We start from the raw sequence: 72,089 nt of genomic DNA, 5'->3' as shown, positions 1-72,089 counted from the left end.
GCATTCTTCACATACTTGTTGAACGGATCCTGGGTTTTTTCTGGTTTGGATCACGTAGTTATGTGGGTCCACACTGAAACAATCAATTAAACCTGGTCTTGATAAATATTTTAGAGGATAACGCGTGTTAGGTCTGGGATAGGTCTGGGATTTGCCCACATCAGACTCATACTTTCGCACACTTCACATACTCGTTGAACAGATCCTGGGTTATTTTCTGGTTTGGATCACATAGTAATGTGGTACCACACTGAAACAGTCGATTAAACCAGGTTTCGATCAATATTTTTGAGGATAACGCATGTTAGGTCTAGGTTAGGCCTGGGATTTTCACTCATCAGACTCATACTTTCGCATTCTTCACATACTTGTTGAACGGATCCTGGGTTTTTTCTGGTTTGGATCACGTAGTAATGTGGGTCCACACTGAAACAATCAATTAAACCTGGTCTTGATAAATATTTTAGAGGATAACGCATGTTAGGTCTGTGATAGGTCTGGGATTTGCCCTCATCAGACTCATACTTTCGCACACTTCACATACTCGTTGAACAGATCCTGGGTTATTTTCTGGTTTGGATCACATAGTAATGTGGTACCACACTGAAACAGTCGATTAAACCAGGTTTCGATCACTATTTTTGAGGACAACGCATGTTAGGTCTAGGTTAGGCCTGGGATTTTCACTCATCAGACTCATACCTACGCACACTTCACATTCTCGTTGAACAGATCCTGGGTTTTTTCTGGAGTGGATCACGTAGTAATGAAGTACAACACTGAAACAGTCAATTAAACCTGGTTTCCATCAATATTTTAGAGGACAGCGCATGTTAGGACTAGGTTAGGCCGGGGATTTGCCCTGATCAGGGTCATACTTTCGCAGTTTTAACATACATGTTGACCTGATCGAGGGTTTTTTCTGCTTTGGATCACATAGTAATGTGGTACCACACTGAAACATTCAATTGAACCTGGCCTTGATAAATATTTTGGAGGATAACGCAAGTTAGGTCTGGGATAGGTCTGGGATTTGCCCCCATCAGGCTCATACTTTCGCGTTCTTCACATACTTGTTGAACAGATCCTGGGTTTTTTCTGGTTTTGATCCCGTAGTAGTGTGGTACCACAATAAAACAGTCAATTAAACCTGGTTTCGATCAATATTTTAGAGGATATCGCAAGTTAGGTCTGGGATAGGTCTGGGATTTGCCCTCATCAGACTCATACTTTTGCACACTTGACATACTCGTTGATCAAATCCTGGGTTTTTTTCTGGTTTGGATCACGTAGTAATGTGGTACCACACTGAAACATTCAATGAAACCAGGTCTGGATAAATATTTTAGAGGATAACGCAAGTTAGGTCTGGGATAGGTCTGGGATTAGCTCTCATCAGACTCATACTTTCGCTTTCTTCACATACTCGTTGAACAGATCCTGTGTTATTTTCTGGTTTGGATCACATAGTAATGTGGTACCACACTGAAACAGTCGATTAAACCAGGTTTCGATCAATATTTTTGAGGATAACGCATGTTAGGTCTAGGTTTGGTCTGGGATTTTCACTCATCAGACTCATACTTTCGCATTCTTCACATACTTGTTGAACGGATCCTGGGTTTTTTCTGGATTGGATCACGTAGTAATGTGGTACCACACTGAAACATTCAATGAAACCTGGTCTGGATAAATATTTTAGAGGATAACGCAAGTTAGGTCTGGGGTAGGTCTGGGATTAGCCCTCATCGGACCCATACTTTCGCACACTTCACATACTCGTTGAACAGATCCTGGGTTTTTTTCTGGTTTGGATCACGTAGTAATGTGGTAACACACTGAAACAGTCGATTAAACCTGGTTTCGATCAGTATTATTGAGGATAACGCATGTTAGGTCTAGGTCAGGTCTAGGATTTGCCCTCATCAGGCTCATACTATCTCATATTTCTCATACTTCATGGCTGGATCCTGGGCTATTTCTGCTTTGGATCACGTAGTAAAGTGGTACCACACTGAGACAGTCCATTAAACCTGGTTTGCATCAATATTTTAGAGGATAACGCATGTTAGGTCTAGGTTAGCCCCGAGATTTTCACTCATCAGACTCACACTTTCGCATTCTTCACATACTTGTTGAACGGATCCTGGGTTCTTTCTGGTTTGGATCACGTAGTAATGTGGGACCACACTGAAACAATCAATTAAACCTGGTCTTGATAAATATTTTAGAGGACAACGTATGTTAGGTCTGGGTTAGGTCTAGGATTTGCCCCCATCAGGCTCATACTTTCGCATATTTGTCATACTTCATGGCTAGATCCTGGGCTATTTCTGGATTGGATCACGTAGTAATGTGGTACTACACTGAAACAGTCAATTAAACCTGGTTTCGCTCAATATTTTAGAAGATAACGCATGTTAGGCCTAGGTTAGGCCTGGGATTTGCCTTATCAGGGTCATACTTTCGCAGTTTTAACATACATGTTGACGTGATCGAGGGTTTTTTCTGCTTTGGATCACGTAGTAAAGTGGTACCACATTGAATCAGTCCATTAAACCTTGTTTGGATCAATATTCTTGAGGATAAAGCATGTTAGGTCTCGGTTAGGCCTGGGATTTTCACTCATCAGACTCATACTTTCGCATTCTTCACATACTTGTTGAACGGATCCTGGGTTTTTCTGGTTTCGATCACGTAGTAATGTGGGGCCACACTGAAACAATCAATTAAACCTGGTCTTGATAAATATTTTAGAGGACAACCCATGTTAGGTCTGGGTTAGGTCTAGGATTTGCTCTCATCAGGCTCATACTTTCGCATATTTCTCATACTTCATGGCTAGATCCTGGGATATTTCTGGATTGGATCACGTAGTAATGTGGTACCACACTGAAACAGTCAATTAAACCTGGTTTCGCTCAATATTTTAGAAGATAACGCATGTTAGGTCTAGGTTAGGCCTGGGATTTGCCCTCATCAGGGTCATACTTTCGCAGTTTTAACATGCATGTTGACCTGATCGAGGGTTTTTTCTGCTTTGGATCACGTAGTAAAGTGGTACCACAACTAAAACAGTCAATTAAACCTGGTTTCGATCACTATTTTAGAGGATAACGCAAGTTAGGTCTGGGATAGGTCTGGGATTATCCCTCATCAGACTCATACTTTCGCACACTTCACATACTCGTTGACAAGATCCTGGGTTTTTTTCTGGCTTGGATCACGTAGTAATGTGGTTCCACACTGAAACAGTCGATTAAACTTGGCTTCGATCAATATTTTAGAGGATAACGCATGTTAGGTCTAGGTTAGGCCTGGGATTTTCACTCATCAGACTCATACTTTCGCATTCTTCACATACTTGTTGAACGGATCCTGGGTTTTTTCTGGTTTGGATCACGTAGTAATGTGGGTCCACACTGAAACAATCAATTAAACCTGGTCTTGATAAATATTTTAGAGGATAACGCATGTTAGGTCTGTGATAGGTCTGGGATTTGCCCTCATCAGACTCATACTTTCGCACACTTCACATACTCGTTGAACAGATCCTGGGTTATTTTCTGGTTTGGATCACATAGTAATGTGGTACCACACTGAAACAGTCGATTAAACCAGGTTTCGATCACTATTTTTGAGGACAACGCATGTTAGGTCTAGGTTAGGCCTGGGATTTTCACTCATCAGACTCATACCTACGCACACTTCACATTCTCGTTGAACAGATCCTGGGTTTTTTCTGGAGTGGATCACGTAGTAATGAAGTACAACACTGAAACAGTCAATTAAACCTGGTTTCCATCAATATTTTAGAGGACAGCGCATGTTAGGACTAGGTTAGGCCGGGGATTTGCCCTGATCAGGGTCATACTTTCGCAGTTTTAACATACATGTTGACCTGATCGAGGGTTTTTTCTGCTTTGGATCACATAGTAATGTGGTACCACACTGAAACATTCAATTGAACCTGGCCTTGATAAATATTTTGGAGGATAACGCAAGTTAGGTCTGGGATAGGTCTGGGATTTGCCCTCATCAGGCTCATACTTTCGCGTTCTTCACATACTTGTTGAACAGATCCTGGGTTTTTTCTGGTTTTGATCCCGTAGTAGTGTGGTACCACAATAAAACAGTCAATTAAACCTGGTTTCGATCAATATTTTAGAGGATATCGCAAGTTAGGTCTGGGATAGGTCTGGGATTTGCCCTCATCAGACTCATACTTTCGCACACTTGACATACTCGTTGATCAAATCCTGGGTTTTTTTCTGGTTTGGATCACGTAGTAATGTGGTACCACACTGAAACATTCAATGAAACCAGGTCTGGATAAATATTTTAGAGGATAACGCAAGTTAGGTCTGGGATAGGTCTGGGATTAGCCCTCATCAGACTCATACTTTCGCTTTCTTCACATACTCGTTGAACAGATCCTGTGTTATTTTCTGGTTTGGATCACATAGTAATGTGGTACCACACTGAAACAGTCGATTAAACCAGGTTTCGATCAATATTTTTGAGGATAACGCATGTTAGGTCTAGGTTTGGTCTGGGATTTTCACTCATCAGACTCATACTTTCGCATTCTTCACATACTTGTTGAACGGATCCTGGGTTTTTTCGGGATTGGATCACGTAGTAATGTGGTACCACACTGAAACATTCAATGAAACCTGGTCTGGATAAATATTTTAGAGGATAACGCAAGTTAGGTCTGGGGTAGGTCTGGGATTAGCCCTCATCAGACTCATACTTTCGCACACTTCACATACTCGTTGAACAGATCCTGGGTTTTTTTCTGGTTTGGATCACGTAGTAATGTGGTAACACACTGAAACAGTCGATTAAACCTGGTTTCGATCAATATTATTGAGGATAACGCATGTTAGGTCTAGGTCAGGTCTAGGATTTGCCCACATCAGGCTCATACTTTCTCATATTTCTCATACTTCATGGCTGGATCCTGGGCTATTTCTGCTTTGGATCACGTAGTAAAGTGGTACCACACTGAAACAGTCCATTAAACCTGGTTTGCATCAATATTTTAGAGGATAACGCATGTTAGGTCTAGGTTAGCCCCGAGATTTTCACTCATCAGACTCACACTTTCGCATTCTTCACATACTTGTTGAACGGATCCTGGGTTCTTTCTGGTTTGGATCACGTAGTAATGTGGGACCACACTGAAACAATCAATTAAACCTGGTCTTGATAAATATTTTAGAGGACAACGTATGTTAGGTCTGGGTTAGGTCTAGGATTTGCCCCCATCAGGCTCATACTTTCGCATATTTCTCATACTTCATGGCTAGATCCTGGGCTATTTCTGGATTGGATCACGTAGTAATGTGGTACTACACTGAAACAGTCAATTAAACCTGGTTTCGCTCAATATTTTAGAAGATAACGCATGTTAGGCCTAGGTTAGGCCTGGGATTTGCCTTATCAGGGTCATACTTTCGCAGTTTTAACATACATGTTGACGTGATCGAGGGTTTTTTCTGCTTTGGATCACGTAGTAAAGTGGTACCACATTGAAACAGTCCATTAAACCTTGTTTGGATCAATATTCTTGAGGATAAACCATGTTAGGTCTAGGTTAGGCCTGGGATTTTCACTCATCAGACTCATACTTTCGCATTCTTCACATACTTGTTGAACGGATCATGGGTTTTTCTGGTTTGGATCACGTAGTAATGTGGGACCACACTGAAACAATCAATTAAACCTGGTCTTGATAAATATTTTAGAGGACAACCCATGTTAAGTCTGGGCTAGGTCTAGCATTTGCTCTCATCAGGCTCATACTTTCGCATATTTCTCATACTTCATGGCTAGATCCTGGGATATTTCTGGATTGGATCACGTAGTAATGTGGTACCACACTGAAACAGTCAATTAAACCTGGTTTCGCTCAATATTTTAGAAGATAACGCATGTTAGGTCTAGGTTAGGCCTGGGATTTGCCCTCATCAGGGTCATACTTTCGCAGTTTTAACATGCATGTTGACCTGATCGAGGGTTTTTTCTGCTTTGGATCACGTAGTAAAGTGGTACCACAACTAAAACAGTCAATTAAACCAGGTTTCGATCACTATTTTAGAGGATAACGCATGTTAGGTCTGGGATAGGTCTGGGATTATCCCTCATCAGACTCATACTTTCGCACACTTCACATACTCGTTGACAAGATCCTGGGTTTTTTTCTGGTTTGGATCACGTAGTAATGTGGTACCACACTGAAACTGTCGATTAAACCTGGTTTCGAACACTATTTTAGAAGACAATGCAAGTTAGGTCTGGGATAGGTCTGGGATTTGCCCTCATCAGGCTCATACTTTCGCGTTTTTCACATACTTGTTGAACAGATCCTGGTTTTTTTCTGGTTTGGATCACGTAGTAATGTGGTACCACACTGAAGCAGTCAATTAAACCTGGTTTCGCTCAATATTTTAGAAGATAACGCATGTTAGGTCTAGGTTAGGCCTGGGATTTGCCCTCATCAGGGTCATTCTTTCGCAGTTTTAACATACATGTTGACCTGATCGAGTGTTTTTTCTGCTTTGGATCACGCAGTAAAGTGGTACCACACTGAAACAGTCCATTAAACCTGGTTTGGATCAATATTTTTGAGGATAACGCATGTCAGGTCTAGGTTAGGCCTGGGATTTTCACTCTTCAGACTCACACTTTCGCATTCTTCACGTACTTGTTGAACGGATCCTGGGTTTTTTCTGGTTTGGATCACGTAGTAATGTGGTACCACACTGAAACATTCAATTAAACCTGGTCTTGATAAATATTTTAGAGGATAACGCATGTTAGGTTTGGGTTAGGTCTTGGATTTGCCCTCATCAGGCTCATACTTTCGCATATCTCTCATACTTCATGGCTAGACCCTGGGCTGATTCTGGATTGTATCACGTAGTAATGTGGTACCACGCTGAAACAGTCAATTAAACCTGATTTCGATCAATATTTTAGAGGATAACGCAAGTTAGGTCTGGGATAGGTCTGGGATTCGCCCTCATCAGGCTCATACTTTCGCATATTTCTCATACTTGATGGCTAGATCCTGGGTTTCTTCCGGTTTGGGTCACGTAGTAGTGTGGTACCACACTGAAACAGTCGATTAAACCTGGTTTCGAACAATATTTTTTAGGATAACGCATGTTAGGTCTAGGTTAGGCCGGGGATTTTCACTCATCAGACTCATACTTTCGCACTCTTCACATACTTGTCGAACGGATGCTGGGTTTTTACTGGTTTGGATCACGTAGTAATGTGGTACCACACTGAAACATTCAATTAAACCTGGTCTTGATAAATATTTTAGAGGATAACGCATGTTAGGTCTGGGATAGGTCTGGGATTTGCATTCATCAGACTCATACTTTCGCACGCCTCACATACTCGTTGACAAGATCCTGGGTTTTTTTCTGGTTTGGATCACGTAGTAATGTGGTACCACACTGAAACTGTCGATTAAACCTGGTTTCGAACACTATTTTAGAAGACAATGCAAGTTAGGTCTGGGATAGGTCTGGGATTCGCCCTCATCAGGCTCATACTTTCGCATATTTCTCATACTTGATGGCTAGATCCTGGGTTCCTTCCGGTTTGGGTCACGTAGTAGTGTGGTACCACACTGAAACAGTCGATTAAACCTGGTTTCGAACAATATTTTTTAGGATAACGCATGTCAGGTCTAGGTTAGGCCTGGGATTTTCACTCTTCAGACTCATACTTTCGCATTCTTCACATACTTGTTGAACGGATCCTGGGTTTTTTCTGGTTTGGATCACGTAGTAATGTGGGACCACACTGAAACAATCAATTAAACCTGGTCTTGATAAATATTTTAGAGGATAACGCATGTTAGGTCTGGGTTTGGTCTAGGATTTGCCCTCGTCAGGCTCATACTTTCGCATATTTCTCATACTTCATGGCTAGATCCTGGGCTATTTCTGGATTGGATCACGTAGTAATGTGGTACCACACTGAAACAGTCGATTTAACCAGGTTTCTATCAATATTTTTGAGGATAACGCAAGTTAGGTCTGGGATAGGTCTGGGATTTGCCCTCATCAGGCTCATACTTTCGCGTTTTTCACATACTTGTTGAACAGATCCTGGGTTTTTTCCTGTTTGGGTCACGTAGTAGTGTGGTACCACACTGAAACAGTCGATTAAACCTGGTTTCGAACAATATTTTTGAGGATAACGCATGTTAGGTCTAGGTTAGGTCTGGGATTTTCACTCATCAGGCTCATACTTTCGCATTTTTCTCATACTTCATGGCTAGATCCTGGGCTATTTCTGGATTGTATCACGTAGTAATGTCGTACCACACTGAAACAGTCAATTAAACCTGGTTTCGCTCAATATTTTAGAAGATAACGTATGTTAGGCCTAGGTTAGGCCTGGATTTGCCCTCATCAGGGTCATACTTTCGCAGTTTTAACATGCATGTTGACCTGATCGAGTGTTTTTTCTGCTTTGGATCACGTAGTAAAGTGGTACCACAACTAAAACAGTCAATTAAACCTGGTTTCGATCACTATTTTAGAGGATAACGCAAGTTAGGTCTGGGATAGGTCTGGGATTTGCCCTCATCAGGCTCATACTTTCGCAGTTTTAACATGCATGTTGACCTGATCGAGGGTTTTGTCTGCTTTGGATCACGTAGTAAAGTGGTACCACAACTAAAACAGTCAATTAAACCTGGTTTCGATCAATATTTTAGAGAATAATTCATGTTAGGTCTAGGTTAGGTCTGGGATTAGCCCTCATCAGACTCATACTTTCGCACACTTCACATACTCGTTGACAAGATCCTGGGTTTTTTTCTTGTTAGGATCACGTAGTAATGTGGTACCACACTGAAACAGTCGATTAAACCTGGTTTCGATTAATATTTTAGAGGATAACGCATGTTAGGTCTGGGATAGGTCTGGGATTCGCCCTCATCAGGCTCATACTTTCGCATATTTCTCATACTTGATGGCTAGATCCTGGGCTTTTTCTGGATTGCATCATGTAGTAATGAAGTACAACACTGAAACAGTCAATTAAACCTGGTTTCCATCAATATCTTAGAGGACAACGCAAGTTAGGTCTGGGATAGGTCTGGGATTTGCCCTCATCAGGCTCATACTTTCGCGTTTTTCACATACTTGTTGAACAGATCCTGGGTTTTTTCTGGTTTCGATCACGTAGTAGTGTGGTACCACACTGAAACAGTACATTAAACCTGGTATATATCAATATTTTTGAGGATAACGCATGTTAGGTCTAGGTTAGGCCGGGGATTTTCACTCATCAGACTCATACTTTCGCATTCTTCGCATACTTGTTGAACGGATCCTGGGTTTTGTCTGGTTTGGATCACGTAGTAATGTGGTACCACACCGAAACAGTCGATTAAACCAGGTTTCGATCAATATTTTTGAGGACAACGCAAGTTAGGTCTAGGTTAGGTCTGGGATTTGCCCTCATCAGGCTCATACTTTCGCGTTTTTCACATACTTGTTGAACAGATCCTGGGTTTTTTCTGGTTTGGATCACGTAGTCGTGTGGTACCACACTGAAACAGTACATTAAACCTGGTTTCGATCAATATTTTTAAGGATAACGCATGTTAGGTCTAGGTTAGGCCGGGGATTTTCACTCATCAGACTCATACTTTGGCATTCTTCACATACTTGTTGCACGGATCCTGGGTTTTTTCTGGTTTGGTTCACGTAGTAATGTGATACCACACTGGAACATTCAATTAAACCTGGTCTTGATAAATATTTTAGAGGATAACGCATGTTAGGTTTGGGTTAGGTCTAGGATTTGCCCTCATCAGGCTCATACTTTCGCATATTTCTCATACTTCATGGCTAGATCCTGGGCTGTTTCTGGATTGTATTACGTAGTAATGTGGTACCACGCTGAAACAGTCAATTAAACCTGGTTTCGATCAATAGTTTTGAGGATAACGCGTGTTAGGTCTAGGTTAGCCCAGGGATTTTCACTCATCAGACTCATACTTTCGCATTCTTCACATACTTGTTGAACGGATCCTGGGTTTTTTCTGGTTTGGATCACGTAGTAATGTGGGACCACACTGAAACAATCAATTAAACCTGGTCATGATAATTATTTTAGAGGATAACGCATGTTAGGTCTGGGTTAGGACTAGGATTTGCCCCCATCAGGCTCATACTTTCGCATATTTCTCATACTTCATGGCTGGATCCGGGGCTATTTCTGGATTGGATCACGTGGTAATGTGGTACCACACTGAAACAGTCAATTAAACCTGGTTTCCATCAATATTTTAGAGGAAAACGCATGTTAGGTCTAGGTTAGGCCTGGGATTTGCCCTCATCAGGGTCATACTTCCGCAGTTTTAACATACATGTTGGCCTGATCGAGGGTTTTTTCTGCTTTGGATCACGTAGTGAAGTGGTACCGCACTGAAGCAGACCATTAAACCTGGTTTGGATCAATATTTTAGAGGATAACGCATGTTAGGTTTGGGTTAGGTCTAGGATTTGCACTCATCAGGCACATACTTTCGCATATTTCTCATACTTCATGGCTAGATCCTGGGCTGTTTCAGGATTGTATCACGTAGTAATGTGGTACCACGCTGAAACAGTCAATTAAAACTGATTTCGATCAATATTTTAGAGGATAACGCAAGTTTGGTCTGGGATAGGTCTGGGATTTGCCCTCATCAGGCTCATACCTACGCACACTTCACATACTCGGTGAACAGATCCTGGGTTATTTTCTGGTTTGGATCACATAGTAATGTGGTACCATACTGAAACAGTCAATTAAACCTGGTTTCCATCAATAGTTTAGAGGACAACGCATGTTAGGTCTAGGTTAGGCCTGGGATTTGCCCACATCAGGGTCATACTTTCGCAGTTTTAACATACATGTTGACCTGATCGAGGGTTTTTTCTGCTTTGGATCACGCAGTAAAGTGGTACCACACTGAAACAGTCCATTAAACCTGGTTTGGATCAATATTTTTGAGGATAACGCATGTTAGGTCTAGGTTAGGCCTGGGATTTTCACTCATCAGGCTCATACTTTCGCATTCTTCACATACTTGTTGGACAGATACTGGGTTTTTTCTGGTTTGGTTCACGCAGTAATGTGGTACCACACTGAAACATTCAATTAAACCTGGTCTTGATAAATATTTTAGAGGATGACTCATGTTAGGTTTGGGTTAGGTCTTGGATTTGCCCTCATCAGGCTCATACTTTCGCATATCTCTCATACTTCATGGCTAGACCCTGGGCTGTTTCTGGATTGTATCACGTTGTAATGTGGTACCACGCTGAAACGGTCAATTAAACCTGATTTCGATCAATATTTTAGGGGATAACGCAAGTTAGGTCTGGGATAGGTCTGGGATTCGCCCTCATCAGGCTCATACTTTCGCATATTTCTCATACTTGATGGCTAGATCCTGGGTTTCTTCCGGTTTGGGTCACGTAGTAGTGTGGTACCACACTGAAACAGTCGATTAAACCTGGTTTCGAACAATATTTTTTAGGATAACGCATGTTAGGTCTAGGTTAGGCCGGGGATTTTCACTCATCAGACTCATACTTTCGCATTCTTCACATACTTGTCGAACGGATGCTGGGTTTTTACTGGTTTGGATCACGTAGTAATGTGGTACCACACTGAAACATTCAATTAAACCTGGTCTTGATAAATATTTTAGAGGATAACGCATGTTAGGTCTGGGATAGGTCTGGGATTTGCATTCATCAGACTCATACTTTCGCACGCCTCACATACTCGTTGAACAGATCCTGGGTTATTTTCTGGTTTGGATCACATAGTAATGTGGTACCACACTGAAACAGTCGATTAAACCAGGTTTCGATCAATATTTTTGAGGATAACGCATGTCAGGTCTAGGTTAGGCCTGGGATTTTCACTCTTCAGATTCATTCTTTTGCATTCTTCACATACTTGTTGAACGGATCCTGGGTTTTTTCTGGTTTGGATCACGTAGTAATGTGGGACCACACTGAAACAATCAATTAAACCTGGTCTTGATAAATATTTTAGAGGATAACGCATGTTAGGTCTGGGTTAGGACTAGGATTTGCCCCCATCAGGCTCATACTTTCGCATATTTCTCATACTTCATGGCTGGATCCTGGGCTATTTCTGGATTGGATCACGTGGTAATGTGGTACCACACTGAAACAGTCAATTAAACCTGGTTTCGATTAATATTTTAGAGGAAAACGCATGTTAGGTCTAGGTTAGGCCTGGGATTTGCCCTCATCAGGGTCATACTTCCGCAGTTTTAACATACATGTTGGCCTGATCGAGGGTTTTTTCTGCTTTGGATCACGTAGTGAAGTGGTACCGCACTGAAGCAGACCATTAAACCTGGTTTGGATCAATATTTTAGAGGATAACGCATGTTAGGTTTGGGTTAGGTCTAGGATTTGCACTCATCAGGCACATACTTTCGCATATTTCTCATACTTCATGGCTAGATCCTGGGCTGTTTCAGGATTGTATCACGTAGTAATGTGGTACCACGCTGAAACAGTCAATTAAAACTGATTTCGATCAATATTTTAGAGGATAACGCAAGTTTGGTCTGGGATAGGTCTGGGATTTGCCCTCATCAGGCTCATACTTTCGCGTTTTTGACATACTTGTTGAACTGGTCCTCGGTTTTTTCTGGTTTGGATCACGTAGCAATGTGGTACCACACTGAAGCAGTCGATTAAACCTGGTTTCGATCACTATTTTAGAGGATAACGCAAGTTTGGTCTGGGATAGGTCTGGGATTTGCCCTCATCAGGCTCATACTTTCGCATTCTTCACATACTTGTTGAACGGATCCTGGGTTTTTTCTGGTTTGGATCACGTTGTAATGTGGGACCACACTGAAACAATCAATTAAACCTGGTCATGATCAATATTTTAGAGAATAATTCATGTTATGTCTAGGTTAGGTCTGGGATTTGCTCTCATCAGGCTCATTCTTTCGCATATTTCTCATACTTGATGGCTAGATCCTGGGCTTTTTCTGGATTGCATCACGTAGTAATGAAGTACAACACTGAAACAGCCAATTAAACCTGGTTTCCATCAATTTTTTTTTATGATAACGCATGCTAGGTCTAGGTTAGGCCGGGGATTTTCACTCATCAGACTCATACTTTCGCATTCTTCACATACTTGTTGAACGGATCCTGGGTTTTTTCTGGTTTGGATCACGTAGTAATGTGGGACCACACTGAAACAATCAATTAAACCTGGTCATGATCAATATTTTAGAGAATAATCCATATTATGTCTAAGTTAGGTCTGGGATTTGCTCTCATCAGGCTCATTCTTTCGCATATTTCTCATACTTCATGGCTAGATCCTGGGCTTTTTCTGGATTGCATCACGTAGTAATGAAGTACAACACTGAAACAGTCAATTAAACCTGGTTTCCATCAATATTTTAGAGGACAACGCATGTTAGGTCTAGGTTAGGCTTGGGGTTTACCCTCATCAGGGTCATACTTCCGCAGTTTTAACATACATGTTGACCTGATCGAGGGTTTTTTCTGCTTTGGATCACGTAGTAAAGTGGTACCACATTGATACAGTCCATTAAACCTTGTTTGGATCAATATTTTTGAGGATAACGCATGTTAGGTCTAGGTTAGGCCTGGGATTTTCACTCATCAGACTCATACTTTCGCATTCTTCACATACTTGTTGACCGGATCCTGGGTTTTTACTGGTTTGGTTCACGTAGTAATGTGGTACCACACTGAAACATTCAATTAAACCTGGTCTTGACAAATATTTTAGAGGATAACGCATGTTAGGTTTGGGTTAGGTCTAGGATTTGCCCTCATCAGGCTCATACTTTCGCATATTTCTCATACTTCATGGCTAGATCCTGGGCTGTTTCTGGATTGTATCACGTAGTAATGTGGTACCACGCCGAAACAGTCAATTAAAACTGGTTTCGATCAATATTTTAGAGGATCACGCAAGTTAGGTCTGGGATAGGTCTGGGATTCGCCCTCATCAGGCTCATACTTTTGCGTTTTTCACATACTTGTTGAACTGATCCTGGGTTTTTTCTGGTTTGGATCACGTAGCAATGTGGTACCACACTGAAACAGTCGATTAAACCTGGTTTCGATCACTATTTTAGAGGATAACGCAAGTTAGGTCTGGGATAGGTCTGGGATTAGCCCTCATCAGACTCATACTTTCGCATATTTCTCATACTTGATGACTAGATCCTGGGCTTTTTCTGGATTGCATCACGTAGTAATGAAGTACAACACTGAAACTGTCAATTAAACCTGGTTTCCATCAATATTTTAGAGGACAACGCATGTTAGGTCTAGGTTAGGCCTGGGATTTGCCCTCATCAGGGTCATACTTTCGCAGTTTTAACATACATGTTGACGTGATCGAGGGTTTTTTCTGCTTTGGATCACGTAGTAAAGTGGTACCACATTGATACAGTCCATTAAACCTTGTTTGGATCAATATTTTTGAGGATAACGCATGTTAGGTCTAGGTTAGGCCTGGGATTTTCACTCATCAGACTCATACTTTCGCATTCTTCACATACTTGTTGAACGGATCCTGGGTTTTTTCTGGTTTGGATCACGTAGTAATGTGGGACCACACTGAAACAATCAATTAAACCTGGTCTTGATAAATATTTTAGAGGATAACGCATGTTAGGTCTGGGTTTGGTCTAGGATTTGCCCTCGTCAGGCTCATACTTTCGCATATTTCTCATACTTCATGGCTAGATCCTGGGCTATTTCTGGATTGGATTACGTAGTAATGTGGTGCCACACTGAAACAGTCGATTAAACCAGGTTTCTATCAATATTTTTGAGGATAACGCAAGTTAGGTCTGGGATAGGTCTGGGATTTGCCCTCATCAGGCTCATACTTTCGCGTTTTTCACATACTTGTTGAACAGATCCTGGGTTTTTTCCTGTTTGGGTCACGTAGTAGTGTGGTACCACACTGAAACAGTCGATTAAACCTGGTTTCGAACAATATTTTTGAGGATAACGCATGTTAGGTCTAGGTTAGGTCTGGGATTTTCACTCATCAGGCTCATACTTTCGCATTTTTCTCATACTTCATGGCTAGATCCTTGGCTATTTCTGGATTGTATCACGTAGTAATGTGGTACCACACTGAAACAGTCAATTAAACCTGGTTTCCATCAATAGTTTAGAGGACAACGCATGTTAGGTCTAGGTTAGGCCTGGGATTTGCCCACATCAGGGTCATACTTTCGCAGTTTTAACATACATGTTGACCTGATCGAGGGTTTTTTCTGCTTTGGATCACGCAGTAAAGTGGTACCACACTGAAACAGTCCATTAAACCTGGTTTGGATCAATATTTTTGAGGATAACGCATGTTAGGTCTAGGTTAGGCCTGGGATTTTCACTCATCAGGCTCATACTTTCGCATTCTTCACATACTTGTTGGACAGATACTGGGTTTTTTCTGGTTTGGTTCACGCAGTAATGTGGTACCACACTGAAACATTCAATTAAACCTGGTCTTGATAAATATTTTAGAGGATAACGCATGTTAGGTTTGGGTTAGGTCTTGGATTTGCCCTCATCAGGCTCTTACTTTCGCATATCTCTCATACTTCATGGCTAGACCCTGGGCTGTTTCTGGATTGTATCACGAAGTAATGTGGTACCACGCTGAAACAGTCAATTAAACCTGATTTCGATCAATATTTTAGAGGATAACGCAAGTTAGGTCTGGGATAGGTCTGGGATTCGCCCTCATCAGGCTCATACTTTCGCATATTTCTCATACTTGATGGCTAGATCCTGGGTTTCTTCCGGTTTGGGTCACGTGGTAGTGAAGTACCACACTGAAACAGTCGATTAAACCTGGTTTCGAACAATATTTTTTAGGATAACGCATGTTAGGTCTAGGTTAGGCCGGGGATTTTCACTCATCAGACTCATGCTTTCGCATTCTTCACATACTTGTTGAACGGATCCTGGGTTTTTACTGGTTTGGATCACGTAGTAATGTGGTACCACACTGAAACATTCAATTAAACCTGATCTTGATAAATATTTTAGAGGACCACGCAAGTTAGGTCTGGGATAGGTCTGGGATTCGCCCTCATCAGGCTCATACTTTCGCGTTATTCACATACTTGTTGAACTGATCCTGGGTTTTTTCTGGTTTGGATCACGTAGCAATGTGGTACCACACTGAAACAGTCGATTAAACCTGGTTTCGATCACTATTTTAGAGGATAACGCAAGTTAGGTCTGGGATAGGTCTGGGATTAGCCCTCATCAGACTCATACTTTCGCATATTTCTCATACTTGATGACTAGATCCTGGGCTTTTTCTGGATTGCATCACGTAGTAATGAAGTACAACACTGAAACAGTCAATTAAACCTGGTTTCCATCAATATTTTAGAGGACAACGCATGTTAGGTCTAGGTTAGGCCTGGGATTTGCCCTCGTCAGGGTCATACTTTCGCAGTTTTAACATACATGTTGACGTGATCGAGGGTTTTTTCTGCTTTGGATCACGTAGTAAAGTGGTACCACATTGAAACAGTCCATTAAACCTTGTTTGGATCAATATTTTTGAGGATAACGCATGTTAGGTCTAGGTTAGGCCTGTGATTTTCACTCATCAGACTCATACTTTCGCATTCTTCACATACTTGTTGAACGGATCCTGGGTTTTTCTGGTTTGGATCACGTAGTAATGTGGGGCCACACTGAAGCAATCAATTAAACCTGGTCTTGATAAATATTTTAGAGGACAACCCATGTTAGGTCTGGGTTAGGTCTAGGATTTGCTCTCATCAGGCTCATACTTTCGCATATTTCTCATACTTCATGGCTAGATCCTGGGATATTTCTGGATTGGATCACGTAGTAAAGTGGTACCACAACTAAAACAGTCAATTAAACCTGGTTTCGGTCACTATTTTAGAGGATAACGCAAGTTAGGTCTGGGATTATCCCTCATCAGACTCATACTTTCGCACACTTCACATACTCGTTGACAAGATCCTGGGTTTTTTTCTGGTTTGGATCACGTAGTAATGTGGTACCACACTGAAACTGTCGATTAAACCTGGTTTCGAACACTATTTTAGAAGACAATGCAAGTTAGGTCTGGGATAGGTCTGGGTTTTGCCCTCATCAGGCTCATACTTTCGCGTTTTTCACATACTTGTTGAACAGATCCTGGTTTTTTTCTGGTTTGGATCACGTAGCAATGTGGTACCACACTGAAACAGTCGATTAAACCTGGTTTCGATCACTATTTTAGAGGATAACGCAAGTTAGGTCTGGGATAGGTCTGCGATTAGCCCTCATCAGACTCATACTTTCGCATATTTCTCATACTTGATGACTAGATCCTGGGCTTTTTCTGGATTGCATCACGTAGTAATGAAGTACAACACTGAAACAGTCAATTAAACCTGGTTTCCATCAATATTTTAGAGGACAACGCATGTTAGGTCTAGGTTAGGCCTGGGATTTGCCCTCATCAGGGTCATACTTTCGCAGTTTTAACATACATGTTGACGTGATCGAGGGTTTTTTCTGCTTTTGATCACGTAGTAAAGTGGTACCACAACTAAAACAGTCAATTAAACCTGGTTTCGATCAATATTTTAGAGAATAATTCATGTTAGGTCTAGGTTAGGTCTGGGATTAGCCCTCATCAGACTCATACTTTCGCATTCTTCACATACTTGTTGAACGGATCCTGGGTTTTTACTGGTTTGGATCACGTAGTAATGTGGGGCCACACTGAAACAATCAATTAAACCTGGTCTTGATAAATATTTTAGAGGACAACCCATGTTAGGTCTGGGTTAGGTCTAGGATTTGCTCTCATCAGGCTCATACTTTCGCATATTTCTCATACTTCATGAATAGATCCTGGGATATTTCTGGATTGGATCACGTAGTAAAGTGGTACCACAACTAAAACAGTCAATTAAGCCTGGTTTCGATCACTATTTTAGAGGATAACGCAAGTTAGGTCTGGGATAGGTCTGGGATTATCCCTCATCAGACTCATACTTTCGCACACTTCACATACTCGTTGACAAGATCCTGGGTTTTTTTCTGGTTTGGATCACGTAGTAATGTGGTACCACACTGAAACTGTCGATTAAACCTGGTTTCGAACACTATTTTAGAAGACAATGCAAGTTAGGTCTGGGATAGGTCTGGGTTTTGCCCTCATCAGGCTCATACCTACGCACACTTCACATACTCGGTGAACAGATCCTGGGTTATTTTCTGGTTTGGATCACATAGTAATGTGGTACCAAACTGAAACAGTCAATTAAACCTGGTTTCCATCAATAGTTTAGAGGACAACGCATGTTAGGTCTAGGTTAGGCCTGGGATTATCCCTCATGAGACTCATACTTTCGCACACTTCACATACTCGTTGACAAGATCCTGGGTTTTTTTCTGGTTTGGATCACGTAGTAATGTGGTACCACACTGAAACTGTCGGTTAAACCTGGTTTCGATCAATATTTTAGTGGATAACGCAAGTTAGGTCTGGGATAGGTCTGGGATTTGCCCTCATCAGACTCATACCTACGCACACTTCACATACTCGGTGAACAGATCCTGGGTTATTTTCTGGTTTGGATCACATAGTAATGTGGTACCAAACTGAAACAGTCAATTAAACCTGGTTTCCATCAATAGTTTAGAGGACAACGCATGTTAGGTCTAGGTTAGGCCTGGGATGTGCCCACATCAGGGTCATACTTTCGCAGTTTTAACATACATGTTGACCTCATCGAGGGTTTTTTCTGCTTTGGATCACGCAGTAAAGTGGTACCACACTGAAACAGTCCATTAAACCTGGTTTGGATCAATATTTTAGAGGATAACGCATGTTAGGTCTAGGTTAGGCCTGGGATTTTCACTCATCAGGCTCATACTTTCGCATTCTTCACATACTTGTTGAACGGATCCTGGGTTTTTACTGGTTTGGATCACGTAGTAATGTGGTACCACACTGAAACATTCAATTAAACCTGGTCTTGATAAATATTTTAGAGGATAACGCATGTTAGGTCTGGGATAGGTCTGGGATTTGCATTCATCAGACTCATACTTTCGCACGCCTCACATACTCGTTGAACAGATCCTGGGTTATTTTCTGGTTTGGATCACATAGTAATGTGGTACCAAACTGAAACAGTCAATTAAACCTGGTTTCCATCAATAGTTTAGAGGACAACGCATGTTAGGTCTAGGTTAGGCCTGGGATTATCCCTCATGAGACTCATACTTTCGCACACTTCACATACTCGTTGACAAGATCCTGGGTTTTTTTCTGGTTTGGATCACGTAGTAATGTCGTACCACGCTGAAACAGTCAATTAAACCTGGTTTCGATCAATAGTTTTGAGGATAACGCGTGTTAGGTCTAGGTTAGCCCAGGGATTTTCACTCATCAGACTCATACTTTCGCATTCTTCACATACTTGTTGAACGGATCCTGGGTTTTTTCTGGTTTGGATCACGTAGTAATGTGGGACCACACTGAAACAATCAATTAAACCTGGTTTCCATCAATAGTTTAGAGGAAAACGCATGTTAGGTCTAGGTTAGGCCTGGGATTTGCCCTCATCAGGGTCATACTTCCGCGTTTTTGACATACTTGTTGAACTGGTCCTCGGTTTTTTCTGGTTTGGATCACGTAGCAATGTGGTACCACACTGAAGCAGTCGATTAAACCTGGTTTCGATCAATATTTTAGAGGATAACGCAAGTTTGGTCTGGGATAGGTCTGGGATTTGCCCTCATCAGGCTCATACTTTCGCGTTTTTGACATACTTGTTGAACTGGTCCTCGGTTTTTTCTGGTTTGGATCACGTAGCAATGTGGTACCACACTGAAGCAGTCGATTAAACCTGGTTTCGATCAATATTTTAGAGGATAACGCAAGTTTGGTCTGGGATAGGTCTGGGATTTTCCCTCATCAGGCTCATACTTTCGCATTCTTCACATACTTGTTGAACGGATCCTGGGTTTTTTCTGGTTTGGATCACGTTGTAATGTGGGACCACACCGAAACAATCAATTAAACCTGGTCATGATCAATATTTTAGAGAATAATTCATGTTATGTCTAGGTTAGGTCTGGGATTTGCTCTCATCAGGCTCATTCTTTCGCATATTTCTCATACTTGATGGCTAGATCCTGGGCTTTTTCTGGATTGCATCACGTAGTAATGAAGTACAACACTGAAACAGTCAATTAAACCTGGTTTCCATCAATATTTTAGAGGACAACGCATGTTAGGTCTAGGTTAGGCCTGGGATTTGCCCTCATCAGGGTCATACTTCCGCAGTTTTAACATACATGTTGACCTGATCGAGGGTTTTTTCTGCTTTGTATCACGTAGCAATGTGGTACCACACTGAAGCAGTCGATTAAACCTGGTTTCGATCAATGTTTTAGAGGATAACGCAAGTTTGGTCTGGGATAGGTCTGGGATTTGCCCTCATCAGGCTCATACTTTCGCATTCTTCACATACTTGTTGAACGGATCCTGGGTTTTTTCTGGTTTGGATCACGTAGTAATGTGGGACCACACTGAAACAATCAATTAAACCTGGTCATGATCAATATTTTAGAGAATAATTCATGTTATGTCTAGGTTAGGTCTGGGATTTGCTCTCATCAGGCTCATTCTTTCGCATATTTCTCATACTTGATTGCTAGATCCTGGGCTTTTTCTGGATTGCATCACGTAGTAATGAAGTACAACACTGAAACAGTCAATTAAACCAGGTTTCCATCAATATTTTAGAGGACAACGCATGTTAGGTCTAGGTTAGGCCTGGGATTTGCCCTCATCAGGGTCATACTTCCGCAGTTTTAACATACATGTTGACCTGATCGAGGGTTTTTTCTGCTTTGTATCACGTAGTAAAGTGGTTCCACACTGAAACAGTCCATTAAACCTGGTTTGGATCAATATTTTAGAAGATAACGCATGTTAGGTCTAGGTTTGCCCTGGGATTTTCACTCATCAGACTCATACTTTCGCATTCTTCACATACTTGTTGACCGGATCCTGGGTTTTCTCTGGTTTGGTTCACGTAGTAATGTGGTACCACACTGAAACATTCAACTAAACCTGGTCTTGATAAATATTTTAGAGGATAACGCATGTTAGGTTTGGGTTAGGTCTAGGATTTGCCCTCATCAGGCTCATACTTTCGCATATTTCTCATACTTCATGGCTAGATCCTGGGCTGTTTCTGGATTGTATCACGTAGTAATGTGGTACCACGCTGAAACAGTCAATTAAACCTGATTTCGATCAATATTTTAGAGGATAACGCAAGTTAGGTCTGGGATAGGTCTGGGATTCGCCCTCATCAGGCTCATACTTTCGCATATTTCTCATACTTGATGGCTAGATCCTGGGTTTCTTCCGGTTTGGGTCACGTGGTAGTGTGGTACCACACTGAAACAGTCGATTAAACCTGGTTTCGAACAATATTTTTTAGGATAACACATGTTAGGTCTAGGTTAGGCCGGGGATTTTCACTCATCAGACTCATACTTTCACATTCCTCACATACTTGTTGAACGGATCCTGGGTTTTTACTGGTTTGGATCACGTAGTAATGTGGTACCACACTGAAACATTCAATTAAACCTGGTCTTGATAAATATTTTAGAGGATAACGCATGGTAGGTCTGGGATAGGTCTGGGATTTGCATTCATCAGACTCATACTTTCGCACGCCTCACATACTCGTTGAACAGATCCTGGGTTATTTTCTGGTTTGGATCACATAGTAATGTGGTACCACACTGAAACAGTCGATTAAACCAGGTTTCGATCAATATTTTTGAGGATAACGCATGTCAGGTCTAGGTTAGGCCTGGGATTTTCACTCTTCAGACTCATACTTTCGCATTCTTCACATACTTGTTGAACGGATCCTGAGTTTTTTCTGGTTTGGATCACGAAGTAGTGTGGTACCACACTGGAACATTCAATTAAACCTGGTCTTGATAAATATTTTAGAGGATAACGCATGTTAGGTTTGGGTTAGGTCTAGGATTTGCCCTCATCAGGCTCATACTTTCGCATATTTCTCATACTTCATGGCTAGATCCTGGGCTGTTTCTGGATTGTATTACGTAGTAATGTCGTACCACGCTGAAACAATCAATTAAACCTGGTTTCGATCAATAGTTTTGAGGATAACGCGTGTTAGGTCTAGGTTAGCCCAGGGATTTTCACTCATCAGACTCATACTTTCGCATTCTTCACATACTTGTTGACCGGATCCTGGGTTTTTTCTGGTTTGGTTCACGTAGTAATGTGGTACCACACTGAAACATTAAATTAAACCTGGTCTTGATAAATATTTTAGAGGATAACGCATGTTAGGTTTGGGTTAGGTCTAGGATTTGCCCTCATCAGGCTCATACTTTCGCATATTTCTCATACTTCATGGCTAGATCCTGGGCTGTTTCTGGATTGTATCACGTAGTAATGTGGTACCACGCCGAAACAGTCAATTAAAACTGGTTTCGATCAATATTTTAGAGGATCACGCAAGTTAGGTCTGGGACAGGTCTGGGATTCGCCCTCATCAGGTTCATACTTTCGCGTTTTTCACATACTTGTTGAACTGATCCTGGGTTTTTTCTGGTTTGGATCACGTAGCAATGTGGTACCACACTGAAACAGTCGATTAAACCTGGTTTCGATCACTATTTTAGAGGATAACACAAGTTAGGTCTGGGATAGGTCTGGGATTAGCCCTCATCAGACTCATACTTTCGCATATTTCTCATACTTGATGGCTAGATCCTGGGCTTTCTCTGGATTGCATCACGTAGTAATGAAGTACAACACTGAAACAGTCAATTAAACCTGGTTTCCATCAATATTTTAGAGGACAACGCATGTTAGGTCTAGGTTAGGCCTGGGATTTGCCCACATCAGGGTCATACTTCCGCAGTTTTAACATACATGTTGATCTGATCGAGGGTTTTTTCTGCTTTGGATCACGTAGCAATGTGGTACCACACTGAAGCAGTCGATTAAACCTGGTTTCGATCAATATTTTAGAGGGTAACGCAAGTTTGGTCTGGGATAGGTCTGGGATTTGCCCTCATCAGGCTCATACTTTCGCGTTTTTCACATACTTGTTGAACTGATCCTGGGTTTTTTCTGGTTTGGATCACGTAGCAATGTGGTACCACACTGAAACAGTCGATTAAACCTGGTTTCGATCACTATTTTAGAGGATAACGCAAGTTAGGTCTGGGATAGGTCTGCGATTAGCCCTCATCAGACTCATACTTTCGCATATTTCTCATACTTGATGACTAGATCCTGGGCTTTTTCTGGATTGCATCACGTAGTAATGAAGTACAACACTGAAACAGTCAATTAAACCTGGTTTCCATCAATATTTTAGAGGACAACGCATGTTAGGTCTAGGTTAGGCCTGGGATTTGCCCTCATCAGGGTCATACTTTCGCAGTTTTAACATACATGTTGACGTGATCGAGGGTTTTTTCTGCTTTTGATCACGTAGTAAAGTGGTACCACAACTAAAACAGTCAATTAAACCTGGTTTCGATCAATATTTTAGAGAATAATTCATGTTAGGTCTAGGTTAGGTCTGGGATTAGCCCTCATCAGACTCATACTTTCGCATTCTTCACATACTTGTTGAACGGATCCTGGGTTTTTACTGGTTTGGATCACGTAGTAATGTGGGGCCACACTGAAACAATCAATTAAACCTGGTCTTGATAAATATTTTAGAGGACAACCCATGTTAGGTCTGGGTTAGGTCTAGGATTTGCTCTCATCAGGCTCATACTTTCGCATATTTCTCATACTTCATGAATAGATCCTGGGATATTTCTGGATTGGATCACGTAGTAAAGTGGTACCACAACTAAAACAGTCAATTAAGCCTGGTTTCGATCACTATTTTAGAGGATAACGCAAGTTAGGTCTGGGATAGGTCTGGGATTATCCCTCATCAGACTCATACTTTCGCACACTTCACATACTCGTTGACAAGATCCTGGGTTTTTTTCTGGTTTGGATCACGTAGTAATGTGGTACCACACTGAAACTGTCGATTAAACCTGGTTTCGAACACTATTTTAGAAGACAATGCAAGTTAGGTCTGGGATAGGTCTGGGTTTTGCCCTCATCAGGCTCATACCTACGCACACTTCACATACTCGGTGAACAGATCCTGGGTTATTTTCTGGTTTGGATCACATAGTAATGTGGTACCAAACTGAAACAGTCAATTAAACCTGGTTTCCATCAATAGTTTAGAGGACAACGCATGTTAGGTCTAGGTTAGGCCTGGGATTATCCCTCATGAGACTCATACTTTCGCACACCTCACATACTCGTTGACAAGATCCTGGGTTTTTTTCTGGTTTGGATCACGTAGTAATGTGGTACCACACTGAAACTGTCGGTTAAACCTGGTTTCGATCAATATTTTAGTGGATAACGCAAGTTAGGTCTGGGATAGGTCTGGGATTTGCCCTCATCAGACTCATACCTACGCACACTTCACATACTCGGTGAACAGATCCTGGGTTATTTTCTGGTTTGGATCACATAGTAATGTGGTACCAAACTGAAACAGTCAATTAAACCTGGTTTCCATCAATAGTTTAGAGGACAACGCATGTTAGGTCTAGGTTAGGCCTGGGATGTGCCCACATCAGGGTCATACTTTCGCAGTTTTAACATACATGTTGACCTCATCGAGGGTTTTTTCTGCTTTGGATCACGCAGTAAAGTGGTACCACACTGAAACAGTCCATTAAACCTGGTTTGGATCAATATTTTAGAGGATAACGCATGTTAGGTCTAGGTTAGGCCTGGGATTTTCACTCATCAGGCTCATACTTTCGCATTCTTCACATACTTGTTGGACAGATACTGGGTTTTTTCTGGTTTGGTTCACGCAGTAATGTGGTACCACACTGAAACATTCAATTAAACCTGGTCTTGATAAATATTTTAGAGGATAACGCATGTTAGGTTTGGGTTAGGTCTTGGATTTGCCCTCATCAGGCTCATACTTTCGCATATCTCTCATACTTCATGGCTAGACCCTGGGCTGTTTCTGGATTGTACCACGTAGTAATGTGGTACCACGCTGAAACAGTCAATTAAACCTGATTTCGATCAATATTTTAGAGGATAACGCAAGTTAGGTCTGGGATAGGTCTGGGATTCGCCCTCATCAGGCTCATACTTTCGCATATTTCTCATACTTGATGCCTAGATCCTGGGTTTCTTCCGGTTTGGGTCACGTGGTAGTGTGGTACCACACTGAAACAGTCGATTAAACCTGGTTTCGAACAATATTTTTTAGGATAACGCATGTTAGGTCTAGGTTAGGCCGGGGATTTTCACTCATCAGACTCATACTTTCGCATTCTTCACATACTTGTTGAACGGATCCTGGGTTTTTACTGGTTTGGATCACGTAGTAATGTGGTACCACACTGAAACATTCAATTAAACCTGGTCTTGATAAATATTTTAGAGGATAACGCATGTTAGGTCTGGGATAGGTCTGGGATTTGCATTCATCAGACTCATACTTTCGCACGCCTCACATACTCGTTGAACAGATCCTGGGTTATTTTCTGGTTTGGATCACATAGTAATGTGGTACCAAACTGAAACAGTCAATTAAACCTGGTTTCCATCAATAGTTTAGAGGACAACGCATGTTAGGTCTAGGTTAGGCCTGGGATTATCCCTCATGAGACTCATACTTTCGCACACTTCACATACTCGTTGACAAGATCCTGGGTTTTTTTCTGGTTTGGATCACGTAGTAATGTCGTACCACGCTGAAACAGTCAATTAAACCTGGTTTCGATCAATAGTTTTGAGGATAACGCGTGTTAGGTCTAGGTTAGCCCAGGGATTTTCACTCATCAGACTCATACTTTCGCATTCTTCACATACTTGTTGAACGGATCCTGGGTTTTTTCTGGTTTGGATCACGTAGTAATGTGGGACCACACTGAAACAATCAATTAAACCTGGTTTCCATCAATAGTTTAGAGGAAAACGCATGTTAGGTCTAGGTTAGGCCTGGGATTTGCCCTCATCAGGGTCATACTTCCGCGTTTTTGACATACTTGTTGAACTGGTCCTCGGTTTTTTCTGGTTTGGATCACGTAGCAATGTGGTACCACACTGAAGCAGTCGATTAAACCTGGTTTCGATCAATATTTTAGAGGATAACGCAAGTTTGGTCTGGGATAGGTCTGGGATTTGCCCTCATCAGGCTCATACTTTCGCGTTTTTGACATACTTGTTGAACTGGTCCTCGGTTTTTTCTGGTTTGGATCACGTAGCAATGTGGTACCACACTGAAGCAGTCGATTAAACCTGGTTTCGATCAATATTTTAGAGGATAACGCAAGTTTGGTCTGGGATAGGTCTGGGATTTTCCCTCATCAGGCTCATACTTTCGCATTCTTCACATACTTGTTGAACGGATCCTGGGTTTTTTCTGGTTTGGATCACGTTGTAATGTGGGACCACACCGAAACAATCAATTAAACCTGGTCATGATCAATATTTTAGAGAATAATTCATGTTATGTCTAGGTTAGGTCTGGGATTTGCTCTCATCAGGCTCATTCTTTCGCATATTTCTCATACTTGATGGCTAGATCCTGGGCTTTTTCTGGATTGCATCACGTAGTAATGAAGTACAACACTGAAACAGTCAATTAAACCTGGTTTCCATCAATATTTTAGAGGACAACGCATGTTAGGTCTAGGTTAGGCCTGGGATTTGCCCTCATCAGGGTCATACTTCCGCAGTTTTAACATACATGTTGACCTGATCGAGGGTTTTTTCTGCTTTGTATCACGTAGCAATGTGGTACCACACTGAAGCAGTCGATTAAACCTGGTTTCGATCAATGTTTTAGAGGATAACGCAAGTTTGGTCTGGGATAGGTCTGGGATTTGCCCTCATCAGGCTCATACTTTCGCATTCTTCACATACTTGTTGAACGGATCCTGGGTTTTTTCTGGTTTGGATCACGTAGTAATGTGGGACCACACTGAAACAATCAATTAAACCTGGTCATGATCAATATTTTAGAGAATAATTCATGTTATGTCTAGGTTAGGTCTGGGATTTGCTCTCATCAGGCTCATTCTTTCGCATATTTCTCATACTTGATTGCTAGATCCTGGGCTTTTTCTGGATTGCATCACGTAGTAATGAAGTACAACACTGAAACAGTCAATTAAACCAGGTTTCCATCAATATTTTAGAGGACAACGCATGTTAGGTCTAGGTTAGGCCTGGGATTTGCCCTCATCAGGGTCATACTTCCGCAGTTTTAACATACATGTTGACCTGATCGAGGGTTTTTTCTGCTTTGTATCACGTAGTAAAGTGGTTCCACACTGAAACAGTCCATTAAACCTGGTTTGGATCAATATTTTAGAAGATAACGCATGTTAGGTCTAGGTTTGCCCTGGGATTTTCACTCATCAGACTCATACTTTCGCATTCTTCACATACTTGTTGACCGGATCCTGGGTTTTCTCTGGTTTGGTTCACGTAGTAATGTGGTACCACACTGAAACATTCAACTAAACCTGGTCTTGATAAATATTTTAGAGGATAACGCATGTTAGGTTTGGGTTAGGTCTAGGATTTGCCCTCATCAGGCTCATACTTTCGCATATTTCTCATACTTCATGGCTAGATCCTGGGCTGTTTCTGGATTGTATCACGTAGTAATGTGGTACCACGCTGAAACAGTCAATTAAACCTGATTTCGATCAATATTTTAGAGGATAACGCAAGTTAGGTCTGGGATAGGTCTGGGATTCGCCCTCATCAGGCTCATACTTTCGCATATTTCTCATACTTGATGGCTAGATCCTGGGTTTCTTCCGGTTTGGGTCACGTGGTAGTGTGGTACCACACTGAAACAGTCGATTAAACCTGGTTTCGAACAATATTTTTTAGGATAACACATGTTAGGTCTAGGTTAGGCCGGGGATTTTCACTCATCAGACTCATACTTTCACATTCTTCACATACTTGTTGAACGGATCCTGGGTTTTTACTGGTTTGGATCACGTAGTAATGTGGTACCACACTGAAACATTCAATTAAACCTGGTCTTGATAAATATTTTAGAGGATAACGCATGTTAGGTCTGGGATAGGTCTGGGATTTGCATTCATCAGACTCATACTTTCGCACGCCTCACATACTCGTTGAACAGATCCTGGGTTATTTTCTGGTTTGGATCACATAGTAATGTGGTACCACACTGAAACAGTCGATTAAACCAGGTTTCGATCAATATTTTTGAGGATAACGCATGTCAGGTCTAGGTTAGGCCTGGGATTTTCACTCTTCAGACTCATACTTTCGCATTCTTCACATACTTGTTGAACGGATCCTGAGTTTTTTCTGGTTTGGATCACGTAGTAGTGTGGTACCACACTGGAACATTCAATTAAACCTGGTCTTGATAAATATTTTAGAGGATAACGCATGTTAGGTTTGGGTTAGGTCTAGGATTTGCCCTCATCAGGCTCATACTTTCGCATATTTCTCATACTTCATGGCTAGATCCTGGGCTGTTTCTGGATTGTATTACGTAGTAATGTCGTACCACGCTGAAACAATCAATTAAACCTGGTTTCGATCAATAGTTTTGAGGATAACGCGTGTTAGGTCTAGGTTAGCCCAGGGATTTTCACTCATCAGACTCATACTTTCGCATTCTTCACATACTTGTTGAACGGATCCTGGGTTTTTTCTGGTTTGGATCACGTAGTAATGTGGGACCACACGGAAACAATCAATTAAACCTGGTTTCCATCAATAGTTTAGAGGAAAACGCATGATAGGTCTAGGTTAGGCCTGGGATTTGCCCTCATCAGGGTCATACTTCCGCGTTTTTGACATACTTGTTGAACTGGTCCTCGGTTTTTTCTGGTTTGGATCACGTAGCAATGTGGTACCACACTGAAGCAGTCGATTAAACCTGGTTTCGATCAATATTTTAGAGGATAACGCAAGTTTGGTCTGGGATAGGTCTGGGATTTGCCCTCATCAGGCTCATACTTTCGCGTTTTTGACATACTTGTTGAACTGGTCCTCGGTTTTTTCTGGTTTGGATCACGTAGCAATGTGGTACCACACTGAAGCAGTCGATTAAACCTGGTTTCGATCAATGTTTTAGAGGATAACGCAAGTTTGGTCTGGGATAGGTCTGGGATTTGCCCTCATCAGGCTCATACTTTCGCATTCTTCACATACTTGTTGAACGGATCCTGGGTTTTTTCTGGTTTGGATCACGTTGTAATGTGGAACCACACCGAAACAATCAATTAAACCTGGTCATGATCAATATTTTAGAGAATAATTCATGTTATGTCTAGGTTAGGTCTGGGATTTGCTCTCATCAGGCTCATTCTTTCGCATATTTCTCATACTTGATGGCTAGATCCTGGGCTTTTTCTGGATTGCATCACGTAGTAATGAAGTACAACACTGAAACAGTCAATTAAACCTGGTTTCCATCAATATTTTAGAGGACAGCGCATGTTAGGTCTAGGTTAGGCCTGGGATTTGCCCTCATCAGGGTCATACTTCCGCAGTTTTAACATACATGTTGACCTGATCGAGGGTTTTTTCTGCTTTGTATCACGTAGCAATGTGGTACCACACTGAAGCAGTCGATTAAACCTGGTTTCGATCAATGTTTTAGAGGATAACGCAAGTTTGGTCTGGGATAGGTCTGGGATTTGCCCTCATCAGGCTCATACTTTCGCAATCTTCACATACTTGTTGAACGGATCCTGGGTTTTTTCTGGTTTGGATCACGTAGCAATGTGGGACCACACTGAAACAATCAATTAAACCTGGTCATGATCAATATTTTAGAGAATTATTCATGTTATGTCTAGGTTAGGTCTGGGATTTGCTCTCATCAGGCTCATTCTTTCGCATATTTCTCATACTTGATGGCTAGATCCTGGGCTTTTTCTGGATTGCATCACGTAGTAATGAAGTACAACACTGAAACAGTCAATTAAACCAGGTTTCCATCAATATTTTAGAGGACAACGCATGTTAGGTCTAGGTTAGGCCTGGGATTTGCCCTCATCAGGGTCATACTTCCGCAGTTTTAACATACATGTTGACCTGATCGAGGGTTTTTTCTGCTTTGTTTCACGTAGTAAAGTGGTTCCACACTGAAACAGTCCATTAAACCTGGTTTGGATCAATATTTTAGAAGATAACGCATGTTAGGTCTAGGTTTGCCCTGGGATTTTCACTCATCAGACTCATACTTTCGCATTCTTCACATAGTTGTTGACCGGATCCTGGGTTTTCTCTGGTTTGGTTCACGTAGTAATGTGGTACCACACTGAAACATTCAACTAAACCTGGTCTTGATAAATATTTTAGAGGATAACGCATGTTAGGTTTGGGTTAGGTCTAGGATTTGCCCTCATCAGGCTCATACTTTCGCATATTTCTCATACTTCATGGCTAGATCCTGGGCTGTTTCTGGATTGTATCACGTAGTAATGTGGTACCACGCCGAAACAGTCAATTAAAACTAGTTTCGATCAATATTTTAGAGGATAACGCAAGTTAGGTCTGGGATAGGTCTGGGATTCGCCCTCATCAGGCTCATACTTTCGCGTTTTTCACATTGTTTAAATATGTTAAAAAACTATTTAAAATCGCGTTAGTCTGAAAACATTAAATTCTCGGCTGCGATTCCCGTATCCGTTTGTGTACGTGACACTGCGGAAGGTTAAGCGTTCGTCAGGTTCGTTGAACGTTCGGACGATTTAAAACCGCAGCCGTTTACGTGTTTTTGTACGCCGACCTCACGCGAAGATTCGCTTCGCACCGGTTTAAACGGTATCGTGACGTCAGCGTCGAGAGAGAGAACCGTATAATATATTGAAAAGAGATCGACAGCTGAATTCGGCAGCGCCGCATCGCGACGACAAGGCGCGACCGAGTCTTCGTCTGTCGATCCGCGACAATATTCGTAATTATTCACGAGCCGACTGCCAACGGGAGCGGATCCCAGAAGATCTCGCTCCTCAAGTACGGACTCGCACATAATATTCGGACTTGTATAAAAAAGAATTCTCTCCGTTGCTGCGGTTAGAGTTTCCCAGAACAATCTACCTGCGACAAAAGGGAGGTCGTAATACACGCAACGCGTGGCGCGACCGCCTTCGCTAGGAAGGATTGTACGTTGCAGTCGTTGCCGCGACCGCGACGTAAGGGACTCAGGGTGCACCCACCCAGAATCCCTTTAAAGCTATACGGCTTTGGAGCCTCCCAAAGGTCATACCGTTGAATCGGTACCGCCTCGTGGAGTGCTCTTCGTGCAAAGGTCGCCAAAAAACCCTCTCCAAAAACCCGTCGGTGTACGAGTCGACCGTACACCCTACGGAGGAGTTCGGGTTCAAGGTCGCCTCACCTTCCGTCACGCCGCCTACCAAATACGGTCCCCGTGCAACACGGTCGCCGGGTAGGCTTTATAGTGCGGTTGGACCCGCGAGGGATTTTTTGCAAAGGACACTTTACTGTCACGGTCCCCGGTAGAAACGGTCGCCGTGCAGTAATTTTACAGTGTCGCAGGAAATCACCTCGCACGACGTTCCTACGTCACCCGCACGGAGAGCGTGCTCACGGGATCCACCCATTTGGAGCTTTACGACCTCCATTTGGTGACCCGTCCGTGGCTAAGTCGCCCCCGACAGATACGAGTGAATTCTCTTCTGTTCAGGGCAAACGTATCGCTGATAGTTTCAATAAATAATTATCAGCGTACAAGTACAAATTTACAGTCCACTGATTCACGTTGAACGACAGCCGATTCCCCCCTCCCAGCGCACAGCTAGCCGCTAGGAGAGCGAGGCGAACAGCTGACGAGCGTGTTTACGATACGTGTACGCACGTATTTAATCTGAACAAACCTTTGTTACAGCAACCAAGGTTCATCCCAACCGGGGCAACGCCGGTGAATCTCCACCCCCGGCTGGATTATAAAATAATTCTCGTTTTTTTGTAATTTATATTTTTTTTATTTTTTTCATTTTTTTTTGTTAAAATTAAATAAAAGGCTTGTCGCAAAGCGACAAGCGAAAATTACAAAATAAAAAACTTATCAATCACTCTCCCTAGTATTTCCCTCGTCCGGACCCCGGTTAGAACCCTTAGTTTCTAACAAACGGTCCTTCGAGCCGGATTGAGGTTGAAAGAACAGGAAAGAGTTGCAGTACGTTCACGTAAGTCGCTGCTTACGGAACCACTTAATTTCGAGTAGATTGTAAAATCCTCGAATTAGAGATCACCATGTCTGTCGCCAAGGATGAAGGTCGAAGCGAGTTCGAAGGCGATCTCGACGACCTGATCACCCGGTTCGACATGATGTCAAGGTCGATCTCTTACTTAAAGAAACGTGGCCGAGCTCAGTTCACTGAGGAGCTCCTCAGGACAAAGCTCGCCACCGTATCCGAACAATACAAGGAAGCTATTGAGCAGTACTTGTCGATTCGGAGAAAATATGCCCCTGCGAAACGCAACACGTGCGACTTCCTCGCAAAAGGTGGCGTAGAGAATAAGGAGACGGAATATATGGAATTCCAGGCGTACGTTACCACGGAGCTGACCAGACTGGCCGCTGAATCAAAAGCGGCACCCACGTCGGTCAGCCCCCATGACGTCGCTATCGAACTTCCAAAACAACGGCTCCCCAAGTTCGGAGGTGACCCACGTAAATGGAGACATTTCGCGGATCTGTTCACCTCCGGCATAATAAATAATCCGAGGCTTGCAGATGCGCATCGATTGCAATATCTGAACGCCTGTCTGGAGGATAAAGCGTTGGCAGCGATCGCGCACCTCGAAGTTACCGATGAGAATTTCGAAGTGGCGTGGAAAACCCTGAAAGAACAATTCGGGTTACCACGTATCGTGACCGCCAAATTGCTTAATCAACTGACCAAACTGAAAACGATTAAAAGAGATGATCTCGATAGCCTAAATCAGGTCGTCGTCGTTTTCAAACAGGCCCTTGCGGCATTCGAAAAACGGGCACGATTTTACAGCAGCGAAACTGGCTGCTTGCCCATACTATTCGAAGCCATTTAGAAGGGCCTCTGAAAGCTGAGTGGGAACGGTCGCAACGTCTCACCCCGGACTATCCCTCGCATGTCGAGCTGATAGAGTTCCTGGAGGGGCATGCAAGGGCTCTAACTATGTTAGATGAAGGTCCGAGCAAGCCTACGACCGAACACCCACCGAAACATAAAGTACGGAGTCACAACTCCGTTCTAGAAAGTCCAGCTGAGAAAACTGTGACCTGCGGATTTTGCGGCCTTGAGCACAGAATGACCAAATGTGGTGCATTCAGAAACTTGACGCCGAACCGCCGCTATCAGTTTATAAAAGATAGCCAGCGGTGCATTCTCTGCTTGTCACCTCAGCATGGAAACGCGCGTTGTCCATCCGAGGAGGGGTGCCCGAAGTGCAAGGGCAGACATCATGCTCTGCTGCATTTTGAGACCTTTCGTAGCGAAACCGAAAGTCGTAAACCTGCGACAACGGTTTCGTCGGACAAACGCCCGAAAAAGCGGTATACGGCTCCATCGAGCCGGCCGCAACCTGCCGAACGAGCAGCTCGTACCACGACGTCACAGGCAACGACGTCACAGCCCGGTACGTCACATTGTATCGCGCTCGGTGCAGACGTACCGAAGGCTGTGCTGTTAGCCACGGCGAGCGTGCGTGTGTACGGAGAGAACGGTGCGTCGCGAATCGCGCGCGCACTGATCGATCAGGGTTCCGAGTCGTCTTTCATCTCCGCGAATTTGACAAATGACCTCAAATTCTCGCGGAGGAAATCCCCAGCCACAGTGACGGGCTTGGGGGGCGGCCGAACCCAACAAATTAAATACAGCGTGCAGATGCATTTGGGAACGGTACAAGATACCGCGCCGTTAGTCGAGACGAGAGCGTACATCGTACACAAAATTACGAGCTACGCCTCGCCCTTGGCCGGTGCACTCAAATGCGACGCGCTGCGGGATCTGCCGCTTGCAGATCCAAATCCAGCTTCCGGTCAACCGATTGAAGTGTTGACCGGTGCGGACCTGTACGCGCAAATTATTCGACCGGGTTTCCGTCGAATAAGCAGTACAGGTCCAATCGCCCAAGAAACTGCATTTGGCTGGATTCTTTCCGGCCCAATAAATGCTAAGGGCAGTAAAAACAAAACTTTGCGGACGTTGCACTGTAACGTCCTCGAATCGCTGGACACGGCGATTCGCAAGTTTTGGGAAGTCGAAGAACTCCCTTCGACCTCGGTACACACCAAGGCGGAGGAGGAGTGTGAAATGCAGTTCCAAAAAACCGTCGCTCGAGATGCGACAGGACGGTTTGTCGTCCGATTGCCTTTTTCTTACCCGAGACCGGACGAAGCGTTAGGAAACTCCTATCGAATCGCTCTCTCCGCCCTTGGGAGGTTGAGGAAAAAATTGGACACCGACCAGACCCTCGTAAGAGAATATACGACGTTTCTCGAGGAATATGAGGAGCTGGGTCATATGACTCGCATAGAGCCTATTGACGAGACCAGACTCTATATTCCGCATCGAGCGGTCATACGCACCGAGAGTGCAACGACTAAATTAAGAGTCGTATTTAACGCGACAAGCCGAACTACCGGCGGTCGTTCATTAAATGACATCCTACACGTAGGTCCAAAATTGCAGAACGACATCACGTCAGTCTTGACCCGATGGCGTCTGTATGAATACGTGTTGGTGGCTGACATTGAGAAAATGTTCCGACAGATTCTCGTCGCCCCGCAGGATCGTCGTTTTCAATGCATCCTATGGCGCACACCCGAAAACGAACAGCTCAATGCGTTCGAATTAAATACCGTAACGTACGGTACGGCGTGTGCACCATACCTGTCGATGCGAACCCTCCTTGAGTTAAAAAATCAGGACGGGCACAGGTACCCCCTTGCCGCCCCGATTCTCGAGCAGGACATTTATGTAGACGACGTTTTTATGGGAGCACCCGATACGTCTTTGTTGGAGAAAATTCGCAACCAAGTTTGCGAGCTCCTACAAAGAGGTGGGTTTAAGCTGCGAAAATGGGCAGGAAATTCGCCATTGTTATTGCGAAATATCCCCCAAAGCGCTCACTCCCACGCCGTCGACCTTACCTTGTTCGATGACAGCGAATTAAAGGTATTAGGTTTACGCTGGATACCGTCCGGCGATTATTTTTATTTCAATCTGCAACGGTTTCAGCCGTCTGCCTTGCCGATGACAAAACGGAATTTGTTTTCGGAGATTGCTAAGTTGTTCGATCTGCTCGGCTGGTTATCACCAGTCGTGATTCGCGCAAAGATTCTGATGCAATCCCAATGGCTGGAAAAAATCCAGTGGGATGATCAAATCTCAGCGAATACGCTCAATACGTGGAATACGTTTTGCGTGGATTGGAGCAGCTTAAATAAGCTAAAAATCCCCAGATGGATTAATTATGGAGCCGACACAATTTCCGTGGAAATTCATGGATTTTGTGACGCTTCGCTCGCAGCCTACTTAGCGGTCACTTACTTACGAGTGACCACAATGAGCAATGTCACCTCCTCGACATTGATAATGGCAAAAACGCGAGTGGCTCCAATTAAAACGCAGTCAATTTCTGTACTGGAATTGAACGGCGCCGTGCTGCTCGCCGAGCTTATTGTGCACGTGGAGAAGTCACTTTCATTGAAGGTCGACAGAATAATCTGCTGGACAGATTCCACGATCGCATTGGCATGGTTGAGAAAGCACGCCTCCACATGGAAGGTTTTAATCGCCAACCGTGTGTCAAAGGTCCAAACGTTACTTCCGAATGCTGAATGGAGGCACGTTCCCACCCGCTTCAATCCCGCGGATCTGAATTCGCGCGGAGTGGAAGCTGCGGAACTCCTTCAATCTAAGCTGTGGATTTCAGGACCAAGTTGGCTAACGGAATCGAAAGATTGTTGGCCGAAAACGCCTTCGTCCATCGAGACCGAAGAAGGGAAGCGCAAAGTGCACGCCCACGTAGCAATTCCGGAGAAAGAATGGGAATTTGTATTTCGATTCTCGACCTGGAATAAGCTACTTCGCGTAACCGCATACTGTCTCCGACTGAGGGGACCGATGCAAGGTGAGCGAAGGTCGTATGATGCGAAGATCGTTGACGCGTCTGAGATGCAGCTCGCAAGCGAGAGAATTGTCCGCTACATCCAGCGCACGCATTTTGCAAAGGAGTACCGGTGTTTGAAAAACCACCGAAAAATCCCAGCAAAATCAACATTAAAAAGTCTGAACCCTTTTCTCGATGACAAAGATGTCTTGAGAGTCGGAGGCAGACTGGAAAATACAACACTGTCATGGGAAACCAAGCACCCCATAATTTTGCCGAAACATCACGTTTCTACGATGATAATTCGGCAGTGCCACATTGACACGTTGCACGGGGGATTGCAGTTGACCATGTACACAGTAAGACAAAGATTTTGGATTCTCGGCTGTCGAAATGCAGCGCGAACGGTAATCCATGGATGCATGCGATGCGTTAGATGGAGGGTAAAAACCTCCACGTAAATCATGCAGGATTTAATACCTGAGCGTTGCCGCGAGGCGAGAGCATTTTCGAACTGCGGAGTGGATTATGCGGGACCTTTTCTTGTCCGCGACTCCGCCGGTCGAGGAAAAACCGCCCACAAAGCGTACATAGCAGTTTTTGTCTGTTACGCGACACGGGCCATCCACATCGAACTCGTCCACGATTATACGACGAGTGCCTTTTTGGCAGCATTAGATCGATTCATTGCACGAAGGGGAGTTCCGTCCTGCATTTTCAGTGACAATGGAACGAACTTTGTCGGGGCAGATCGAGAATTACGCGAAAATTTCGAAGCAGTGTACAACACGCAAGAAATGCGTAATAAATGCAGTCAAAAAGGAATTAGATGGAAATTTAACCCACCGAGTGCACCGCACTTCGGTGGCATGCAAGAGGCCGGTGTGAAATCGGTGAAATTTCACCTGAAGCGGACTCTGGGCGAATTCACTCCCACAAGCGAAGAGTTACAAACATTGCTTTGTTAAATCGAAGCGAGTTTAAACTCGCGACCGATTGCCGCTTTGAGTGATAGCCCGGACGATTACGCGCCGCTCACACCGGGGCATTTCTTAGTCGGAAGTCCGCTGAACGCGCTTCCGACACAATCAGTGGAAACTGAAAAACTCTCCCGTTTGACACGATGGAGGGCGATTCAAAAATTCCACGAACAAATCTGGAGGCATTGGACACGTGATTATCTCACGCACCTCCAGAATCGTTATAAGTGGCGTACAGCCCAAAAAACATTAAAACTAAACGACTTAGTTTTAGTGCAAAATCCTCTCCTCCCCCCGAATCAATGGGAAATGGGACGAGTAGAGGAGGTATTCACCGGCAGGGATGGAAATGCACGTGTTGTTAAAATACGCACGGAAAAATCCATTTTTACGCGACCTATTACGCGGTTGTGTAAGCTGCCTGTGGAAGAAACCGAGTCGGCAACGGTTAGCGACGCCGACGAGGTCACATAAAAACCATAACATCCAACGGCCGAAAGTGATCGAAAGGTGAGAAACGACCGTTTCTAGAAATAAACGGTGTTGATTCTCACCTGACCGTTGTCACTGAAAGTTCAAACGGATTAGTGGGGGTTACGAATCCACCAATCTGAGTTGGATTATTGGTAGGGCGTAACGAATAATCCGAGCGCCCCCGAATCGTAACGGAATTCGCGGAATCGAAAACCGCTCAGTTCCTAAACGACAGCATCATGAGTGACACCGCGTCCAACATATCTTGCGAGAGTAGTGCGGTATCCTTTTCCGGGGACCCGGAAATCGATGAGCGATTCGGGCGCATTTTGCAGCTCGGGGAAAGGCCCATATCCCCGAGAGGCAATAAAGAGGAGCCTACCACCGTACAGGCGCCAGGAGAACCGGAGGTGACCCTCAATTTCGGGGTCGACTCATTCAGGATTCCGGCCAGGGTTATAACGACAACCCGAAAATACCACTACCGGGCCCCCGGAGGCCAATACGTCCTCCGATGGGACAAGGACGGACACATGCGGTCCTGTGCGTGGCGGGCCGACAAACCGGAGGAATCGACCCCGCCGCCACCACCAGCAGTGCCAGGGTCGACTTTGGCTGCCCCCACCGACCGAGCTCCGCAACAAAAGCGGAAACGGAGGAAACAGGCGAAACTCGCCCCGGCCACCCCTGGACCGTCCACCAGCGGCCTGCAGCCGCAGACCCCAGCGGCCCCGGCAAAGAAAAAAAGAAGGACCTGGCAGCCGGCGTTCGGTCAGATCGCCATGGCTTTCGCCATGGCGGACCAGATGCTGACCACGTCCATGAGATTCCTTCAACAGGCTGCAGCTGGTCAATAGTAAGTACTTTTGATTTTTTACAATTAAAAGTGCGCGAGTTCTCTCTCTCCGCGTAAAAAAGTGACCGTACGGGACTACCGCGTTCTCCGGGTATTGCACAATTCGTGCAAGGGGGGGCGGTATGTTTAAATATGTTAAAAAACTATTTAAAATCGCGTTAGTCTGAAAACATTAAATTCTCGGCTGCGATTCCCGTATCCGTTTGTGTACGTGACACTGCGGAAGGTTAAGCGTTCGTCAGGTTCGTTGAACGTTCGGACGATTTAAAACCGCAGCCGTTTACGTGTTTTTGTACGCCGACCTCACGCGAAGATTCGCTTCGCACCGGTTTAAACGGTATCGTGACGTCAGCGTCGAGAGAGAGAACCGTATAATATATTGAAAAGAGATCGACAGCTGAATTCGGCAGCGCCGCATCGCGACGACAAGGCGCGACCGAGTCTTCGTCTGTCGATCCGCGACAATATTCGTAATTATTCACGAGCCGACTGCCAACGGGAGCGGATCCCAGAAGATCTCGCTCCTCAAGTACGGACTCGCACATAATATTCGGACTTGTATAAAAAAGAATTCTCTCCGTTGCTGCGGTTAGAGTTTCCCAGAACAATCTACCTGCGACAAAAGGGAGGTCGTAATACACGCAGCGCGTGGCGCGACCGCCTTCGCTAGGAAGGATTGTACGTTGCAGTCGTTGCCGCGACCGCGACGTAAGGGACTCAGGGTGCACCCACCCAGAATCCCTTTAAAGCTATACGGCTTTGGAGCCTCCCAAAGGTCATACCGTTGAATCGGTACCGCCTCGTGGAGTGCTCTTCGTGCAAAGGTCGCCAAAAAACCCTCTCCAAAAACCCGTCGGTGTACGAGTCGACCGTACACCCTACGGAGGAGTTCGGGTTCAAGGTCGCCTCACCTTCCGTCACGCCGCCTACCAAATACGGTCCCCGTGCAACACGGTCGCTGGGTAGGCTTTATAGTGCGGTTGGACCCGCGAGGGATTTTTTGCAAAGGACACTTTACTGTCACGGTCCCCGGTAGAAACGATCGCCGTGCAGTAATTTTACAGTGTCGCAGGAAATCACCTCGCACGACGTTCCTACGTCACCCGCACGGAGAGCGTGCTCACGGGATCCACCCATTTGGAGCTTTACGACCTCCATTTGGTGACCCGTCCGTGGCTAAGTCGCCCCCGACAGATACGAGTGAATTCTCTTCTCTTCAGGGCAAACGTATCGCTGATAGTTTCCATAAATAATTATCAGCGTACAAGTACAAATTTACAGTCCACTGATTCACGTTGAACGACAGCCGATTCCCCCCTCCCAGCGCACAGCTAGCCGCTAGGAGAGCGAGGCGAACAGCTGACGAGCGTGTTTACGATACGTGTACGCACGTATTTAATCTGAACAAACCTTTGTTACAGCAACCAAGGTCCATCCCAACCGGGGCAACGCCGGTGAATCTCCACCCCCGGCTGGATTATAAAATAATTCTCGTTTTTTTGTAATTTATATTTTTATATTTTTTTCATTTTTTTTTGTTAAAATTAAATAAAAGGCTTGTCGCAAAGCGCCAAGCGAAAATTACAAAATAAAAAACTTATCAATCACTCTCCCTAGTATTTCCCTCGTCCGGACCCCGGTTAGAACCCTTAGTTTCTAACACACATACTTGTATCTGGGATTATGGGACACACATACTGATCCTGGATTTTTTCTGGTTTGGATCACGTAGTAAAGTGGTACCACACTAAAACAGTCGATTAAACCTGGTTCCGATCAGTATTTTAGAGGATAACGCATGTTAGGTCTAGGTTAGCCCTGGGATTTTCACTCATCAGACTCATACTTTCGCATCCTTCACATACCTGTTGAACGGATCCTGGGTTTTTTCTGGTTTGGATCACGTAGTAATGTGGTACCAAACTGAAACGGTCAATTAAACCTGGTTTCGATCAATATTTTAGAGGATAACGCAAGTTAGGTCTGGGATAGGTCTGGGATTTGCTCTCATCAGGCTCATTCTTTCGCATATTTCTCATACTTGATGGCTAGATCCTGGGCTTTTTCTGGATTGCATCACGTAGTAATGAAGTACAACACTGAAACAGTCAATTAAACCTGGTTTCCATCAATATCTTAGAGGACAACGCAAGTTAGGTCTGGGATATGTCTGGGATTTGCCCTCATCAGGCTCATACTTTCGCGTTTTTCACATACTTGTTAAACAGATCCTGGGTTTTTTCTGGTTTGGATCACGTAGTAGTGTGGTACCACACTGAAACAGTCCATTAAACCTGGTTTGGATCAATATTTTAGGGGATAATGCATGTTAGGTCTAGGTTAGGTCTGGGATTTTCACTCATCAGACTCATACTTCCGCATTCTTCACATACTTGTTGAACGGATCCTGGGTTTTTTCTGGTTTGGATCACGTAGTAATGTGGTACCACACTGAAACAGTCGATTAAACCTGGTTTCGATCAAAATTTTAGAGGATAACACAAGTTAGGTCTGGGATAGGTCTGGGATTTTCTCTCATCAGACTCATACTTTCGCAGTTTTAACATACATGTTGACCTGATCGAGGGTTTTTCTGCTTTGGATCACGTAGTAAAGTGGTATCACACTGGAGCTGTCCATTAAACCTGGTTTGGATCAATATTTTAGAGGATAACGCATGTTAGGTTTGGGTTAGGTCTAGGTTTGCTCTCATCAGGCTCATTCTTTCGCATATTTCTCATACTTGATGGCTAGATCCTGGGCTTTTTCTGGATTGCATCACGTAGTAATGAAGTACAACACTGAAACAGTCAATTAAACCTGGTTTCCATCAATATCTTAGAGGACAACGCAAGTTAGGTCTGGGATAGGTCTGGGACTTGCCCTGATCAGGCTCATACTTTCGCGTTTTTCACATACTTGTTGAACAGATGCTGGGTTTTTTCTGGTTTGGATCACGTAGTAGTGTCGTACCACACTGAAACATTCCATTAAACCTGGTTTAGATCAATATTTTAGAGGATAACGCATGTTAGGTCTAGGTTAGGTCTGGAATTTTCACTCATCAGACTCATACTTTCGCATTCTTCACATACTTGTTGAACGGATCCTGAGTTTTTTCTGGTTTGGATCACGTAGTAATGTGGGTCCACACTGAAACAATCAATTAAACCTGGTCTTGATAAATATTATAGAGGATAACGCATGTTAGGAAAAGGATAGGTCTGGGATTTGCACTCATCAGACTCATCCTTTCGCACACCTCACATACTCGTTGAACAGATCCTGGGTTTTTTCTGGTTTGGAACAAGTAGTAATGTGGTACCACAATGAAACAGTCGATTGAACCAGGTTTCGCTCAATATTTTAGAGGATAACGCATGTTAGGTCTAGGTTAGGTCTGGGATTCGCTCTCATCAGGCTGATTCTTTCGCATATTTCTCATACTTGATGGCCAGATCCTGGGCTCTTTCTGGATTGCATCACGTTGTAATGTAGTACCACAGTGAAACAGTTAATGTAACCTGGTTTCGATCAATATTTTAGAGAATAATTCATGTTAGGTCTAGGTTAGGTCTGGGATTTGCTCTCATCAGGCTCATTCTTTCGCATATTTCTCATACATGTTGAACAGATCCTGGGTTTTTTCTGGTTTGGATCACGTAGTAATGTGGGACCACACTGAAACAATCAATTAAACCTGGTCTTGATAAATATTTTAGAGGATAACGCATGTTAGATCTGGGTTAGGTCTAGGATTTGCCCTCATCAGGCTCATACTTTCGCATATTTCTCATACTTCATGGCTAGATCCTCGGCTGTTTCTGGATTGTATCACGCAGTAATGTGGTACCACGCTGAAACAGTCAATCAAACCTGGTTTCCATCAATATTTTAGAGGATAACGCAAGTTAGGTCTGGGATAGGTCTAGGATTTGCCCTCATCAGGCTCTTACTTTCGCATATTTCTCATACTTCATGGCTAGATCCTGGGCTAGTTCTGGAGTGGATCACGTAGTAATGTGGTACCACGCTGAAACAGTCAATCAAACCTGGTTTCCATCAATATTTTAGAGGATAACGCAAATTAGGTCTAGGTTAGGTCTGGGATTTGCTCTCATCAGGCTCATTCTTTCGCATATTTCTCATACTTGATGGCTAGATCCTGGGCTTTTTCTGGATTGCATCACGTAGTAATGTAGTACCACACTGAAACAGTCAATGAAACCTGATTTCCATCAATATTATAGAGGACAACGCAAGTTAGGTCTAGGTAAGTCCTGGGATTTTCACTCATCAGTCTCATACTTTCGCATTCTTCACATAATTGTTGAACTGATCCTGGGTTTTTACTGGTTTGGATCACGTAGTAATGTGGTACCACACTGAAACGGTCAATTAAACCTGGTTTCGATCAATATTTTAGAGGATAACGCAAGTTAGGTCTGGGATAGGTCTGGGATTTGCCCTCATCAGGCTCATACTTTCGCGTTTTTCACATACTTGTTGAACAGATCATGGGTTTTTTCTGGTTTGGGTCACGTAGTAGTGTGACACCACACTGAAACAGTCGATTACACCTGGTTTCGATCAATATTTTAGAGGATAACGCATGTTAGGTCTAGGATAGCCCTGGGATTTTCACTCATCAGACTCATACTTTCGCATTCTTCACATACTTGTTGAACTGATCCTGGGTTTTTTTCTGGTTTGGATCACGTAGTAATGTGGTACCACACTGAAACAGTCGATTAAACCTGGTTCCGATCAATATTTTAGAGGATAACGCATGTTAGGTCTAGGTTAGCCCTGGGATTTTCACTCATCAGTCTCATACTTTCGCATATTTCTCAGACTTGATGGCTAGATCCTGGGTTATTTTCTGGTTTGGATCACATAGTAATGTGGTACCACACTGAAACAGTCGATTAAACCATGTTTCGATCAATATTTTAGAGTATAACTCATGTTAGGTCTAGGTTAGGCCTGGGATTTTCACTGATCAGACTCATACTTTCGCATTCTTCACATACCTGTAAACGGATCCTGGGTTTTTTCTGGTTTGGATCACGTAGTAATGTGGTACCACACTGAAACAGTCGATTAAACCTGGTTTCGATCAATATTTTAGAGGATAACGCAAGTTAAGTCTGGGATTGGTCTGGGATTTGACATCATCAGACTCATACTTTCGCACACTTCACATACTCGTTGAACAGATCCTGGGTTATTTTCTGGTTTGGATCACATAGTAATGTGGTACCACACTGAAGCATTCGATTAAACCAGATTTCGATCAATATTTTAGAGTATAACTCACGTTAGGTCTAGGTTAGGCCTGGGATTTTCACTGATCAGACTCATACTTTCGCATTCTTCACATACTTGTTGAACGGATCCTGGGTTTTTTCTGGTTCGGATCACGTAGTAATGTGGTACCACACTGAAACGGTCAATTAAACCTGGTTTCGATAAATATTTTAGAGGATAACGCAAGTTAGGTCTGGGATAGGTCTGGGATTTGCCCTCATCAGACTCATACTTTCGCATTCTTCACATACTTGTTGAACAGATCCTGGGTTTTTTCTGGTTTGGATCACGTAGTAATGTGGGACCACACTGAGACAATCAATTAAACCTGGTCTTGATAAATATTTTAGAGGATAACGCATGTTAGGTCTGGCTTAGGACTAGGATTTGCCCTCATCAGGCTCATACTTTCGCATATTTCTCATACTTGATGGCTAGATCCTGGGCTGTTTCTGGATTGTATCACGTAGTAATGCGGTACCACACTGAAACAGTCGGTTAAACCAGGTTTCGATCAATATTTTAGTGGATAACGCATGTTAGGTCTAGGTTGGCACTGGGATTTTCACTCATCAGACTCATACTTTCGCATTCTTCACATACTTGTTGAACTGATCCTGGGTTTTTTCTGGTTTGGATCACGTAGTAATGCGGTACCACACTGAAACAGTCGATTAAACCTGGTTTCGATCAATATTTTAGAGGATAACGCATGTTAGGTCTAGGTTAGCCCTGGGATTTTCACTCATCAGACTCATACTTTCGCATTCTTCACATACTTGTTGAACTGATCCTCGGTTTTTTCTGGTTTGGATCACGTAGTAATGTGGTGCCACACTGAAACAGTCGACTAAACCTGGTCTCGATCAATATTTTAGAGAATAATTCATGTTAGGTCTAGGTTAGGTCTGGGATTTGCTCTCATCAGGCTCATTCTTTCGCATATTTCTCATACTTCATGGCTAGATCCTGGGCTATTTCTGGATTGGATCACGTAGTAAAGTGGTACCACACTGAAACATTCAATGAAACCTGGTCTGGATAAATATTTTAGAGGATAACGCATCTTAGGTCTGGGTTAGGTCTAAGATTTGCCCTCATCAGGCTCACAGTTTCGCGTTTTTCACATACTTGTTGAACAGATAATGGGTTTTTTCTGGTTTGGTTCACGTAGTAGTGTGATACCACACTGAAACAGTCGATTAAACCTGGCTTCGATCAATATTTTAGTGGATAACGCATGTTAGGTCTAGGTTAGCCCTGGGATTTTCACTCATCAGACTCATACTTTCGCATCCTTCACATACCTGTTGAACGGATCCTGGGTTTTTTCTGGTTTGGATCACGTAGTAATGTGGTACCAAACTGAAACGGTCAATTAAACCTGGTTTCGATCAATATTTTAGAGGATAACGCAAGTTAGGTCTGGGATAGGTCTGGGATTTGCTCTCATCAGGCTCATTCTTTCGCATATTTCTCATACTTGATGGCTAGATCCTGGGCTTTTTCTGGATTGCATCACGTAGTAATGAAGTACAACACTGAAACAGTCAATTAAACCTGGTTTCCATCAATATCTTAGAGGACAACGCAAGTTAGGTCTGGGATATGTCTGGGATTTGGCCTCATCAGGCTCATACCTTCGCGTTTTTCACATACTTGTTAAACAGATCCTGGGTTTTTTCTGGTTTGGATCACGTAGTAGTGTGGTACCACACTGAAACAGTCCATTAAACCTGGTTTGGATCAATATTTTAGGGGATAACGCATGTTAGGTCTAGGTTAGGTCTGGGATTTTCACTCATCAGACTCATACTTTCGCATTCTTCACATACTTGTTGAACGGATCCTGGGTTTTTTCTGGGTTGGATCACGTAGTAATGTGGTACCACACTGAAACAGTCGATTAAACCTGGTTTCGATCAAAATTTTAGAGGATAACGCAAGTTAGGTCTGGGATAGGTCTGGGATTTTCACTCATCAGACTCATACTTTCGCATTCTTCACATACTTGTTGAACGGATCATGGGTTTTTTCTGGTTTGGATCACGTAGTAATGTGGGATCACACTGAAACAGTCAATTAAACCTGGTTTCGATCAATATTTTAGAGAATAATTCATGTTAGGTCTAGGTTAGGTCTGGGATTTGCTCTCATCAGGCTCATTCTTTCGCATATTTCTCATACTTGATGGCTAGATCCTGGGCTTTTTCAGGATTGCATCACGTAGTAATGAAGTACAACACTGAAACAGTCAATTAAACCTGGTTTCCATCAATATCTTAGAGGACAACGCAAGTTAGGTCTGGGATAGGTCTGGGACTTGCCCTGATCAGGCTCATACTTTCGCGTTTTTCACATACTTGTTGAACAGATGCTGGGTTTTTTCTGGTTTGGATCACGTAGTAGTGTCGTACCACACTGAAACATTCCATTAAACCTGGTTTAGATCAATATTTTAGAGGATAACGCATGTTAGGTCTAGGTTAGGTCTGGAATTTTCACTCATCAGACTCATACTTTCGCATTCTTCACATACTTGTTGAACGGATCCTGAGTTTTTTCTGGTTTGGATCACGTAGTAATGTGGGTCCACACTGAAACAATCAATTAAACCTGGTCTTGATAAATATTATAGAGGATAACGCATGTTAGGAAAAGGATAGGTCTGGGATTTGCACTCATCAGACTCATCCTTTCGCACACCTCACATACTCGTTGAACAGATCCTGGGTTTTTTCTGGTTTGGAACACGTAGTAATGTGGTACCACAATGAAACAGTCGATTGAACCAGGTTTCGCTCAATATTTTAGAGGATAACGCATGTTAGGTCTAGGTTAGGTCTGGGATTCGCTCTCATCAGGCTGATTCTTTCGCATATTTCTCATACTTGATGGCCAGATCCTGGGCTCTTTCTGGATTGCATCACGTTGTAATGTAGTACCACAGTGAAACAGTTAATGAAACCTGGTTTCGATCAATATTTTAGAGAATAATTCATGTTAGGTCTAGGTTAGGTCTGGGATTTGCTCTCATCAGGCTCATTCTTTCGCATATTTCTCATACATGTTGAACAGATCCTGGGTTTTTTCTGGTTTGGATCACGTAGTAATGTGGGACCACACTGAAACAATCAATTAAACCTGGTCTTGATAAATATTTTAGAGGATAACGCATGTTAGGTCTGGGTTAGGTCTAGGATTTGCCCTCATCAGGCTCATACTTTCGCATATTTCTCATACTTCATGGCTAGATCCTCGGCTGTTTCTGGATTGTATCACGTAGTAATGTGGTACCACGCTGAAACAGTCAATCAAACCTGGTTTCCATCAATATTTTAGAGGATAACGCAAGTTAGGTCTGGGATAGGTCTAGGATTTGCCCTCATCAGGCTCTTACTTTCGCATATTTCTCATACTTCATGGCTAGATCCTGGGCTAGTTCTGGAGTGGATCACGTAGTAAAGTGGTACCACACTGAAACATTCAATGATACCTGGTCTGGATAAATATTTTAGTGGATAACGCATCTTAGGTCTGGGTTAGGTCTAAGATTTGCCCTCATCAGGCTCACAGTTTCGCGTTTTTCACACACTTGATGGCTAGATCCTGGCCTTTTTCTGGATTGCATCACGTAGTAATGTAGTACCACACTGAAACAGTCAATGAAACCTGGTTTCCATCAATATTATAGAGGACAACGCAAGTTATGTCTAGGTAAGGCCTGGGATTTTCACTCATCAGTCTCATACTTTCGCATATTTCTCATACTTCATGGCTAGATCCTGGGCTGTTTCTGGATTGTATCACGTAGTAATGTGGTACCACGCTGAAACAGTCAATCAAACCTGGTTTCCATCAATATTTTAGAGGATAACGCAAGTTAGGTCTAGGTTAGGTCTGGGATTTGCTCTCATCAGGCTCATTCTTTCGCATATTTCTCATACTTGATGGCTAGATCCTGGGCTTTTTCTGGATTGCATCACGTAGTAATGTAGTACCACACTGAAACAGTCAATGAAACCTGATTTCCATCAATATTATAGAGGACAACGCAAGTTAGGTCTAGGTAAGTCCTGGGATTTTCACTCATCAGTCTCATACTTTCGCATTCTTCACATACTTGTTGAACTGATCCTGGGTTTTTACTGGTTTGGATCACGTAGTAATGTGGTACCACACTGAAACGGTCAATTAAACCTGGTTTCGATCAATATTTTAGAGGATAACGCAAGTTAGGTCTGGGATAGGTCTGGGATTTGCCCTCATCAGGCTCATACTTTCGCGTTTTTCACATACTTGTTGAACGGATCATGGGTTTTTTCTGGTTTGGATCACGTAGTAGTGTGGTACCACACTGAAACAGTCCATTAAACCTGGTTTGGATCAATATTTTAGGGGATAACGCATGTTAGGTCTAGGTTAGGTCTGGGATTTTCACTCATCAGACTCATACTTTCGCATTCTTCACATACTTGTTGAACGGATCCTGGGGTTTTTCTGGTTTGGATCACGTAGTAATGTGGTACCACACTGAAACAGTCGATTAAACCTGGTTTCGATCAAAATTTTAGAGGATAACGCAAGTTAGGTCTGGGATAGGTCTGGGATTTTCACTCATCAGACTCATACTTTCGCATTCTTCACATACTTGTTGAACGGATCATGGGTTTTTTCTGGTTTGGATCACGTAGTAATGTGGGATCACACTGAAACAGTCAATTAAACCTGGTTTCGATGAATATTTTAGAGAATAATTCATGTTAGGTCTAGGTTAGGTCTGGGATTTGCTCTCATCAGGCTCATTCTTTCGCATATTTCTCATACTTGATGGCTAGATCCTGGGCTTTTTCTGGATTCCATCACGTAGTAATGAAGTACAACACTGAAACAGTCAATTAATCCTGGTTTCCATCAATATTTTAGAGGACAACGCATGTTAGGTCTAGGTTAGGTCTGGGATTTTCTCTCATCAGACTCATACTTTCGCAGTTTTAACATACATGTTGACCTGATCGAGGGTTTTTCTGCTTTGGATCACGTAGTAAAGTGGTATCACACTGGAGCTGTCCATTAAACCTGGTTTGGATCATTATTTTAGAGGATAACGCATGTTAGGTTTGGGTTAGGTCTAGGTTTGCTCTCATCAGGCTCATTCTTTCGCATATTTCTCATACTTGATGGCTAGATCCTGGGCTTTTTCTGGATTGCATCACGTAGTAATGAAGTACAACACTGGAACAGTCAATTAAACCTGGTTTCCATCAATATCTTAGAGGACAACGCAAGTTAGGTCTGGGATAGGTCTGGGACTTGCCCTGATCAGGCTCATACTTTCGCGTTTTTCACATACTTGTTGAACAGATGCTGGGTTTTTTCTGGTTTGGATCACGTAGTAGTGTCGTACCACCCTGAAACATTCCATTAAACCTGGTTTAGATCAATATTTTAGAGGATAACGCATGTTAGGTCTAGGTTAGGTCTGGAATTTTCACTCATCAGACTCATACTTTCGCATTCTTCACATACTTGTTGAACGGATCCTGAGTTTTTTCTGGTTTGGATCACGTAGTAATGTGGGTCCACACTGAAACAATCAATTAAACCTGGTCTTGATAAATATTATAGAGGATAACGCATGTTAGGAAAAGGATAGGTCTGGGATTTGCACTCATCAGACTCATCCTTTCGCACACCTCACATACTCGTTGAACAGATCCTGGGTTTTTTCTGGTTTGGAACACGTAGTAATGTGGTACCACAATGAAACAGTCGATTGAACCAGGTTTCGCTCAATATTTTAGAGGATAACGCATGTTAGGTCTAGGTTAGGTCTGGGATTCGCTCTCATCAGGCTGATTCTTTCGCATATTTCTCATACTTGATGGCCAGATCCTGGGCTCTTTCTGGATTGCATCACGTTGTAATGTAGTACCACAGTGAAACAGTTAATGTAACCTGGTTTCGATCAATATTTTAGAGAATAATTCATGTTAGGTCTAGGTTAGGTCTGGGATTTGCTCTCATCAGGCTCATTCTTTCGCATATTTCTCATACATGTTGAACAGATCCTGGGTTTTTTCTGGTTTGGATCACGTAGTAATGTGGTACCACAATGAAACAGTCGATTGAACCAGGTTTCGCTCAATATTTTAGAGGATAACGCATGTTAGGTCTAGGTTAGGTCTGGGATTCGCTCTCATCAGGCTGATTCTTTCGCATATTTCTCATACTTGATGGCCAGATCCTGGGCTCTTTCTGGATTGCATCACGTTGTAATGTAGTACCACAGTGAAACAGTTAATGAAACCTGGTTTCGATCAATATTTTAGAGAATAATTCATGTTAGGTCTGGGTTAGGTCTGGGATTTGCTCTCATCAGGCTCATTCTTTCGCATATTTCTCATACATGTTGAACAGATCCTGGGTTTTTTCTGGTTTGGATCACGTAGTAATGTGGGACCACACTGAAACAATCAATTAAACCTGGTCTTCATAAATATTTTAGAGGATAACGCATGTTAGGTCTGGGTTAGGTCTAGGATTTGCCCTCATCAGGCTCATACTTTCGCATATTTCTCATACTTCATGGCTAGATCCTCGGCTGTTTCTGGATTGTATCACGTAGTAATGTGGTACCACGCTGAAACAGTCAATCAAACCTGGTTTCCATCAATATTTTAGAGGATAACGCAAGTTAGGTCTGGGATAGGTCTAGGATTTGCCCTCATCAGGCTCTTACTTTCGCATATTTCTCATACTTCATGGCTAGATCCTGGGCTAGTTCTGGAGTGGATCACGTAGTAAAGTGGTACCACACTGAAACATTCAATGATACCTGGTCTGGATAAATATTTCAGTGGATAACGCATCTCAGGTCTGGGTTAGGTCCTAGATTTGCCCTCATCAGGCTCACAGTTTCGCGTTTTTCACACACTTGATGGCTAGATCCTGGCCTTTTTCTGGATTGCATCACGTAGTAATGTAGTACCACACTGAAACAGTCAATGAAACCTGGTTTCCATCAATATTATAGAGGACAACGCAAGTTATGTCTAGGTAAGGCCTGGGATTTTCACTCATCAGTCTCATACTTTCGCATATTTCTCATACTTCATGGCTAGATCCTGGGCTGTTTCTGGATTGTATCACGTAGTAATGTGGTACCACGCTGAAACAGTCAATCAAACCTGGTTTCCATCAATATTTTAGAGGATAACGCAAGTTGGGTCTAGGTTAGGTCTGGGATTTGCTCTCATCAGGCTCATTCTTTCGCATATTTCTCATACTTGATGGCTAGATCCTGGGCTTTTTCTGGATTGCATCACGTAGTAATGTAGTACCACACTGAAACAGTCATTGAAACCTGATTTCCATCAATATTATAGAGGACAACGCAAGTTAGGTCTAGGTAAGTCCTGGGATTTTCACTCATCAGTCTCATACTTTCGCATTCTTCACATACTTGTTGAACTGATCCTGGGTTTTTACTGGTTTGGATCACGTAGTAATGTGGTACCACACTGAAACGGTCAATTAAACCTGGTTTCGATCAATATTTTAGAGGATAACGCAAGTTAGGTCTGGGATAGGTCTGGGATTTGCCCTCATCAGGCTCATACTTTCGCGTTTTTCACATACTTGTTGAACAGATCATGGGTTTTTTCTGGTTTGGGTCACGTAGTAGTGTGACACCACACTGAAACAGTCGATTACACCTGGTTTCGATCAATATTTTAGAGGATAACGCATGTTAGGTCTAGGATAGCCCTGGGATTTTCACTCATCAGACTCATACTTTCGCATTCTTCACATACTTGTTGAACTGATCCTGGGTTTTTTTCTGGTTTGGATCACGTAGTAATGTGGTACCACACTGAAACAGTCGATTAAACCTGGTTCCGATCAATATTTTAGAGGATAACGCATGTTAGGTCTAGGTTAGCCCTGGGATTTTCACTCATCAGTCTCATACTTTCGCATTCTTCACATACTTGTTGAACTGATCCTGAGTTTTTACTGGTTTGGATCACGTAGTAATGTGGTACCACACTGAAACAGTCGATTAAACCTAGTCTCGATCAATATTTTAGTGAATAATTCATGTTAAGTCTAGGTTAGGTCTGGGATTTGCTCTCATTAGGCTCATTCTTTCGCATATTTCTCATACTTGATGGCTAGATCCTGGGCTTTTTCTGGATTGCATCACGTAGTAATGTAGTACCACACTGAAACAGTCAATGAAACCTGGTCTCGATCAATATTTTAGAGAATAATTCATGGTAGGTCTAGGTTAGGTCTGGGATTTGCTCTCATCAGGCTCATTCTTTCGCATATTTCTCGTACTTCATGGCTAGATCCTGTGCTATTTCTGGATTGGATCACGTAGTAAAGTGGTACCACACTGAAACATTCAATGAAACCTGGTCTGGATAAATATTTTAGAGGATAACGCATCTTAGGTCTGGGTTAGGTCTAAGATTTGCCCTCATCAGGCTCACAGTTTCGCGTTTTTCACATACTTGTTGAACAGATAATGGGTTTTTTCTGGTTTGGTTCACGTAGTAGTGTGATACCACACTCAAACAGTCGATTAAACCCGGCTTCGATCAATATTTTAGTGGATAACGCATGTTAGGTCTAGGTTAGCACTGGGATTTTCACTCATCAGACTCATACTTTCGCATTCTTCACAAACTTGTTAAACTGATCCTGGGTTTTTTCTGGTTTGGATCACGTAGTAATGTGGTACCACACTGAAACAGTAGATTAAACCTGGTTTCGATCAATATTTTAGAGGATAACGCATGTTAGGTCTAGGTTAGCCCTGGGATTTTCACTCATCAGACTCATACTTTCGCATTCTTCACATACTTGTTGAACTGATCCTCGGTTTTTTCTGGTTTGGATCACGTAGTAATGTGGTACCACACTGAAACAGTCGATTAAACCTGGTCTCGATCAATATTTTAGAGAATAATTCATGTTAGGTCTAGGTTAGGTCTGGGATTTGCTCTCATCATGCTCATTCTTTCGCATATTTCTCAGACTTGATGGCTAGATCCTGGGTTATTTTCTGGTTTGGATCACATAGTAATGTGGTACCACACTGAAACAGTCGATTAAACCATGTTTCGATCAATATTTTAGAGTATAACTCATGTTAGGTCTAGGTTAGGCCTGGGATTTTCACTGATCAGACTCATACTTTCGCATTCTTCACATACCTGTAAACGGATCCTGGGTTTTTTCTGGTTTGGATCACGTAGTAATGTGGTACCACACTGAAACAGTCGATTAAACCTGGTTTCGATCAATATTTTAGAGGATAACGCAAGTTAAGTCTGGGATTGGTCTGGGATTTGACATCATCTGACTCATACTTTCGCACACTTCACATACTCGTTGAACAGATCCTGGGTTATTTTCTGGTTTGGATCACATAGTAATGTGGTACCACACTGAAGCATTCGATTAAACCAGATTTCGATCAATATTTTAGAGTATAACTCACGTTAGGTCTAGGTTAGGCCTGGGATTTTCACTGATCAGACTCATACTTTCGCATTCTTCACATACTTGTTGAACGGATCCTGGGTTTTTTCTGGTTCGGATCACGTAGTAATGTGGTACCACACTGAAACGGTCAATTAAACCTGGTTTCGATAAATATTTTAGAGGATAACGCAAGTTAGGTCTGGGATAGGTCTGGGATTTGCCCTCATCAGACTCATACTTTCGCATTCTTCACATACTTGTTGAACAGATCCTGGGTTTTTTCTGGTTTGGATCACGTAGTAATGTGGGACCACACTGAGACAATCAATTAAACCTGGTCTTGATAAATATTTTAGAGGATAACGCATGTTAGGTCTGGCTTAGGACTAGGATTTGCCCTCATCAGGCTCATACTTTCGCATATTTCTCATACTTGATGGCTAGATCCTGGGCTGTTTCTGGATTGTATCACGTAGTAATGCGGTACCACACTGAAACAGTCGGTTAAACCAGGTTTCGATCAATATTTTAGTGGATAACGCATGTTAGGTCTAGGTTGGCACTGGGATTTTCACTCATCAGACTCATACTTTCGCATTCTTCACATACTTGTTGAACTGATCCTGGGTTTTTTCTGGTTTGGATCACGTAGTATTGCGGTACCACACTGAAACAGTCGATTAAACCTGGTTTCGATCAATATTTTAGAGGATAACGCATGTTAGGTCTAGGTTAGCCCTGGGATTTTCACTCATCAGACTCATACTTTCGCATTCTTCACATACTTGTTGAACTGATCCTCGGTTTTTTCTGGTTTGGATCACGTAGTAATGTGGTGCCACACTGAAACAGTCGACTAAACCTGGTCTCGATCAATATTTTAGAGAATAATTCATGTTAGGTCTAGGTTAGGTCTGGGATTTGCTCTCATCAGGCTCATTCTTTCGCATATTTCTCATACTTCATGGCTAGATCCTGGGCTATTTCTGGATTGGATCACGTAGTAAAGTGGTACCACACTGAAACATTCAATGAAACCTGGTCTGGATAAATATTTTAGAGGATAACGCATCTTAGGTCTGGGTTAGGTCTAAGATTTGCCCTCATCAGGCTCACAGTTTCGCGTTTTTCACATACTTGTTGAACAGATAATGGGTTTTTTCTGGTTTGGTTCACGTAGTAGTGTGATACCACACTGAAACAGTCGATTAAACCTGGCTTCGATCAATATTTTAGTGGATAACGCATGTTAGGTCTAGGTTAGCACTGGGATTTTCACTCATCAGACTCATACTTTCGCATTCTTCACATACTTGTTGAACTGATCCTGGGTTTTTTCTGGTTTGGATCACGTAGTAATGTGGTATCACACTGAAACAGTAGATTAAACCTGGTTTCGATCAATATTTTAGAGGATAACGCATGTTAGGTCTAGGTTAGCCCTGGGATTTTCACTCATCAGACTCATACTTTCGCATTGTTCACATACTTGTTGAACTGATCCTCGGTTTTTTCTGGTTTGGATCACGTAGTAATGTGGTACCACACTGAAACAGTCGATTAAACCTGGTCTCGATCAATATTTTAGAGAATAATTCATGTTAGGTCTAGGTTAGGTCTGGGATTTGCTCTCATCAGGCTCATTCTTTCGCATATTTCTCTGACTTGATGGCTAGATCCTGGGTTATTTTCTGGTTTGGATCACATAGTAATGTGGTACCACACTGAAACAGTCGATTAAACCAGGTTTCGATCAATATTTTAGAGTATAACTCATGTTAGGTCTAGGTTAGGCCTGGGATTTTCACTGATCAGACTCATACTTTCGCATTCTTCACATACTTGTAAACGGATCCTGGGTTTTTTCTGGTTTGGATCACGTAGTAATGTGGTACCACACTGAAACGGTCAATTAAACCTGGTTTCGATAAATATTTTAGAGGATAACGCAAGTTAGGTCTGGGATAGGTCTGGGATTTGACCTCATCAGACTCATACTTTCGCACACTTCAGATACTCGTTGAACAGATCCTGGGTTATTTTCTGGTTTGGATCACATACTAATGTGGTACCACACTGAAACAGTCGATTAAACCAGGTTTCGATCAATATTTTTGCAGATAACGCATGTTAGGTCTAGGTTAGGCCTGGGATTTTCACTCATCAGACTCATACTTTCGCATTCTTCACATACTTGTTGAACGGATCCTGTGTTTTTTCTGGTTTGGATCACGTAGTGATGTGGTACCACACTGAAACAGTCGATTAAACCTGGTTTCGATCAAAATTTTAGAGGATAACGCAAGTTAGGTCTGGGATAGGTCTGGGATTTGACCTCATCAGACTCATACTTTCGCACACTTCACATACTCCTTGAACAGATCCTGGATTATTTTCTGGTTTGGATCACATAGTAATGTGGAACCACACTGAAACAGTCGATTAAACCAGGTTTCGATCAATATTTTAGAGGATAACGCATGTTAGGTCTAGGTTAGGCCTGGAATTTTCAATCATCAGACTCATACTTTCGCATTCTTTAAATACTTGTTGTACGGATCCTGGGCTGCTTCTCGATTGTATCACGTAGTAATGTGGTACCACGCTGAAACAGTCAATTAAACCTGGTTTCGATCAATATTTTAGAGGATAACGCAAGTTAGGTCTGGGATAGGTCTAGGATATGCCCTCATCAGGCTCCTACTGTCGCATATTTCTCATACTTCATGGCTAGATCCTGGGCTATTTCTGGATTGGATCCCGTAGTAAAGTGGTACCACACTGAAACATTCAATGAAACCTGGCCTGGATATATATTTTAGAGGATAATGCATCTTAGGTCTGGGTTAGGTGTAAGATTTGCCCTTATCAGGCTCACAGTTTCGCGTTTTTCACATTCTTGATGAACAGATCCTGGGTTTTGTCTGGTTTAGATCACGAAGTAGTGTGGTACCACACTGAAACAGTCCATTAAACCTGGTTTCGCTCAATATTTTAGAGGATAACGCATGTTAGGTCTAGGTTAGGTCTGGGATTTGCTCTCATCAGGCTCATTCTTTCGCATATTTCTCATACTTGATGGCTAGATCCTGGGCTTTTTCTGGATTGCGTCACGTAGTAATGTAGTACCACACTGAAACAGTCAATGAAACCTGGTTTCCATCACTATTTTAGAGGACAACGCAAGTTAGGTGTAGGTAAGGCCTGAGATTTTCAGTGATCAGACTCATACTTTCGCATTCTTCACATACTTGTTGAACGGATCCTGGGTTTTTTCTGGTTTGGATCACGTAGTAATGAGGTACCACACTGAAACGGTCAACTAAACCTGGTTTCGATCAATATTTTAGAGGATAACACAAGTTAGGTCTGGGATAGGTCTGGGATTTGCCCTCATCAGGCTCATACTTTCGCGTTTTTCACATACTTGTTGAACAGATCATGGGTTTCTTCTGGTTTGGGACACGTAGTAATGTGGTACCACACTGAAACAGTCGATTAAACCTGGTTTCGATCAATATTTTAGAGGATAACGCAAGCTAGGTCTAGGTTAGGCCTGGGATTTTCACTGATCAGACTCATACTTTCGCATTCTTCACATACTTGTTGAACTGATCCTGGGTTTTTTCTGGTTTGCATCACGTAGTAATGTGGTACCACACTGAAACAGTCGATTAAACCTGGTTTCGATCAATATTTTAGAGGATAACGCATGTTAGGTCTAGGTTAGCCCTGGGATTTTCACTCATCAGACACATACTTTCGCATTCTTCACATACTTGTTGAACAGATCCTGGGTTTTTTCTGGTTTGGAACACGTAGTAATGTGGTACCACACTGAAACAGTCGATTAAACCTGGTTTCGATCAATATTTTAGAGGATAACGCAAGTTAAGTCTGGGATTGGTCTGGGATTTGACCTCATCAGACTCATACTTTCGCACACTGCACATACTCGTTGAACAGATCCTGGGTTATTTTCTGGTTTGGATAACATAGTAATGCGGTACCACACTGAAACAGTCGATTAAACCAGGTTTCGATCAATATCTTAGAGTATAACTCATGTTAGGTCTAGGTTAGGCCTGGGATTTGCTCTCATCAGGCTCATTCTTTCGCATATTTCTCATACTTGACGGCTAGATCCTGGGCTTTTTCTGGATTGCATCACGTAGTAGTGAAGTACAACACTGAAACAGTCAATTAAACCTGGTTTCCATCAATATCTTAGAGGACAACGCAAGTTAGGTCTGGGATATGTCTGGGATTTGCCCTCATCAGACTCATACTTTCGCACACTTCACATACTCCTTGAACAGATCCTGGGTTATTTTCTGGTTTGGATCACATAGTAATGCGGTACCACACTGAAACAGTCGATTAAACCAGGTTTCGATCAATATTTTAGAGTATAACTCATGTTAGGTCTAGGTTAGGCCTGGGATTTTCACTCATCAGACTCATACTCTCGCATTCTTCACATACTTGTTGGACGGATCCTGGGTTTTTTCTGGTTTGGATCACGTAGTAGTGTGGTACCACACTGAAACAGTCGATTAAACCTGGTTTCGATCAAAATTTTAGAGGATAACGCAAGTTAGGTCTGGGATAGGTCTGGGATTTGATCTCATCAGACTCATACTTTCGCACACTTCACATACTCGTTGAACAGATCCTGGGTTATTTTCTGGTTTGGATCACATAGTAATGCGGTACCACACTGAAACAGTCGATTAAACCAGGTTTCGATCAATATTTTAGAGTATAACTCATGTTAGGTCTAGGTTAGGCCTGGGATTTTCACTCATCAGACTCATACTTTCGCATTCTTCACATACTTGTTGGACGGATCCTGGGTTTTTTCTGGTTTGGATCACGTAGTAGTGTGGTACCACACTGAAACAGTCGATTAAACCTGGTTTCGATCAAAATTTTAGAGGATAACGCAAGTTAGGTCTGGGATAGGTCTGGGATTTGACCTGATCAGACACATACTTTCGCACACTTCACATACTCCTTGAACAGATCCTGGGTTATTTTCTGGTTTGGATCACATAGTAATGCGGTACCACACTGAAACAGTCGATTAAACCAGGTTTCGATGAATATTTTAGAGTATAACTCATGTTAGGTCTAGGTTAGGCCTGGGATTTTCACTCATCAGACTCATACTTTCGCATTCTTCACATACTTGTTGAACAGATCCTGGGTTTTTTCTGGTTTGGATCACGTAGTAATGTGGGACCACACTGAAACAGTCAATTAAACCTGGTTTCGATCAATATTTTAGAGAATAATTCATGTTAGGTCTAGGTTAGGTCTGGGATTTGCTCTCATCAGGCTCATTCTTTCGCATATTTCTCATACTTGACGGCTAGATCCTGGGCTTTTTCTGGATTGCATCACGTAGTAGTGAAGTACAACACTGAAACAGTCAATTAAACCTGGTTTCCATCAATATCTTAGAGGACAACGCAAGTTAGGTCTGGGATATGTCTGGGATTTGCCCTCATCAGACTCATACTTTCGCACACTTCACATACTCCTTGAACAGATCCTGGGTTATTTTCTGGTTTGGATCACGTAGTAATGTGGTACCACACTGAAACAGTCGATTAAACCTGGTTTCGATCAATATTTTAGAGAATAATTCATGTTAGGTCTAGGTTAGGTCTGGGATTTGCTCTCATCAGGCCCTTTCTTTCGCATATTTCTCATACATGTTGAACAGATCCTGGGCTGTTTCTGGATTGTATCACGTAGTAATGTGGTACCACGCTGAAACAGGCAATTAAACCTGGTTTCGATCAATATTTTAGAGGATAACGCAAGTTAGGTCTGGGATAGGTCTAGGATTTGCCCTCATCAGGCTCTTACTTTCGCATATTTCTCATACTTCATGGCTAGATCCTGGGCTATCTCTGGATTGGATCACGTAGTAATGTGGGACCACACTGAAACAGTCAATTAAACCTGGTTTCACTGAATATTTTAGAGAATAATTCATGTTAGGTCTACGTTTGGTCTGGGATTTGCTCTCATCAGGCTCATTCTTTCGCATATTTCTCATACTTGATGGCTAGATCCTGGGCTTTTTCTGGATTGCAACACGTAGTAATGAAGTACAACACTGAAACAGTCAATTAAACCTGGTTTCCATCAATATCTTAGAGGACAACGCAAGTTAGGTCTGGGATATGTCTGGGATTTGCCCTCATCAGGCTCATACTTTCGCGTTTTTCACATACTTGTTAAACAGATCCTGGGTTTTTTCTGGTTTGGATCACGTAGTAGTGTGGTACCACACTGAAACAGTCCATTAAACCTGGTTTGGATCAATATTTTAGGGGATAACGCATGTTAGGTCTAGGTTAGGTCTGGGATTTTCACTCATCAGACTCATACTTTCGCATTCTTCACATACTTGTTGAACGGATCCTGGGTTTTTTCTGGTTTGGATCACGTAGTAATGTGGTACCACACTGAAACAGTCGATTAAACCTGGTTTCGATCAAAATTTTAGAGGATAACGCAAGTTAGGTCTGGGATACGTCTGGGATTTGACCTCATCAGACTCATACTTTCGCACACTTCACATACTCCTTGAACAGATCCTGGGTTATTTTCTGGTTTGGATCACATAGTAATGTGGTACCACACTGAAACAGTCGATTAAACCAGGTTTCGATCAATATTTTAGAGGATAACGCGTGTTAGGTCTAGGTTAGGCCTGGGATTTTCACTCGTCAGGCTCATACTTTCGCACACTTCACATACTCCTTGAACAGATCCTGGGTTATTTTCTGGTTTGGATCACGTAGTAATGTGGTACCACACTGAAACAGTCGATTAAACCTGGGTTCGACCAATACTTTAGAGAATAATTCACGTTAGGTCTAGGTTAGGTCTGGGATTTGCTCTCATCAGGCCCTTTCTTTCGCATATTTCTCATACATGTTGAACAGATCCTGGGCTGTTTCTGGATTGTATCACGTAGTAATGTGGTACCACGCTCAAACAGGCAATTAAACCTGGTTTCGATCAATATTTTAGAGGATAACGCAAGTTAGGTCTGGGATAGGTCTAGGATTTGCCCTCATCAGGCTCCTACTTTCGCATATTTCTCATACTTCGTGGCTAGATCCTGGGCTATCTCTGGATTGGATCACGTAGTAAAGTGGTACCACACTGAAACATTCAATGAAACCTGGTCTGGATAAATATTTTAGAGGATAACGCATCTTAGGTCTGGGTTAGGTCTTAGATTTGCCCTCATCAGGCTCAGAGTTTCGCGTTTTTCACATTCTTGTTGAACAGATCCTGGGTTTTGTCTGGTTCGGATCACGAAGTAGTGTGGTACCACACTGAAACAATCCATTAAACCTGGTTTCGCTCAATATTTTAGAGGATAACGCATGTTAGGCCTAGGTTAGGTCTTGGATTTGCTCTCATCAGGCTCATTCTTTCGCATATTTCTCATACTTGATGGCTAGATCCTGGGCTTTTTCTGGTTTGGATCACGTAGTAATGAGGTACCACACTGAAACGGTCAACTAAACCTGGTTTCGATCAATATTTTAGAGGATAACACAAGTTAGGTCTGGGATAGGTCTGGGATTTGCCCTCATCAGGCTCATACTTTCGCGTTTTTCACATACTTGTTGAACAGATCATGGGTTTCTTCTGGTTTGGGACACGTAGTAATGTGGTACCACACTGAAACAGTCGATTAAACCTGGTTTCGATCAATATTTTAGAGGATAACGCAAGCTAGGTCTAGGTTAGGCCTGGGATTTTCACTGATCAGACTCATACTTTCGCATTCTTCACATACTTGTTGAACTGATCCTGGGTTTTTTCTGGTTTGCATCACGTAGTAATGTGGTACCACACTGAAACAGTCGATTAGACCTGGTTTCGATCAAAATTTTAGAGGATAACGCAAGTTAGGTCTGGGATAGGTCTGGGATTTGATCTCATCAGACTCATACTTTCGCACACTTCACATACTCGTTGAACAGATCCTGGGTTATTTTCTGGTTTGGATCACATAGTAATGCGGTACCACACTGAAACAGGCAATTAAACCTGGTTTCGATCAATATTTTAGAGGATAACGCAAGTTAGGTCTGGGATAGGTCTAGGATTTGCCCTCATCAGGCTCTTACTTTCGCATATTTCTCATACTTCATGGCTAGATCCTGGGCTATCTCTGGATTGGATCACGTAGTAATGTGGGACCACACTGAAACAGTCAATTAAACCTGGTTTCACTCAATATTTTAGAGAATAATTCATGTTAGGTCTACGTTTGGTCTGGGATTTGCTCTCATCAGGCTCATTCTTTCGCATATTTCTCATACTTGATGGCTAGATCCTGGGCTTTTTCTGGATTGCAACACGTAGTAATGAAGTACAACACTGAAACAGTCAATTAAACCTGGTTTCCATCAATATCTTAGAGGACAACGCAAGTTAGGTCTGGGATATGTCTGGGATTTGCCCTCATCAGGCTCATACTTTCGCGTTTTTCACATACTTGTTAAACAGATCCTGGGTTTTTTCTGGTTTGGATCACGTAGTAGTGTGGTACCACACTGAAACAGTCCATTAAACCTGGTTTGGATCAATATTTTAGGGGATAACGCATGTTAGGTCTAGGTTAGGTCTGGGATTTTCACTCATCAGACTCATACTTTCGCATTCTTCACATACTTGTTGAACGGATCCTGGGTTTTTTCTGGTTTGGATCACGTAGTAATGTGGTACCACACTGAAACAGTCGATTAAACCTGGTTTCGATCAAAATTTTAGAGGATAACGCAAGTTAGGTCTGGGATACGTCTGGGATTTGACCTCATCAGACTCATACTTTCGCACACTTCACATACTCCTTGAACAGATCCTGGGTTATTTTCTGGTTTGGATCACGTAGTAATGTGGTACCACACTGAAACAGTCGATTAAACCTGGTTTCGATCAATATTTTAGAGGATAACGCAAGTTAAGTCTGGGATTGGTCTGGGATTTGACCTCATCAGACTCATACTTTCGCACACTGCACATACTCGTTGAACAGATCCTGGGTTATTTTCTGGTTTGGATAACATAGTAATGCGGTACCACACTGAAACAGTCGATTAAACCAGGTTTCGATCAATATCTTAGAGTATAACTCATGTTAGGTCTAGGTTAGGCCTGCGATTTTCACTCATCAGACTCATACTCTCGCATTCTTCACATACTTGTTGGACGGATCCTGGGTTTTTTCTGGTTTGGATCACGTAGTAGTGTGGTACCACACTGAAACAGTCGATTAAGCCTGGTTTCGATCAAAATTTTAGAGGATAACGCAAGTTAGGTCTGGGATAGGTCTGGGATTTGATCTCATCAGACTCATACTTTCGCACACTTCACATACTCGTTGAACAGATCCTGGGTTATTTTCTGGTTTGGATCACATAGTAATGCGGTACCACACTGAAACAGTCGATTAAACCAGGTTTCGATCAATATCTTAGAGTATAACTCATGTTAGGTCTAGGTTAGGCCTGGGATTTTCACTCATCAGACTCATACTCTCGCATTCTTCACATACTTGTTGGACGGATCCTGGGTTTTTCCTGGTTTGGATCACGTAGTAGTGTGGTACCACTCTGAAACAGTCGATTAAACCTGGTTTCGATCAAAATTTTAGAGGATAACGCAAGTTAGGTCTGGGATAGGTCTGGGATTTGATCTCATCAGACTCATACTTTCGCACACTTCACATACTCGTTGAACAGATCCTGGGTTATTTTCTGGTTTGGATCACATAGTAATGCGGTACCACACTGAAACAGTCGATTAAACCAGGTTTCGATCAATATCTTAGAGTATAACTCATGTTAGGTCTAGGTTAGGCCTGGGATTTTCACTCATCAGACTCATACTTTCGCATTCTTCACATACTTGTTGAACAGATCCTGGGTTTTTTCTGGTTTGGATCACGTAGTAGTGTGGTACCACACTGAAACAGTCGATTAAACCTGGTGTCGATCAAAATTTTAGAGGATAACGCAAGTTAGGTCTGGGATAGGTCTGGGATTTGACCTGATCAGACACATACTTTCGCACACTTCACATACTCCTTGAACAGATCCTGGGTTATTTTCTGGTTTGGATCACATAGTAATGCGGTACCACACTGAAACAGTCGATTAAACCAGGTTTCGATGAATATTTTAGAGTATAACTCATGTTAGGTCTAGGTTAGGCCTGGGATTTTCACTCATCAGACTCATACTTTTGCATTCTTCACATACTTGTTGAACAGATCCTGGGTTTTTTCTGGTTTGGATCACGTAGTAATGTGGGACCACACTGAAACAGTCAATTAAACCTGGTTTCGATCAATATTTTAGAGAATAATTCATGTTAGGTCTAGGTTAGGTCTGGGATTTGCTCTCATCAGGCTCATTCTTTCGCATATTTCTCATACTTGACGGCTAGATCCTGGGCTTTTTCTGGATTGCATCACGTAGTAGTGAAGTACAACACTGAAACAGTCAATTAAACCTGGTTTCCATCAATATCTTAGAGGACAACGCAAGTTAGGTCTGGGATATGTCTGGGATTTGCCCTCATCAGACTCATACTTTCGCACACTTCACATACTCCTTGAACAGATCCTGGGTTATTTTCTGGTTTGGATCACGTAGTAATGTGGTACCACACTGAAACAGTCGATTAAACCTGGTTTCGATCAATATTTTAGAGAATAATTCATGTTAGGTCTAGGTTAGGTCTGGGATTTGCTCTCATCAGGCCCTTTCTTTCGCATATTTCTCATACATGTTGAACAGATCCTGGGCTGTTTCTGGATTGTATCACGTAGTAATGTGGTACCACGCTGAAACAGGCAATTTGTTTAAAGATCGAGTTAATTCGAATTTATTTAAACCCGTAATTAGCCGTTAATCCGCTTTGTTTTTAACATACGCGACCGACCAGAACATTCTAGGTCGACGCGTCCGCGACTCGAAACAGAAGGCAGCAGAAAAACTCTCGCTCCTTGAGTTTTTCTGTAAGTCACGCGAGCAGTACAGTAACGTTCGATTTCGAACTTTTCGGTTAAACGCTCGACCATAGAGAAGGTGCGATAATTACATGTTAGAAAAAGACGGACGAGAGCCACGGCGACAGCGCCGCGCGTCGGAGGATTCCCCCTCTCTTACGCGTACTTTTCGGCAGCGCGTGCTCGTCCGTCACTTGCTAACGAGAGCCTGCCAAGCGCGGATCGATAAACGATCACGCTTTCCCTAATTTAACATATTCCGAATTGCTTCGAGTTATTCGAGCATTCGTTGAAATTCAACAGGCCCTCACAATATTCGAATTGCTTCGAGTTATTCGAGCATTCGAACAAATTAAGAAAAAAAAGGCATAAAGAAAATTCTCGGGTTCTAGCGGTTGATTCCCACGCGACGTTGAAAGTTCGAGTTATTCGAATTTTCACAAAGCGGGCAACCGACGTATAGCCGCAGCTTTACGGGATTAGCTTGCGTAAGCAAACTGCCCCCAGTAAACTGCGTGTAATTCCGGTTGTCGAATCAAACCGGTTAATCGATTCGGTCGTGAGTACGACCCGATTAAAGACTGCGGGAAACTCTTTGGTATCATCGAGTTCCCGAATTTTCCGCGTATCGCTGCAAACAGCGGTCGTGCGAGAGGTATCGAGATTAAGACTCGATCCTCCCTTGATTCAATCGAACGGTCTTACAACCATCTAAAGGGGCCTTATTGGCGTAAATACCTTGGGTGGACTTGCCGCCTTCCAGTCGGAGCGTGGGACGAGTTATTCTAAGCCCAGCTTCCGGCGAATGCCAGAGCGTTGTTCTCTGATCGCCAGTCTTGTACGGTCACTGCGCGTAGAACGCGACTCACAAGGCGTCGTGGTGCCAGTCTCAATAGTAAGACGTCCTATACGCCATTGAAAGACTGCACCGCATCGTGTTCCGTACACACGCATACGAAGACGGTAAGGGGCCGAGGACCGGGTGACGGTTGGAGCCTTACAACCTCCCTCTAGGCACCCTCTCCTGCGACAATCAAGTGTTGCAGTCGAACAGAAAACCGAGAGGAAATTCCCTAATTGGAAGAAAGCGAGCGATTCCCGGTTTAAAGGGAACGCTCACACACGTACAGTCCACTAGCTTAGCTGCGTATCGCGGCGGCAGAGATTCCCGCTCCTAGGTGCGACAAGCACCGACCAGGAGCGTACCAAAGAGAGAAAGACAAGCGACGTGACTCACGTCGACAGGTATTTAACGCCTAGTCGTATCTCTTTCTGTTTCAGGGTAACAACACAGACCACACTGATCGTCTGGCAGACGTCGGCCGATTCTCAAACCTTTATTGACTAAATAAACGGCTTGGTCGCATAAGGCGATCCGGCGAAAATAAAATTATAATTGTATCGCTTACTCTCCGTCCGTTCCTTCCCTCGAGATCCGGACCCCCGTTAGGCGAGGTATTTTCAAACCTCCTCCCCCTAACACAATTAAACCTGGTTTCGATCAATATTTTAGAGGATAACGCAAGTTAGGTCTGGGATAGGTCTAGGATTTGCCCTCATCAGGCTCTTACGTTCGCATATTTCTCATGCTTCATGGCTAGATCCTGGGCTATCTCTGGATTGGATCACGTAGTAATGTGGGACCACACTGAAACAGTCAATTAAACCTGGTTTCACTCAATATTTTAGAGAATAATTCATGTTAGGTCTACGTTTGGTCTGGGATTTGCTCTCATCAGGCTCATTCTTTCGCATATTTCTCATACTTGATGGCTAGATCCTGCGCTTTTTCTGGATTGCATCACGTAGTAATGAAGTACAACACTGAAACAGTCAATTAAACCTGGTTTCCATCAATATCTTAGAGGACAACGCAAGTTAGGTCTGGGATATGTCTGGGATTTGCAATCATCAGGCTCATACTTTCGCGTTTTTCACATACTTGTTAAACAGATCCTGGGTTTTTTCTGGTTTGGATCACGTAGTAGTGTGGTACCACACTGAAACAGTCCATTAAACCTGGTTTGGATCAATATTTTAGGGGATAACGCATGTTAGGTCTAGGTTAGGTCTGGGATTTTCACTCATCAGACTCATACTTTCGCATTCTTCACATACTTGTTGAACGGATCCTGGGTTTTTTCTGGTTTGGATCACGTAATAATGTGGTACCACACTGAAACAGTCGATTAAACCTGGTTTCGATCAAAATTTTAGAGGATAACGCAAGTTAGGTCTGGGATAGGTCTGGGATTTGACCTCATCAGGCCCTTTCTTTCGCATATTTCTCATACATGTTGAACAGATCCTGGGCTGTTTCTGGATTGTATCACGTAGTAATGTGGTACCACGCTCAAACAGGCAATTAAACCTGGTTTCGATCAATATTTTAGAGGATAACGCAAGTTAGGTCTGGGATAGGTCTAGGATTTGCCCTCATCAGGCTCCTACTTTCGCATATTTCTCATACTTCGTGGCTAGATCCTGGGCTATCTCTGGATTGGATCACGTAGTAAAGTGGTACCACACTGAAACATTCAATGAAACCTGGTCTGGATAAATATTTTAGAGGATAACGCATCTTAGGTCTGGGTTAGGTCTAAGATTTGCCCTCATCAGGCTCAGAGTTTCGCGTTTTTCACATTCTTGTTGAACAGATCCTGGGTTTTGTCTGGTTCGGATCACGAAGTAGTGTGGTACCACACTGAAACAATCCATTAAACCTGGTTTCGCTCAATATTTTAGAGGATAACGCATGTTAGGCCTAGGTTAGGTCTTGGATTTGCTCTCATCAGGCTCATTCTTTCGCATATTTCTCATACTTGATGGCTAGATCCTGGGCTTTTTCTGGTTTGGATCACGTAGTAATGTGGTACCACACTGAAACAGTCGATTAAACCTGGTTTCGATCAAAATTTTAGAGGATAACGCAAGTTAGGTCTGGGATAGGTCTGGGATTTGACCTCATCAGACTCATACTTTCGCACACTTCACATACTCCTTGAACAGATCCTGGGTTATTTTCTGGTTTGGATCACATAGTAATGTGGAACCACACTGAAACAGTCGTTTAAACCAGGTTTCGATCAATATTATAGAGGATAACGCATGTTAGGTCTAGGTTAGGCCTGGGATTTTCACTCATCAGACTCATACTTTCGCATTCTTCAAATACTTGTTGAACGGATCCTGGGCTGTTTCTCGATTGTATCACGTAGTAATGTGGTACCACGCTGAAACAGTCAATTAAACCTGGTTTCGATCAATATTTTACAGGATAACGCAAGTTAGGTCTGGGATAGGTCTAGGATTTGCCCTCATCAGGCTCAGAGTTTCGCGTTTTCCACATTCTTGTTGAACAGATCCTGGGTTTTGTCTGGTTCGGATCACGAAGTAGTGTGGTACCACACTGAAACAATCCATTAAACCTGGTTTCGCTCAATATTTTAGAGGATAACGCATGTTAGGTCTAGGTTAGGTCTGGGATTTGCTCTCATCAGGCTCATTCTTTCGCATATTTCTCATACTTGATGGCTAGATCCTGGGCTTTTTCTGGATTGCGTCACGTAGTAATGTAGTACCACACTGAAACAGTCAATGAAACCTGGTTTCCATCACTATTTTAGGGGACAACGCAAGTTAGGTGTAGGTAAGGCCTGAGATTTTCACTGATCAGTCGCATACTTTCGCATTCTTACCATACTTGTTGAACGGATCCTGGGTTTTCTCTGGTTTGGATCACGTAGTAATGAGGTACCACACTGAAACGGTCAATTAAACCTGGTTTCGATCAATATTTGAGAGGATAACGCAAGTTAGGTCTGGGATAGGTCTGGGATTTGCCCTCATCAGGCTCATACTTTCGCGATTTCACATACTTGTTGAACAGATCATGGGTTTTTTTCTCGTTTGGATCACGTAGTAATGTGGTACCACACTGAAACAGTCGATTAAACCTGGTTTCGATCAATATTTCAGAGGATAACGCATGTTAGGTCTAGGTTAGCCCTGGGATTTTCACTCATCAGACTCATACTTTCGCATTCTTTACATACTTGTTGAACGGATCCTGGGTTTTTTCTGGTTTGGATCACGTAGTAATGTGGGACCACACTGAAACAGTCAATTAAACCTGGTTTCGATCAATATTTTAGAGAATAATTCATGGTAGGTCTAGGTTAGGTCTGGGATTTGCTCTCATCAGGCTCATTCTTTCGCATATTTCTCATACTTGATGGCTAGATCCTGGGCTTTTTCTGGATTGCATCACGTAGTAATGTAGTACCACACTGAAGCAGTCAATGAAACCTGGTTTCCATCACTATTTTAGAGGACAACGCAAGGTAGGTCTAGGTAAGGCATGAGATTTTCACTGATCAGACTCATACTTTCGCATTCTTCACATACTTGTTGAACGGATCCTGGGTTTTTTCTGGTTTGGATCACGTAGTAATGTGGTACCACACTGAAACAGTCGATTAAACCTGGTTTCGATCAATATTTTAGAGAATAATTCATGTTAGGTCTAGGATAGGTCTGGGATTTGCTCTCATTAGGCTCATTCTTTCGCATGTTTCTCATACTTGATGGCTAGATCCTGGGCTTTTTCTGGATTGCATCACGTAGTAATGAAGTACAACACTGAAGCAGTCAATTAAACCTGGCTTCCATCAATATCTTAGAGGACAACGCAAGTTAGGTCTGGGATATGTCTGGGATTTGCCCTCATCAGGCTCATACTTTCGCATATTTCTCATACTTCATGGCTAGATCCTGGGCTATTTCTGGATTGGATCACGTAGTAAAGTGGTACCACACTGAAACATTCAATGAAACCTGGTCTGGATAAATATTTTAGAGGATAACGCATCTTAGGTCTGGGTTAGGTCTAAGATTTGCCCTCATCAGGCCCACAGTTTCGCGTTTTTCACATTCTTGTTGAACAGATCCTGGGTTTTGTCTGGTTTGGATCACGTAGTAATGAGGTACCACACTGAAACGGTCAATTAATCCTAGTTTCGATCAATATTTTAGAGGATAACGCAAGTTAGGTCTGGGATAGGTCTGGGATTTGCCCTCATCAGGCTCATACTTTCGCGTTTTTCACATACTTGTTGAAAAGATCATGGGTTTTTTCTGGTTTGGGTCACGTAGTAGTGTGATACCACACTGAAAGAGTCGATTAAACCTGGTTTCGATCAATATTTTAGAGGATAACGCATGTTAGGTCTAGGTTAGCCCTGGGATTTTCACTCATCAGGCTCATTCTTTCGCATATTTCTCATACTTGATGGCTAGATCCTGGGCTTTTTCTGGATTGCATCACGTAGTAATGTAGTACAACACTGAAACATTCAATGAAACCTGGTCTGGATAAATATTTTAGAGGATAACGCATCTTAGGTCTGGGTTAGGTCTAAGATTTGCCCTCATCATGCCCACAGTTTCGCGTTTTTCACATTCTTGTTGAACAGATCCTGGGTTTTGTCTGGTTTGGATCACGTAGTAATGAGGTACCACACTGAAACGGTCAATTAAACCTAGTTTCGATCAATATTTTAGAGGATAACGCAAGTTAGGTCTGGGATAGGTCTGGGATTTGCCCTCATCAGGCTCATATTTTCGCGTTTTTCACATACTTGTTGAACAGATCATGGTTTTGTTCTGGTTTGGGTCACGTAGTAGTGTGATACCACACTGAAACAGTCGATTAAACCTGGTTTCGATCAATATTTTAGAGGATAACGCATCTTAGGTCTGGGTTAGGTCTAAGATTTGCCCTCATCAGGCCCACAGTTTCGCGTTTTTCACATTCTTGTTGAACAGATCCTGGGTTTTGTCTGGTTTGGATCACGTAGTAATGAGGTACCACACTGAAACGGTCAATTAAACCTAGTTTCGATCAATATTTTAGAGGATAACGCATGTTAGGTCTGGGATAGGTCTGGGATTTGACCTCATCAGACTCATACTTTCGCACACTTCACATACTCCTTGAACAGATCCTGGGTTATTTTCTGGTTTGGATCACATAGTAATGTGGTACCACACTGAAACAGTCGATTAAACCAGGTTTGGATCAATATTTTTGAGGATAACGCATGTTAGGTCTAGGTTAGGCCTGGAATTTTCACTCATCAGACTCATACTTTCGCATTCTTCACATACTTGTTGAACGGATCCTGGGTTTTTTCTGGTTTAGATCACGAAGTAATGTGGGACCACACTGAAACAGACAATTAAACCTGGTTTCGCTCAATATTTTAGAGGATAACGCATGTTAGGTCTAGGTTAGGTCTGGGATTTGCTCTCATCAGGCTCATTCTTTCGCATATTTCTCATACTTGATGGCTAGATCCTGGGCTTTTTCTGGATTGCATCAGGTAGTAATGAAGTACAGCACTGAAACAGTCAATTAAACCTGGTTTCGATCAATATTTTAGAGAATAATTCATGTTAGGTCTAGGTTAGGTCTGGGATTTGCTCTCATCCGGCTCATTCTTTCGCATATTTCTCATACTTCATGGCTAGATCCTGGGCTGTTTCAGGATTGTATCACGTAGTAATGTGGTACCACACTGAAACATTCAGTTAAACCTGGTCTTGATAAATATTTTTGAGGATAACGCTTGTTAGGTCTGGGTTAGGTCTAGGATTTGCCGTCATCAGGCTCATACTTTCGCATATTTCTTATACTTCATGGATAGATCCTGGGCTATTTTCTGGTTTGGATCACATACTAATGTGGTACCACACTGAAACAGTCGATTAAACCAGGTTTCGATCAATATTGTTGAGGATAACGCATGTTAGGTCTAGGTTAGGCCTGGGATTTTCACTCATCAGACTCAATCTTTCGCATTCTTCACATACTTGTTGAACGGATCCTGGGTTTTTTGTGGTTTGGATCACGTAGTAATGTGGGACCACACTGAAACTATCAATTAAACCTGGTCTTGATAAATATTTTAGAGGATAACGCATGTTAGGTCAGGGTTAGGTCTAGGATTTGCTCTCGTCAGGCTCATACTTTCGCATATTTCTCATACCTCATGGCTAGATCCTGGGCTATTTCTGGATTGGATCACGTAGTAATGTGGTACCACACTGAAACAGTCAATTAAACCTGGTTTCGATCAATATTTTAGAGGATAACGCAAGTTAGGTCTGGGATCGGTCTGCGATTTGCCCTCATCAGGCTCATACTTTCGCGTTTTTCACATACTGGTTGAACAGATCCTGGGTTTTTTGCTGGTTTGGATCACGTAGTAGTGTGGTACCACACTGAAACTGTCCATTAAACCTGGTTTCGATCAATATTTTTCAGGATAACGCATGTTAGGTCTAGGTTAGGCCGAGCATTTTCACTCATCAGACTCATACTTTCGCATTATTCACATACTTGTTGAACGGATCCTGGGGTTTTACTGGTTTGGATCACGTAGTAATGTGGTACCACACTGAAACAGTCAATTAAACCTGGTTTCGATCAATATTTTAGGGAATAATCCATGTTAGGTCTAGGTTAGGTCTGGGATTTGCTCTCATCAGGCTCATTCTTTCGCATATT

The sequence above is a fragment of the Colletes latitarsis genome, unplaced genomic scaffold (genome assembly GCF_051014445.1).
Source record: "Colletes latitarsis isolate SP2378_abdomen unplaced genomic scaffold, iyColLati1 scaffold0006, whole genome shotgun sequence".
NCBI lineage: Eukaryota > Metazoa > Arthropoda > Insecta > Hymenoptera > Colletidae > Colletes > Colletes latitarsis.
This window is presented reverse-complemented; position numbering follows the sequence as displayed.